Below are 72089 nucleotides of genomic sequence, written 5' to 3'. Positions count from 1 at the left end.
GACTCGATGATCTCTAAGGTCTTTTCCAACCTAGAAATCTATGAATCTATGAATCTATGAATCTATTCTGCAATCTTTAAACTCCAGGGACTTAAAATGAACAATTCTCTATCACAGTATAACTCACATTTTAAAGGCTTTATTCCTTTACTATATGTGCACAAATAATAGCTCAGAGTATAAGGAGATATTTTGAATGAGCAATTTTGGTTGATAATATAAAAATTTTCTACTGAAATTAGAATTAAGCTTAATGAATTAGCTTAATTAGACAATTGATCGCTTCTGATTCCTACCTGCTCAAACTTATAAATCAAGTATTTCCACTATATACACTATTTAATGCATATTCCAGTCTAGTGTGCAATTTTATTTCTAATCAGATCTACTGATAGCTATAGTCAGTCAGACACAGTAACTATACTGGTCTATGTCATAAGAGGTCCTCTTCATGGTACAGAAATTTGAAAATCCGCACTTGGAACAAGTGTGAGAGAACCATACATGAATAAATAATTCTGACAATGAAGTCAGAACAAACCAAGAAGCATAACACATTTATTGTTGAAACTTAATGGAATATTTTCACAATATAAATGAAATAATTAACATCTTATACCACATCTTGTGCAACAAACATCCACATCCATGAATACTGCGTTATGGAAATTCATTCTAAGAACCATGGCACATTGTTTTAGTCATTCCATTATATTTATGCCTTTGTGTTGGCCTTCCTCCCACTGTTAGTAATCTGGATCCAGGGAATAATCTTCAGGGAACTCTGAGTTTGTTTGGAGGGAACTGTTTTTTCCTCACATGTGGATTCTAACTGTTAAAACTCCAAACAATTTCTCATAACAGTTGTGAGTCTGAGCTAAAAAAGAACAGTAATGGCTCTTCTCAAGGGAAGAAGGTATTTCAGCTGAATGAACGGAAACTGATACTGCACAAGCAACTTGAGGTAAAAGTTATCCAGTTCTGCCTGGTTCCAGAAGAACATTAGTATGAAAACAAAGAGGCAGAAAACTGAGTTACACCACCTCATCAGAACTAGCACTCACTGACTAATTTTCCCAAAGTGCAGAACACTATTTTTAGCTGTTTTCAGAAATACCTGATAACTGCCATGTTTCCTATTATCCTTGCTCTTGGCTTCATTCTCCTTGGGGATACCAGAGAGTCCTGCAACAGTAAGGAGCCTTCCCCATAACTTGGTAGACATTGTTAAAGAAGGACAAAACCATGATAAACAGTTGTACAACACAGGAAACTAGTCAGAAGCATTTAGGAAGAATAAATATTAACATGGGGCCTCATGACAAAAGTAATCCAACTTTATGTGTGGGAATCCCCATCAACATACCTGGAGAAGAACCTCACTGGGCTCCTAGAACTTAGTTTCATTCATTCATAGATTCATAGATTTCTAGGTTGGAAAAGACCTTAGAGATCATCGAGTCCAACCATCCTAATCCCCATTAAACCATATCGCTAAGTAGATCATCCACCCTATTCTTAACACATCCAGGGATGGGGACTCAACCACCTCCCTGGGCAGCCTATTCCAGTGGCTGACAACCCTTTCAGAGAAGAAATGCTTCCTAACATCCAACCTGAATCTCCCCTGACTAAGCTTATACCCATTTCCTCTTGTTCTATCACCCAACACTAATGTAAAGAGCCCTTCCCCTACCTCCCCACCATCTTTTCCTCAAGTATTTGAAGGCTGTAATCAGGTCTCCCCTCAGCCTCCTCTTCTCCAGGCTAAACAGCCCCAACTCCCTCAGCCGCTCCTCATAAGTTTTATTTTCCAGCCCCTTGACCAGTTTAAGTCGCCCTTCTTTGGACTCGCTCCAGGAGCTCATATCTCTCTTAAAGCGAGGGGCCCAAAACTGGCACAATATTCCAGGTGCGGCCTCACCAGTGCCGAGTACAGGGCAGGATCACTTCCTATTCCTGCTGGTTACACTATTCTTGATACACGCCAGTATCCCATTGGCCTTTTTGACCACCTGGGCACACTGCTGGCTCATATCAAGCCGGTAGTCAACCAACACCCCCAGGTCCTTCTCCGCCAGGCAGCTCTCCAGCCACTCTTCCTCGAGCCTATAGCGATGCTTGGGGTTTTATACCCCAAGTGAGGGACTCTGCACTTGGCCTTATTAAAGCTCATGCCATTGGCCTCAGCCCAACGTCCAGTCTGTTCAAATCCCTCTGAAGGGCCTCCCTACCCTCGAGCAGATCGACACAGCCTCCCAGCTTGGTGTCGTCCGCAAAGTTACTGAGGGTACATTCAATCCCCTCATCCAGGTCATTAATAAAGATGTTAAACAGAACTGGACCCAGCACTGAGCCCTAGGGAACCCCACCAGTGACCGGCCTCCAGCTGATTTAGCCCCATTTACCACACACTCTTTGGGCCCGGCCGTCCAGCCAGTTTTTAACCCAAAGGAGGGTGTGCCTATCCAGGCCAGTATTTATCAGTTTCTCAACCAGAACACTATGAGAAACTGTATCAAAGGCATTACTGAGGTCAAGGAAAACTACATCCACAGCCCTTCCAGATGGAACCACAGATGGTTCATGCACACCTGTTTAATTGCCCCTTAAATCCGCTGCCTCACATAGTTAGTTCCACCAAACAGAAGCTACACTTCAATGTCTTATTTGTGTAAAATATTTCAATTTATCCAATGACAGGTTTAGGAAAAATGAAAGTATTTGTATTGTCTAAATTTCTCAACAAATTGAAATATTATTTTTTGTCAGTAACGTTTAAATGAAAAGAAAGAAATAGTGTTTTTCTGCGCTATTGGAGTGAATATCACCTTATATCTGGTGAGAGGAATTGCTGGCCTCTGTTTATACAACTAAAGTCTATTTTTAGTGACTCACATTGTAGAATTGCATTAGATCTTTTCTCTATATATACAGATTGTAAAATATCAATGCAGTATAACAAAACATTTAAATAGATGCATTTAGATTGCAACTCCCATTTAAGGTATTCTGCAGGTTTGTGCCTTCAGAACATTATGCTGGAAAAGAGTTTGCATAGATTTTCCACTACTGTCTGTAGCCACCAGCAGCCTGAACACATAGAATCATAAAATCATCTAGTTGGAAAAGACCATCTCACATTTCAGAAGTCCTTGTTGTATTCGCCACTTATTCCACTGAGAATACATATGTGGTCTACCAGGATAGAAGAGCTCAATTGCTACAACATTACTGCGACTTAAGTAAAAAATTTTTAATGAAAATCCCAGAGGGGAAGAGAGAATATTCCCCTCTGTCTTTTGAATGGATTAACATAGTCATAAGCCTTTCCCCCCCTTATTTCATTGGAAAGATTTACAGCACAGTGTGGTTCTATCTGGCTGTTGGGCATTGCTGCCTGACTGCAGCATCAGAGGACTCCCTAGCCATAGAGGTTGGTTTGCATTTTGATGAGATATAGATTCAGCCAGCCAAGCCTTGGCATCACTGGAGCTTGTAGCAGGACTGAATTATACATCCTCAGTCTCACTTGGAGAGGCTTGAGTCCACCTGACAGTTTTGGGACCACATATCTGGGCTCAGACTCTCTGTGGTGCTGAGCTCCCATGGATGTCAGATGCCTAAACCCCTCTGAGACTTGGATCTCTAGACTGTAATGGCACAAAATCAGCATCAGTAAAGAATTAATCCATTATCCAAATGTCTGGGGAGGGATTTTCATAAAAATTGTTGTGAGGCACCCAACTCCTGTTGCCTGCTGTAGCATGGAATGCATGTCAGCATGCTAGCTCACCATATGACCTACTTGTCAAACAGACATGTCATCTGAGACTTTGACAATAGGTAATTTCACCCATCTATACGTTTTTATACAAGGCAGACTATTTGGAAGAGATATTTATTGTAATGAAATTTTCAGACAATGCTACACATGTGTGAGGGTGACTAACTGTCTACAGCCTGTGGTTAGACATTGGCTTGAGGATGGGTAAAGAAAGGACTGATACATAGATTCACTCTGATATTTTAACTGCCAGACTGTCGTAGCTTGTGACCACTCAAGCAAAGAAGGTAAAACTTGAAGCAGTCTGGCCTACCTCGAAGAGTTCAGGTTACTCGCAAAGAAAGTATGGAAAACAAGATGCTGGATTATGAGGAAATCTATTGATTCAGAGTACTCCTAGACAACATAAGCTCTTGTAAACGCAGCATGAATGTATAAGAAAAAGGAGATCAGCACACTTCCACACTCCTGCCATTGTTCCCATAAAATAGGTTACTGACTTAGAACTGTTTGGTTTTACCTCTGAAAACTCAAAGTCTTGCCTGATTTCCATAGCAGAACAACTTACATTTAAATCTTAAAAAATGCAGAATCAGTAACAAGATTCAGATGACTCATTTCAAACTAAAGTTTGAAACCTCATGGGAAAGTCACCTGACCAAATGTAAATGCTTTCTATCTGTGTCTTAGCTAGTCAACCCAAGCTCCCTTCAGACTCAACAGAATAAAATAGATGGTTTAGTACAACTCATCTTAGGCATTTTAGATATTGACTTTAGGATAAACCGAGTTGCACTTTAGCAGGATCTATTTCTCCCCACTGACTACAAGGGGCCTAAAGTGATAAGCTCAGATATACATGTCTAGACTGTAGATGTTATAGTTAGGTGATTGAATCCCATTTGTTCAATATACTACAGTTAGTAAAGTACAAAATTATTTACCCCACATGTCATTGTTTCAGCGAGAATGGATAAGGCGAAGCCTTGTATTATTTTTTGATCCATCTGCTTATGGCCATTGTTGGAGACAAACGCTTGAGGAGATGGACTCTAGTTTTCAACCAGAAGGGTTGATACTGTGTTTCTCTCTTCCTAATCTCAACATTGAGAAATTATAAAATGTAAAGGGAAGGAAAAAATAAGTTAAACTTTGAAATGTAATAAAGTGACCATCAAAAGAAAGGACCCTAGACTTAGAGCTAGAGAAAAGACAGGCTTATAAGATAAGGAAAAGCTAAACAATTTAGGCTGAGCCTCTTTTGACCCAGTTCAAATATTTCTGGTGGCTTACATGAAGCTAACCTACTGTGTACTAAAGCATGAAGTTTAAAAGGTATGAGGAAAATGCAGTTAAAGTAGCTCATAAATGAGATTGACCCTATCAAAGGTTTGCAAAACACACTGGAACCATAAAAAGGTAGCTTTTAGAAATGCAGTATTTCTAGTTATTATCTACAGTTGCCTATCATAGCAGAAGGGATTATGCTGTCCTTAATTAGGGAGTGTACCAACTGTTTAAGAAATTTAATTTTAATTTGGATTAAGCCCAACATTTAGGTGACTGGTTTTTTATAGTACAATAAGCTACAACTAAAGAGGAAACAAAAAGAAATATAAGCATTTTATGTGATATATGAAGTAGTTTATAGCACATTAAGTGATCATGTAAATGTCACAGATAACTCACATTGTCATAAGAAGACATAACTTTTCCTTTTGTGTTTGAGGCAGGAAGGACGGGAAAGCTCAGGTTTCATTCAGGAACCACCCAGCCTTTTTATTGAAACATTGACATCTCTTGAGCTCCTGGATCGATGTTGTGAAATTTTTGTGTGATCGAGTAAGTCACATCACATTCTGTACTGAGGCCTGGGAAATACGAAAGGACTGTTGTTTCTGAAGAGAAAAATGCTGTAAATTTTTTATTCTGTTCAACAGAACAAACAAATATTTAAACTTCCCTGTAAAACATTACTGCACAAATATTTTCACAAGTAACCTACGTGCCGGGTAAAGAATTATCAGCCTTTGTCCAGTTTACATGGACCATTCTTTCTTTTGAAGACAGGAGGACATATGAAGCTGTATCTTACAATCCATCTAAGGGCTTTAGAGTGAAGAAAAATTCTGTACCCCTATGTGAAACAACTTCCATTTAGAAAAAACCAAAGGCATAGACAGAGCCTGTAGTGTATTCATTAGTATAAACCTCACTGGCAAAGATCTCTCCTGGAATTAAAATCCCATAACTTAACCTCAAGATCATCCATCCTTTTTGGGTGTTGTGGTCCATCTCATTTCTGAATGCCACATTTGGAAAGCAATTTGAAGCAAAACTTCTTCCACTACTACAATATTCTTTTCTCTAATGAGCTGTCTCTGTTTTGTGCCAGCAACAGCTCTGCTTTGTGGTCAACTAACGTACTATTCATAGCTACTATATATCCCTCCTGGGATCCATTTCTGTATTCCCAGTACTTCTACTGACAAAAGAGTTTTAGGTGGACAAGGAACACTAGATATGACCCTGAAAAACGTCCCATGCAACACATTTAGGTTTTATGAGCAAACATATAGTACAGATTGAGGAGCTGTTAAATAAAAAGGAAATAAAAATCTAGTACAGAGCTTTTTAAAAAACTAAATAATCTTCCACAGTATAGATGCCTAAATGTTTTAGCTTACTTTGTAATGGGGACAGAAACATTCAGTGTACCAGCTGAGAGAAGCATAAAAACAAACAAACTAGTGAAAATAAAAGAGCTTCAATCAGTGTAGACTTATTTGTATTTACATAAATATGCTCTAAAGTTTTAGATTCACAATTTTAAATGATAATTAGACAACTATATCAAAATCATATGCAAGTCACAGTATAATTTAGCTACTTAACAAATCAAAGTAGTAAAATTGCAGCTTAACAACCTCCACCCATGTCTCTCCCAATCTTTCATATGTTGTCTTAAGCTTCACCCAAGTCCTGTCAGACAAATAGCTTCTGCAGCATAAGACTAGAGAGTCATAAATTAAGCCTATTTTATACAAACTCATGCTTTTTAGCCCTGTATCTGCTTATTGTTTTGACTGCTATACTTAAAACAGGATAACCTTTATGAATTTTTTTTCAAGAAATAATTTATTAAAATGAAACTCTCAATGAAATGTAAAGCCTTGAAGTTATCAAAGCTACTACTGGCTGTATTGTGTAAAATCTTCATAAAAGCAATTTCACTTGAATTGAGAGGTAAACTGAACACTTGAGTTTGGAGAAAAATTATCATTCATGTTTAATTTGCAAACAGAATGGTGTCACCTTTGACTGAAGTATGGTTTTGGTTTTCTTCAGAGCAGTCTTGTTACTTTACTTGAAGCTCAAGTGCACAAATCAGTGGGCGTTGAGGGACAAAGATACTTTATTAAATAGTTATACATTGAAGCAAAGACAAGAACCCTGCTCATTCAGCTTCAGAAACAAACCCCAAAGTAAAGGAAAGCTACCAAAGGATAAGCTGTAGCATGCAGTAAAGAAAAGCAAACCCTTATTTTTAATAAATTAAAGGCCATGCTTTTTACTGGCAAGAGCTGTAGGTTTCTAATCCTATCAACAGGCACAGTTCTTTAGGTATTTCTCCAAGTTAGGCAGCATTAATTGTTTGCCTTTTCCCCATTTGGATCTGATAGTTGAGTGTTAATCTGTAATGAATTCCTATATTGTAGAAAGTTGACATGGTTATTTCATAAATCATGGAAATAGAGCTAAAAAAGGCAACAAAACCCAGACACTATCTCTTAGAGATTCAGAAGTAGAACTAAGTGACCCCTTTTCCCTGCAGACTAGCTGGGGGGCCAGCACATGTTGTTGGTCATGAATCTGTTCTGTTCTTCTAGGTAAGAAGAGTGTTGTTGAAAAAGAAAAAAAAGTTTTATGGAAAAGAGTGTCGTTGAAAAAGAAAAAAAGTTTTATGGAAAAAGAAGGGTAACAAACACTAATAAGATTCCTGTGAGTGCTCATAGTCTGCACCTGATGAAGGGTGGTATCAGTACTCAACATTACACCAGTAATGTAGTACCATGAGAAACAAGGATGTTAATCCCCTTTCTGTGTCTGAATTAATCAGCCAAAATAGAAAACAAAACTGGCAGGACATTGGATGTTTGTGTGTGAGTTTATGGGGCCTCCATAAACCAACACCAAAAGAACACAGCTAACAATTTTGGTGATTAAAACAGTAATAACTGTTCAAATTTTACATATTTAGCAGCTGAAGCTACTAATGTGGGATCCGGCCTGCAAAACCAAATATGAAGTTAATTAAATATCTAACAAATGTTTGTGAAGCTACAGAAAGAAAAGCATTTGGTTTTCAATTTCCTTTATTATGTCCCCACCCATGAATGCCCCCCAGGCCCATTTCCTTTTCTTGTTCAAATTGAACAGCAACTTTCCCAAGAAACTTAAGAACTGAGTTTTTAAAAAAGCTTAAGAGAGCTGGTCACTCAATTGAAGCTCGATGTCAGTGAGATTCGAACAACCTCCTCAATATTTCTTCTTACTTAAATTAGGCACTAATTAAAGATATCATAGAACCATAGAATCATAGAACGGTTTGGGTTGGAAGGGACCTTTAAAGATCATCTAGTTCCAATTCCCTTGCCATGGGAAGGGACACCCTCCACTTAGACCAGGCTGCCCAAAGCCTCATCCAACCTGGCCTTGAACACTTCCAGGGATGGAGCAGCCACAGCTTCTCTAGACAACGTGTTCCAATGCCTCACCACCCTCAGACCCTCAGAGGGAAGAATTTCTTCCTTAGATCTAATCTAAATCTACTTTCTTTCGGTTTAAAGCCATTACCCTTTGTCCTATCACTACATGTCCTTGTAAAAAGTCCCTCCCCAGCTTTCCTGTAGGCCCCCTTTAAGTAGCAGAAGGCTGCTATATATCACCCCAGAGCCTTCTCTTCTCTAGGCTGAACAGCCCCAACTCTCCCAGCCTGTTTTCATGGGAGAGGTGTTCCAGCTCTCAGATCATCTTCGTGGCCCTCCTCTGGACTTGCTCCAGCATTTCCATGTACCTCTTGTGTTGGGGACTCCAGAGCTGAATGCAGTAGTGCAGGTGGGGTCTCACGAGAGCAGAGTACGGGGGTAGAATCACCTCCCTCGACCTGCTGGCCATGCTTCTTTGGATGCAGCCCAGAATACGGTTGGCTTTCTGGGCTGCCAGCGCACATTGCCGGCTCACGTTGAGCTTCTCATCCACCAGCACTCCCAAGTCCTTTTCCTCTGTGGTGCTTCATATGAAGTAGCTGATAATATGAACAATACATATGAACTATACGTTTAAAAAAAATAAAGAAGAAAAGATTTATCATCACATTGCTCTTTTCAAGGGATCTTTTTTCCTTCTCATACCACAAAAGCCAAGAACTGATTGCAGTTTTTGTCCAAGCTCAGTCAGCTCTCCACATGGAGACCAAATCAGTGTTTCTTTTACACTTGTCTCAAGGACACAGAGCAGCCTGTTTTCATTAATGAAGCCACTCTTGAGATACCCCTGTTTAATCAGATGAAGGTCTGGTTACAATTATAATCTAGATGCTGGTCTGCTAACTTTAATGTAGTGAGCAAGGGTAGCAGTTTCAATGAAAACATTGGCTGTGACAAGTGTTAGGAGTGAGGGTACATTTTGACGGTCTCCACCAGGTTTGTGCTAGCTGGGTTAAAGCCATTAGGGATATGCCAGCCCCAGGCTACATAACAATCTCATCTTCACTCACTTCTGCTATGTAGCTCTTAGTTTCATTTAGTATTAGCAGCTGACACAGTAGAAATAAGAATGAACCTTTTGCTATATTTCTCAAGGTTGTTTTTAAAGATAGTAAAGTAGGCAAAAGTCACAGCCTTAAAGCATCATGGTACTATCACTATCTTCTAATCCAGTCTCCTGCACAATATAGGAATCCAAACACCCATTATTTTCTGAATCTGTTCCTTTAAAGTGTACTCCTAAACTGATGCTTATCTCACTACAGAAGAGAAGTATTTTTTCATGTATATCTTGTAGACATCTCATCAACTGTAGAACTTTAAAATAACAAGTGCACGCATATTTTAAGCTCATTTCCCCCATTTCTGATTCCACAAGACTTGTCTTTGTATGCCACCAGTTTTTCAAACCACATGCCAACTTTTTTCAGAACAAATAAGGAGAGTAAAAACTGGAGTCAAGTTGTAGTATCAGATAAATATCAACAGAGCTGATGCGAAAAGCACTTTGTGATTTTCAGACCTGAATTGTAGTGGCTGTAGTATCACCATAAAATGGTCTAATTAAATGATTAAATGAAGTTGCATATCTTGAGTTCTTTTCCTTACTGCAGTCATTTGATAACCTAGACAATTTCATTTCAGGTAACTAACTGAAAGGATTTTTGCAAGCACCGAGTGCTAGTCTCAGCTAGTTGTCTGGAAATTAGTGAGCTATACAGTTGGTGAATATTTCTGGAAATCCAATCCTTTAATCCCAGCTTGCACTGGAATACATTTTAAAGAGAGAGGGAAAAGTAAAATCAATAAAGGAAAGAGCAAAGCTCAAACTGGAAATGGGAGGATAGTTCATTAGCTTAAGTTTTAAAAACCAAGGTTTATAACTTTATTCAGCTGTGGCCATTCTATGATAGAGATATGTCACTACACAAACAGCTACAAAAGACAGAGGGATATCGATCCTGAGATAAAAGGTTTAGCTCTGATCACACACCACAAAGTGTCCTGGAGAATTAGTCAGCTCAGGATGTATGACTTGCAAAAAGCAGCATTTTAAACAACTTCTTTTTTGAAATCAGCCAGTTACACACAAAGAAGTAGATCATACTAGAAAATCCATTCATGTTTGAAGGTGGCTTAAGTGTCTGATTCAAAACTGGAGAGATGTGTTCACACGTACGTGTGGGTAGCTATAGCTATAAAAGGTAAATCATGTGCTCATGTCCTGTCCTTTCATTAGTACATTTCCTTTCCCTCTCAAAAAATTGCTGCATCAGCCAGATCAAAAGCTAAACTGAAAAGAGGTAGCGCTGCACTCTGTAATGTGATTCCTTACTCTCTGTTTAGATTAGCGTGAAAAATCCAGAGGAGTCTATCTGATTTCTCTTCTGCAGTGTCCTTTGCATAGTCACTTCTTCAAGTGCAAGAGAACCCTGTGAACAGTAGGATGCTTCCAAGAAGTGAAGATGAGGCATGATAGATATTTGGGTTCCCATATTTAACTACTGTTTGAAGAAAGATCCTGAATTCTGAAAACACAAAGGCAGAGAGGTTTTCCTGAGCTGCGTTCCAGGAGTTAATAAACACTTCTGCCAAAATCAGGACCCTTCTGCAGGAGACCTGTGCAGGCATGTAGTAAGACAGAACAAACTCCAAACCCAATCCCAGAGGACTCAGGTTCTAAGCAGACCAGAAAATTTGTGGGAGGCCTCAAAAAGAGCATCTCGGTGACCCAACCAGGAATAAAATCTGGTTTTGTTGGCTCTCAGGAACCTCTCTGGTGCTACTAGCACTCAGTGAATTGCTGTGGTCTATCCTTTCCCATATGAGCCAGTTAGCTGAAAAAGGCATGAAGACCAGAAGGAAACTGGCCTAGAAACAGCTCTGGGATAAATTAGCTCTTTACATAAAATTATTTCATTGAAGCGAGCAAGCTAGAGACCTTGTTGTGGTTCTGCATCTGAACAGAGTGAGATAAAGTAGAACAAGAGTTATTAAAACAAACAAATGTCAAATTCTTGCCTGCCATAGATCCTGAATGCTCAAGGGTTGACCCAGTTTGGATGAGGCACCAATGGCTTTCAGCAGAGCTCGGTGACGTACATCCTTCCATAGGGTTGGACACATGCCGTTCTGCTGGATGTACATTGTGTTCTGTGGATACACTAAATCTGTGTTCTCAGCACTTACATGTGACTCAGAAGGAAAGTATAGATAGTGGATATGGCAGCAGATTGCACATGGCATTGAACTTTACACATTAGGCTTGCTAGGAGATATTGCCACCTATTGTTTTCTGTCTTGATTGCATTGCTTTCTTAATAAGTAAGATATTATTTTCTTAACAAGTAAGATTCCAGATAGAAACTCTATGAGATAAAAATCGGCATTTTTTATTGCAGTTAAGTAAACATATGATTTTCCATATCTTTATCTATCTTAGTGATTTCTTTAGCAAATGGCACTGTACTATTCAAGTTTTGTACAGACCTGTAGAGTCAAGCTTATCTCAAATTTCGTAGTATTTTCCCTCCTTAAGTTCTAGAAGCTTTGCATTTTATCTTTCATATGAAAAGCCTCCCAGTTAGTTAGAAAATTATATAAAAATGTATGTTTCTTCTTCTTTTGAAAATAAACAGATGCTGTCATACTAAACTGTTTTGTTTGCTCTAGAGAAAAAAAAAACACCTCTTTAGTCTTAGGTATAAACATTTGTTTTTCTTTTAGGTAGCTTATTTACTGCAATTCAGACCCCTAACAACCAAAACTTTTCATGAGTTTGTCTTGATTTTGCTCAATTTCTTTGGTCAGAAAGAAGCTAGTAAGATGTTTGACTACCTAACCTATTTTCTTTTAAAATTTGTCTATATTAAATGAAAACCATTCAAAAAAGAAATTAACTAAAACTTCCCAGGAAATTAAATGACATTTTTTCACTTCAGATCAAATGAAAAATTTGCTTGAAATCAACTCTCTCTCATTAGTTTTTATATTTTTAATATGAAAACCTGGCAATTTTATTCTCAAATGAGGTCAAAACTTTTCTTCACAATATTTTTCTTCTGTTAATGAAAAATATAAGTATGTGCCTGACAATGATCTGCTCACTCTCATTCTTGTCGTTTGACTAGTTGAAAAGTTATTCAACTGCATGTGTCCTGAAATGTCTTGAAGACTCAAATGCAGATACTGATATAGCAACATCAGGGTATGGAAAATCAAAATGAAAGTCCTGATACAACTTGGAAGCTGCTGGATGAACAGGAATGTTATGCCCTGGGGAATTTCCCTATCAGTTATTCAAACCACTGTCCCAGTCTTTATGAGTGGTGTTTTGGTCTGTCTGTACAGTTCCCAAAGAAGGGGATGTGATATCAGGACTTTTACATCAATGCATTGAACATAGGCTATCAGAAGAAAATGTGGCAGCTAGTTGCACATGTCTTTCTAGCAGAGCAGCCTGTTTTGTGTCACCATGAAGCCAAGCTGTGGCACACAGATACTAAGAACGGGAGTCCCGAGGGTCGCAGCAGAAATGGCACAGTGGGAAGAGATTAAAAGAACTCCCAAAAACAACAACAACAAAAAAACTTTATGCAGGGAAAGAGACTGAAAAGACCAAACAACTGTCCACTGTGTTCTTGATAAAAACGTGAAGTGCAGTTGTAGCCATAGCCAAGCACAACAAAAGAACTAGGACACACAAGTTCAGAAATATATGGTGCTTTGTCAGAGATGACTGGACAAATTTGTTCTGAGCATTAGACAGAGAACAAATGATATATTATCACAACATTTAATTTCATCTTGAGGTTGCTCAAAATACTGTTCAAGCTCGTTTCTTCTTGTTACTGGCATTATAGTGCATCCTCTAATAGATTCATTATTTCATCCTGTAGTTACATAGTAATTCTCTTTTAAGAGCAGTTGTTCCTGAGCCCTAGTCATTACCAGTTTCAAAAAGATTGTTACATGATTTCAGAATTACTTACAGATTAATTTGAAAAAAAAAAAGTATTATGTTAATAGGGAAGTCAAGATTTGTAAGCTTTATATAGAAGAAAGATATTAAACAAAGGAATTGTACTGCTTGTGGAAAGCAACTGGGAAAAAAATTTAGATTAAATTAGTGCAGAATCACTGATCAGCTTTGTGTAGATTCACAGAACCAGAGGATGCTTCATCTTCTAATATCTTCAGTTTATGTCTTTCTGGAAAGAATGCTTTAGTTAAACATGAAATTTATGTTTAATATTCATATGTATAAATTAAAGTTATAATTTAGTTAGAAAGAAAAGTCAGATTAGCTGATTTAATGGTTCCTCTGCCCTAAAACTCTCCAGACCAGAAATAGCATCCCAGAAAAGGAAGAAAACTTTACAGAAGGTTTTCTTAATTTTTGTCATATTCATCTCAAAACACTTTGAAAGCGTAACATAATAGTAGCTGAAGTCAGAGGCAATAAACTTGTATGACTTCATATCACTTGGGAACGGCTTTCAGCCATTTTCCTACAGTTTTCCATGATAAATGTTCTAAGGCTTTGTTTTCAGAAATTACAAATGAGTGATATTTCAGTGACTTTTTTTTTTTAAATATTGATTTCAATCTCATTTTTTTGATGGTTAAATGAAAGTTAAACTTCATGAGACTTGTGGTTTTGTGTTTGTAGGAACACTGTGAATTTTTATAGTTTAACAGACTGCAGAGATTAATTTTTATTTTACTGTTTTATTGCTCAAGGATCCACAATTAGTAGATGGTTTCCTTGATATTCTGTGATGTTTGTATTATGCAGGCACTCATCAGTTCTGCTACAGCATATAGATCTTTTTTCTCTGCCATCTAATCTAATCTGGCATGAAAGAAAGTCAATCACTAAATAAATAAAATGAAAACAAATAAACTTCCTACTAGCTGATGGGTTGCCTCAGAGGAGAATAAATTTTAATGAACTCACACGGTGACATCAGTGCTATGTAGATATTAGAATGTGTGTTGTATTGTTTTTTCTAGTTTGACTAACTCAATAAAATCACTAAATTTGACTGAACGTAAGATGATGATAGAATCATAGGACAATGCAGGCTGGAAGTGGCCTCAGGAAGTCATGACACTTGCTCACAAAGAGTTCAGACCAGGTCGCACAGGGCTTTATCCAACCAGGTTTTGAAAACCTCCAAGGACAGAGCCTACACAAACTCTCTGGGCAACCTGTTTCTGACCTAACTAGGATTAAAGTAAATGTGACTGATTTTACTTACCTCGACATATTGGGAAAACTAAATAAAATAAGATTGTTTAGTGTGGTGGACTTATTTCAGAATAAAAGAAAAATCACTCTTTCCATTTCAAATAGAAGAAGTTGAGGGCTAAATTCATCAAACTCCATAGGAGGAGGTAGTAGTAATCCTCTTCTTCCCGGTAACAGAGGATTACAGAAACAGCCTAGATATCTGATACTGCCTGAATTCTCTAATTTGTTTCAGGGCATCAGAAGTCATCTCTTACTACTTCCAGAAAAATACCTTATCTTATACAACTACAGGCTACAAAGGTGGGAGGAAGGCATGCTGTTTTGAAACTGGAAGTGGGTGGATTTGAACTGAATCACCAGCAAACAGCTGGATATCTTCATTACTAAGTAAACTTCACTGAGACTGAAACCACTCGTGATGGAGCTAGATCACTATGTGTATTTAAATGATCATGAAGACAGAGGACAAAAGTATGATAGTGACTTAGTGGCCCAGCAATTAGCCATGCATGCAGGAAGTCCTGATTTGTGCTCTGGGACACATTTAATTATTCTTTGTCAGCTAGGACTGTCTTATCACCAGGAGGAATATGTCTTACAATATCCAGTAAATTCTCATTTTAGCGATTTCGTAGATGGTATCATAGTATGATTAAAATTTCCAGATGCAGGAAGTTGAAACAAGGTATTTTATGACTATGCGAAAATCACTTTCCAGCTTTTTGGTAAAAATGTGGTACCTTATTCTCCTCTGACACCTTTACTCTTCCAGATATGTTTACTGCATATGTATGATAGAAATTGCAGTTTCCAGTAAATTCATAACAAATCTAACTTTAACTAGAAATTCTACATTGCTCCAGCCTGAACCATTTCCCACTCTCTTCACAAACACTTGGCCTTGGGCTTATCCTTGTTGTACAACCTATCAAATCTAATGTCGAATTGTTCAGTCAACTTCCACCATCACTTCACTAATGGTGCCAGTTCTTATCATCATCTCACAGACGCCTCTGCACCCTCTCCCACTTCCCCTCTTGCTTGGGAAGAAATTCTCATCCATATTTTCAGTCAGGCTATTGTTGCTTTTTCTATCCTGGAAACCTGCTTCTGGTGAGACACTGATGTTGTGGACATTTAGATCTACCAAGATTATACGTTATTTAATTGTACCTTGTACATCAGGACTCTAATGCTGTTTAGGATTTACTACACATAACCGTAATAGAATTAATAGGTAGTCACAGATCTTATGCTGAGTTTGAGAAGGGTAAGACTTCTCTTACAGGAAGGCGAATCCCTGCTTATCCCTAGAATAGTGTGTAACAGCTTTGCTAAAGGACTATTTAAGACCAAAACTTAATTCCCCAGAATTTTTTTGTCGAGGGAAGAATAACTTATGAAAGTGGCACTAAAATTCCAAAGCATGTGCATTGTTAGAAATATGATTTAGACAGGTAGACTTAGCCAAATAAGAATGCAACCATGAATGACTGAAATTATATATCTTTAGAGACACTTCACTGAATCAAGTGGATGTTGTCTAAAGTCAAACTGATTTCAGACAATGTGTCTATATAATTTTATTTAGTAAAAATTCATATGCAAAAAAATATTTTGAAATGTTGACCTGATTTGAGTGAAAAGGAAACACTGAAAAATTGGAATTTCCTACAGGGCTGACTTTCTAATTTTAAGGTTAGAACTATCTGGCATCAGTGTTTCATAGGAGCTGAGCAGATCTGGGAAGAGGACGTGGAATTGTAGCCAGAAAGTCTTTGATGACCTCTTTCATAGCAGAAAAATCGAACAGATATTAACAAGGAGGTTCTTGCAGAGTCAAAGCTGTGCCTGTAGGCCTGGGCTGAGAAAAGCAATGCAGATGGATGAATGAAATGTAGATGGGAAATATAGCACCTGCATCTGACCTCAATCATTCAGGAACCACGCATCATGACACAAACAAAATCGTATGATTTTTGTTAAAAATAATAATAAAAAAATAAAAAAGAAGAGACCATCTGTTTTCTTGGCCATTAGGTCTGACTGGTGTCACATTTTTTACCATTGCTTCACAATCTTTGGGACTAGAAATGTCCCTTCTTCTCTCTCCCTTTTAAATTAAAACACCTTCTCACAATTCCAGGAACTGGAACTCGAGGAGGGAAACCACCACCCAATGGCCAAGATCTAGGCACTCTTGTGGGAACAATACAGTCACCCCTTCAACGAGAGAAGGGGACACCTAACAAGATCATCACATGATTGTTTATCTGCAGGGCAGGATTTTCTTCTTCATGCATCTTCTCCAGTTTCAGGCTGCTTTGGCTGTGTCCTTTGCTCCTCTACAGTTCTGAAACAATGAACATTAATAAGGAAGGCCACCAGGGAAATCTCAGAGTTTCTTGAGCCTTCTCTACCCTTTCTGTTGCTTTGATCACCACTAAGCAATTAAAGATTTGGCAAAAGCAGAGGTTTACTGTATGGATGGCTCAAGTGACCTCTGGTGATGGAAAATGCTTAAGATTTAGTTTTTCTGTGTCAGATCAAAGAATAAACATCGGTGGCTATGCAAAGTCTGAAGCCAGTTTAAAGCAAGTTTTAAAATATGACTTCAATATGGTTTTGTTCTTTAGTAAGTTTTTTAAAATATTTATACAAAATGCATATATCTGGTCTGTAGGAAGACTTTTAAACGTCACAGATTGAGACAGTCTATGGCACAAACATCCTGATCATAATACAACAGACTTCTTCAGAATGCTGTTTCCACTACTTTTTTCATTATCTTAATTTGAGCAAGGATTTTACCAGTTTAGTGAAAGTAAATGATTCTTACTTACTCTACTTTAGCATTTCTCCCACTAACTTTATGAAATCTCAAAAGTGACTAGTTTCTGAGACAGGGATCCCCTTTTCTCCAGCTACATGAAGGTTTTGGTTGTTTTTCAAGTGGGGAAAAATGCAAGTGTCCTTCCTCTTAGAGATTTATGGAAATGTTGATAGACTTCAATAGAAAACATAGTATTAGACAGTATCCTCTCAATAGTGTTTTCATCAAAGAAATCATCACATAGAATTCCTCCACTGCATAACTAAGATATATTTTAAACATCTGATTATACATAAAATTCTATTTCAAGCAATTTTTATAGAAACTTAATATATTCTTGTAGAAAACTTCATTTCAATTCTTTTAAATGCTACAGGGGCCATTTCATTATGGAACTATTCTTGTAGAGTATAAAATGTCTTCACTTAAACTGTGTTGTAGAAAAATAGAGTAAAACTATCTGTGCCTATTTTCCCTCAAAGCATAAAGAATTTTGAAGAGTCCATTCATTTTGCCTTTTTACCAGTCTTCATCCTTTGACTATTTGCTTTGACAGGCAAATTCTTTCATAATATGATGGGTATGGTGAAATAAAATAGCTCACCACCAGCCTGGCTGTGAATAGTCCCACAGGTTGTTCTAGACCTGGATCAGAAATGACTTTATTAGAACCAGTGAACAAATGTGCCAGCTCTTTTTCTAACTACGGGAAAAATTAATTCCAAAACTGGCATGTGGGTGTTGCAGCTGCCCAGCTTGCCTCAGAGTGGCCAGATTTAGAGTCAACAGAGGAATAAACCAAGGGATGTCACTTGTAACCCACACCACACTGAACATTCTAAAGGCAGCCAGATGATACTGTTATGCTTAAGTTATTAATGAGTTAATACATGTTATTTCAACACTTTGTCTCATCAGCCAGTGACTTAGCACTCGTTCACGAAAAGACCGTAATATTGGAACTTACCAGAAGATTAGTGCTTCATCTGTGCAGAATGCACAGAGCTGAAAAGTAGAGGATATTTTCTGACACCATCTCTGGTAACCATGTATTGCGAATTAATTGTAGTGAGGGCTAGAGCTCAAAAGTCGAGGTCTGAATCAGACTTTACCAAGTGTCAGGTAGTGGGTTTGATCCAGCCTGTCTAAAATACAAGCTTCTCATAACATCATATTTCTAACAACATTTCTCCAAAGCTCAGAGCAGCTCAGATGGAGGGATTGATTTCTGTCCCATTTTCATTCAGTTACAGTTTATAGATCATTGTTTTAAACCTTAGTGTACATTTATGATACTATATAAATAACAAAAGTGACACAATAAGCTGCAAAAACATGTCATTTATAATGCTATTGTGAGTCAAAGATAAAACAAAAAATCTGGCTTAAACTGCAGTATTCTACTCCAAACTGAGATTCTCCACTGTTTCAGTGGGTTTTATTGTCCACAAGCACAAATCAAAGGGGTAAATAACTATTGGCTTACTGTTTCATCCAGCGTGTGTCATCTTGTGAAATGTAAGACAAAATACAAAGAAGGGAAAATGGGCTACAAGATGTAGCAATTGCAAGTCAGCACACGTTATTTGAAATTTGTAATCTGTAGCCAAACACTTTAACAGCAGTGGCCACAATCTATCAGAGAGAAACGTTCTCCCCCACCAAAAGTGTCAGATGTTTGTAATTTGCTTTGAAGATTATATAGGCAGTTATAAAATTTGCAGGAAAGGAATCAATGTTTAGATATGGTGTCATTGCAGTACATTTGTTTAATCAGCTATCAGTAAATGGTTTAATTATTTAATATCAGAATTTTTAAAATTTTTTATCAGCAAATTACTGATAACTGGTTTGACTTTGCATGGCAACGTGAATCAAATCAAATCCCTCTTCCACTTGATTCAATTTTTTACTTAATTTTTTACTTAATTTAGTAAAGAATAGTTCTTTATCTACTCTGTGCTGGATGCCTGGTTTCACTTCAGGCATCCAGCACAGAGTTGGCTTCCATTCCTTTCCAAATTTATTAAGCTGCTGCTGCTGTTGCATGGCGTTAACATGGTTTTGTTTAGCTGGTTTTCACTGGCATAACTCAGGTGTGACCCTGATCCCAAGTAATATGTCTGCAATTCAGGTGGGAAGGCAGTCGTCTTTGCAGAACCAGCTAATTGAATTGAAGGTCTTGCAATGAGATCCACAGCTGAATTATCTGCATTGTAACTCTTAAACGTGATGCTTTCCTGCTAAAGCTAGATCTCACTGATAGGCCATAGCAGAGGTGAATGAGCTATGATTTGCAGAAATGAGCAGTGAGTTCGAGTTCTTCTATTTTCTGTAAAAAATTGGGTGCCTTGAAGTTAGGTGAGTAACTCTACTTTCTGATGAAAGGAGTCACTCAAAATCACACTCACTTTTGCATGTTTTTCCATTGGTATCAAACACAGAACAGAAATTCTGAAGTCTCTGAATAGGCTGCACATAATTTTCTTTTCTAAATTAGTTTCTTTACACTTCAAATAATTGCAATATATTAAATATTGAACAATATAAAATTACTACTTTCCATTGCATTTTGTTCAGCACACACTGGATGCTATTAGTTACATATGACATGCTATGCTATACTAACGTTTCACATATATCATCTAATACACATAACACCCCCAGGTTTGAAAAATGAGTTATTCAGAAAGAAGGCATAATTCTGACATTATTGACTACTGGTGGTCACTTTTTTGTTGTTGGTGACAACACAACTAACTACAAACTCCAGCCACTCTGGGCCAAACACTTTTCCTGATATGCAATTTACTTTCAGTTACATTTTACTTTCAGTACTTTCAATGACAGAAAGATGTCATTATTTGATTCTATAGTCTACACAACTCTTTAGCTGGACATTTTGGTACTCATGGCATTTTTTTCAGGTGTAGAATCAATTCTTTCATTCTTGTCCTTGTGTTTCCTGCATCCTCGGTCCTTCGGTTTCTTCTAACCACTACAGTTGCTGCTGTTGAAGAACTGAAGTATCTCTTCCTAACTAGCAGTGTTAGCTGGTGGTGATCAAGCTGTCCTTCCTTTGGATGGGCACCCAAAACAAAATTCCCTGCCCTCCCTCCTCAATTGCTAGGATTTCTAGTCTTTTTATATTTTTCTGAGTAGTATTTTCTCTCAAGAGACCCTTGAACTACTCATTAGGGTCTCTACTATAGCTCTCAGGATCATGCAAACCTCTCAGCTAGAAGTAGAGCTGGCAGTCATCTCAGATAAGTGTAAATGAAACTTTTCATCATATTTTTATTTCCATCCTTCACATTCACACCTTAACACTCGGAGCATTCTTGGGCACAGATCCTGATGTACTTAAACAAGTATATGTTTAAATTATTTTGTTTATTTTTATTCTTGCACTACCTCTCTGCCTCATTTTTTTTTCATTATTTTAGTGGCTTACAATGCTTCATACTCTATACCATACATATCACTGGCTAAATGTTTTTATATTACTCACTTCTGAGCCCGGTGTTACACGGGAAACAGATACCAAGTGCCCCAGCATATACACTAGGAAACAGGTACAATGTCTTCTGGTGTGGCAGGGAGGCAAAGAGCAGCACAAAAGGAAGAATCTATGATTCTATGATTCTATGATATTCACTTTAGTATTAGCAACATTAGTGTGAAATAGTTATCAAAGACTTAAACCCAATGTCCTATTTATATTTCACATAACATTTTTGTTCCATTGTGTAGCCATGCACTTCAATTATATCTCAACTTACACTGATGGAAGACAAAGACATTTGGGTTTTAAAAACTGTATTTGGTCCTTGTTTTATGAATGAAACTGGAGATTCCTTTTGTTGTTTAATTTCATAGAATAATAAAGTCATTCGGATTGGAAAGTGCCTCCGGAGGTTTCTAGTTCAGCATCCTGCTCAGAGTAGGGCTAGATGTGAGGTCAGGTCAGGTGTTTCAGGACTTTTCCCAACTGTATCTAGAAACCTACAAGAATGGAGCCTATACCACCTCTCTGGGCATATACTCCAGTGCTGGACCCATCCTCATGGTGAAAATTCTTTCCTTATAGCCAGTCAAAAACTCACATTTCAATTTATGGCCATTGCTTTCATTCTCCCACCACACATTTAGTGAGGTCCCCAATGTTCCCATATGTATGGACAGGCTACTGTTAGGTCCCACAAATCCATTTATCTCTAGGAGGAGCAGGCCCAGCTCCCTCAACTTCTCCTCCTAAGGCAAGTACTCCCAGCCCTAACTATCTTAGTGGCTCTCCACTGTACTCCCTCAAGTTTATTGATGTCTTTTAAGCTAGAGGGTACAAAACTGGATGCAGTATTCCAGATGTGGTCTAATGAGCACCAAATAAGAGAATAATCACTGCCCTCAACCTATTGGCTATGCTCCTGTTGATACAACCTAGTATGCTGCTAGCCTTCATCACTGCCGAGGTGCATTAAGCACTCCTGGAAAACAAATTCCGCTAAGAAGCTTTATGGATTTATATCCCACTGAGGTGCAGGCACTGAATTGCCCTATGGAGAGGCCCATCTCTCCCTATTTACTATATAGGGAGCCTAAAGGGATTAGCACTGTTTATCTAAAGCTAGGTCATGTGAATCATTCCTGTAGGTTTGATAAATACACATACTGTGGTTCTGTGGTTTAACCCCAACTGGCAAGTGAGCCCCACACAGCCAATCACTCACATCACCCCCGGATGAGATGGAGGAGAGAATCAGAAGAGTAAAATTGAGAAAACTTGTGGGTGAGATAAAGACAGATTAAGAGGTAAAGCAAAAGCTGCGCACACCAACAAAACAAACAAGGAGTTCATTCCCTGCTTCCTGTCGGCCAGCAGCTGTTCAGCCATCTCCAGGAAAGCAGGGCTCCATCACGTGTAACAGTAGCTGGGAAGACAATGTCATCACTCTGAACGTCCCCTGCTCCTTCTTCTTCCCCTAGATTTTTATTGCTGAGCATGAAGCTCAACTGGCAGCCCAGAAAGCCAACTGTATCCTGGCCTGCATGCAAAGAAGTGTGGCCAGCAGGTCGAGGGAGGTGATTTCTGCCCCTCTACTCTGCTCTCGTGAGACCCCACCTGGAATACTGAGTTCAGCTCTGGAGTCTCCAGCACCAGAAGGACATGGAGCTGCTGGAGTGAGTCCAGAGGAGGCCACGGAGATGATCCAAGGGCTGGAACACCTCTGCTATGAGGACAGGCTGAGAGCTGGGGCTGTTCAGCCTGGAGAAGAGAAGGCTCTGGGGTGATCTTACAGCAGCTTTCCAGTACCTAAAGGGGGCCTACAGGAAAGCTGGGAAAGGGGCTTTTTAAAAGGGCATGTAGTGATAGGACAAGGGGCAATGGTTTTAAATTGAAAGAGGGCAGATTTAGATTAGATATAAGGAAGAAATTTTTTGCTCTGAGGGTGGTGAGGCACTGGAACAGGTTGCCCAGAGAAGTTGTAGATGCCCCATCCCTGGAAGTGTTCAAGGCCAGGTTGGAGGAGGCTTTGGCAACCTGGTGTAGTGGAGGGTTTCCCTGCCCATGGCAGGGGCTTGGAACTAGATGATCTTTGAAGTTCCTTCCAACCCTAACCATTCTATGATTCTATGATTCTATGAAATCAAATGGTACAGAATAACCCTTTGGTCAACTGGAGTCAGTCATCCCAGTTGTGTCCCCTTCCAACTCCTCGTGCACCTGCAGTCTACTCACTGGTGGGGTGAGGTGAGGAGCAGAAAAGGCCTTGACTCTGTGCAAGCACTGCTCAGCAGTAACTGACACATCCCTGTGTTATCAACACTGTTTTCAACACAAATCCAAAACACAGCCCCATACTACAAAGGTAGGTACTACAAAGAAAATTAACTCTATCCTAGTCAAAACCAGAACACTGTGAAACCTTTTGAGAAAAGATTTATAAAATTTAACAACCACTTTTAAAATACTGTATACTACAAAATGGTCACTAAAGCAACAAAATTATATTCTAGTTAGGGGTATAAATTTGAATAATTATAATTTAAGAACGAACTTCTAAGGAAGAGATAAACCCTAGTCCAAGCTGAAAGAATGGGGAAAAGGTCATATTTGGTAAAGAATTCATCATAGTTAAAACTGAACTCCTACTAAATAAAAGGCCATAAAGAGTATTCTGGTGAATGACAAGTTGAAGAAGGAAGAGAAGACGCTGTCCTTAGGAAAGGAAGAGTAGACAGGATGTGAAACAAGCTAACACATTGCACCTGAGCTTAGTTTTTAATTTACTCTGGGAAGAAAGGTTTTTGTATCTATACTTTTGTAGATGTTTTGAAGTCTGTCATGAAGAACTTAACCTTATTCTTTGGTTAAAAGAATTCCTTTGTTTCTGTTATAAACTTCTCTAGGATGTAAAATTATTTTGGGATATTTTAGAAAGCATGAAGTACAAAACTTTAAGGAAATTTACCAGTTCAGACAAATAGATGTTTCAGGTAAGCCCATTTTGATGTCCAAAGTCCAAGGAAAGGTTGGGGAATCTTAGCTCTCAGCTTGTGTATCTTGCCAACGCAAAAGAACCATGAAGTTTCAATAAAAGGGCAAAAGATCCTCCTGGCAAGTGCTATCCTGTGTTTTTCGTGGAAGAGCAGAAACTAGTGAGGCAATTCACAATTTGAGGAAAACCCGTACTTGTTACTTGTTCATTCTACAGAATGCTAAACATTTATTTGAGATTCTCCCCAATGTGCCCTTCTCTACAGGTCCAAACAGAAGCCTATTGATGTCAGGAACATTCCTATTGTTTGAAAGGATCGAGAACAAATTTTTCCTAATACTATTAGGTGTTTAGAGAAATCATTTATTAGTCTATTGACAACATAATATTGCACGTACCTATCTCTCAGAAACATAAAGGAGTTAGGAGACATTTCTTTGCTTTGGGTTGATTTGGAGCAGAAAGTATTTCAAGGTGGAGTGTTTCCTCTTTTTTTTAAGTTGCTCTCTGTTTTTCTTGCAACAGGCTAGCCTGCCTAACAATTACTTAAGCATTTTTGATGACTGGGTTCTGTTATTTTCATAAGTGTTTGAAGAATTGTGATGTCACATAGCAGTGATATGCTGTCCAATTCAAGCTGATCATGAAGGGAGAACTCCATATGGATTTTCTTCTTTAGCAACTATTAGAAATGAAGTTCCTATGCAATTCACTCTCTAGTTTAAAGTTTCAGAACCATGGTGATGATAGCTAGCAGCAGTGACATTACTTCAAATACTTTCTTAAGAAAAAAATAACACAATATGTGAGACTGAACAGAGAAGGAGAAGCTGGGTTTTCAGATTTCATGTTTGTATTTGATTGACTGGCTTCAATTAACACATAACCTTTGTAATGCCTTTACATCTTCATTTTTTAAATAGGGATAATTGTGAGTTCTTCGTCATATCTGTGAAGATCTCTGAAGATCTGCTAATGAGAGAATGTCTTATCAGTGTAAGGTATTATTACAACATGGCTGATTAATGAACTATGCCTACAGGGGAAAGGGTAGTGGGGGAGGAAGAGGTGAAATAGAAACCATACTTTTGTCAGATTCAAGGAGCTAGTGAAGAATGAGGACAAAATGCTACATTGCTTTGTAGAAAATTAAGGATCACAGCTACATCTATCACCATAAATGGCTTGTTTGAATTGCTTGCATTCTCTGTCTGAGCTGTAATATTTCATTCAACTAACCATTCGTTAAACACACATCCTGAAAGCAAATAACTTTAATGTAAATAATTTGTGAAGCATTGTTCCATCTGTTGAAATGTGCAGTAGTAGTTTCAACCCTTGTCTAAACCAGGCAAGCTACTTTCAGGCAAGTTTGGGAGGTAAATGAACTGTCTGGCTGCTTTTCTTGGCAACATCTCTTATTAGTGGGAGGTGGCAGTAAGAGAACATGAGGAAAACTGAAAGTGTTTACTTAAAACTTTAGCCAAATGGCTAGGGAGAGTTAAGATAAATCATAACTGTCAATGATGACAACTTTAGACTGCTACTAGTTCACTCCTGTTTATGCAGTTTTAAATGTTGCACTTAGAAATGTTTAGGAGCAGACTGAAGTTTATTGACAGATGCCATAAGTTGTTTAGATGTAAATATTTTGGACTTGGTTCTAACAGTGACATGGAAGATTTGCAGGAAGAAGGCTGTAAAGCTTCACACAACACTTGAGAGATAATATTTTTTAAGAGTGTCTCCAAACGATGCATCTGTGACTCATATTTCCCCAAAGAATAAGGTCCATAGATCAATGCAAGCTTATTACACTTTCTCACACACAAAAAAAGCCAAAATAAGATGTTACAGCAATCAGCCATATGTGATTATTGAAGTGAGTCAGTTTTCTTTCCTTTTTTCCCACTCTTTTCTTAAGCACCTTTCCCCCCACCCTCCTTTTTTTTTTCTTTTTCTTTTGGATGGTGACTCAGATACTAACATTTAAATAGCAGTTAAGATGTCAGAGTAAGCTAGTGAAAGGCCAGAAGTTCAGTCAGTAACCTCAAGATTTTTTCTTATAAGATTGAGTCATGCTGGCCAGTGCCATGAAATAACAGTACTATGTGAAAGATCAGGATGAATTGATCAGGGATTTGAATCAATTTATATTTTGCTTTTAACTGTGGCAGCTGATGCTTCTTTTAATATACTTATTTAAGTTAAAGTAAGCAGCACATCTAGATGCTCTTTTGTTTATATAGTTCTATAAGATTTGCTTTGTAGACTGTATATTGCAGTGCTAGTTCCAGGAGGAAAAATAACCCAATAATTAGAATAGTCTAACCCTGGGTTCAAATCTCTTCTCTGTTTAGAAACTGAAGTATCACGAAGAGACTTATCCTCTAAGTGTCTTCAGTATGAACAATCATTTCTAAAACGCACAGAGTTTAGCACAGAGGTACTTCCCCGTGGGTTGTTTATGTACTCCTATTTGGATGGACCAAAATGGACTTTCTCAGTGGAGTTTTTTACGCTGGACAAGAAGGATGTGAACATAAATAGATTGTTTCCAATTCTGCTGTTACATGTGAAACCTCGGTTCAAGAGAATTAATACTCTGTTGCTTGACAATGAATTGCTCTAAATTCAAAATACGGATTCTTAGCCTCATCCTATCATGGAAAGATCTGAAATTCATTGCCCAATGCCATAATTTTTTTTTAACATTTACATTCTGGTTTTAGTGATTTCCAACACCTCAGTCCTGATGAGGCAGAACAATATGGTTAATATCTCCCATCACAGTTCCAACAGCCTTTACAGAGCAGTTATTGATTTTCAAAACTTGCTTGAGAAGCTGATCTAATAGAAATACCATGTCTTCCCATTCGTGTCTCAACTTTCTTTCCAAGAGCAGGAATTGAGCTGTGGAAGAACTAGATTTATTTCCTATCACGCTACTGGCTGCTCAGGAGAGGACGTATTTTAGCCTCTCTGAAAGTTCTTTCACTTTTTTGAAGTGTAGAAGACTCACTGACTCAGAGAAGGAGAAGCAACACGTCTGCAAGTGCCTGACTCACTAACCTTTACTGGAGATGCATGGCCAAGTAAGGTTTTCTGAGCTGCTGTCCCTGACTAAAGGCCTGGTTTTGTACTTTGGCCATGTCTGTTCAAGCTAAATATACAGGTGGACACCAGCATTTGAGACTCATCAGTATGATGCACTCCTCTAACCACTAAATTAGACAGTAACCTTAAATTTTTTAATCATCTCTTGCACCACAAATCTTCATATGTCCAGGTACAGTGGAAAAGCCTTAATCAAAGGTTTTTGGGGGATTGTTCTTCATTGCAAAGCAAAATCAGGTACATAGGGATGCCCCATCCTTGGGAGTGTTCAAGGCCAGGTTGGATGAGGCTTTGAGCAACCTGGTCTAGTGGAAGGTGTCCGTGCTCATGGCTGAGGGGTTGAAACTAGATGATCTTTAAGGTTCTTTCTAACCCAAACCATTCTATGATTCTATGATATCTCAAGATCGGGTGACATAAATGCTTCATTTCCACTCTGCTTATAACTAGATCTACTGATACTGAAGTGTCTTGGAAAGAATGGGATGGACTAGCCTAAAACAGAGTCAGGGAGTTCAGTAAACAGTGTTGATGAACAAGCATTCAGCACTTTAACTCTTTCTTATGCCTTTTCATGTAGTAACATCAATGTATTCAAGGATTTCATAGATTTCATAGATTTCTAGGTTGGAAAAGACCTTAGAGATCATCCAGTCCAACCGTCCCTAATCTCCCATTAAACCATATCCCTAAGTAGTTCATCCACCCTTTTCTTAAACACATCCAGGGATGGGGACTCAACCACCTCCCTGGGCAGCCTATTCCAGTGGCTGACAACCCTTTCAGAGAAGAAATACTTTCTAACATCCAACCTGAATCTCCCCCGACTAAGCTTATACCCATTTCCTCTTGTCCTGTCACCCATCACTAATGTAAAGAGCCCTTCCCCTACCTCCCCACCATCCCTTCTCAAGTATTTGTAGGCTGTAATCAGGTCTCCCCTCAGCCTCCTCTTCTCCAGGCTAAACAGCCCCAACTCCCTTAGCCGCTCCCCTTAAGTTTTATTTTCCAGCCCCTTGACCAGTTTAGTCGCCCTTCTCTGGACCCACTCCAGGAGCTCAACATCTCTCTTAAAGCGAGGGGCCCAAAACTGGACACATTTCCCTGAAAAGTTTCGTGCTCCTACTTCAGGGCTTTAAATTCTTCTGGACCCCAGGTCTCTCTGAATTAAATTAATAAATCTAAATTTAAGGGAGCAATTCAGCTACTGAAACAGAGGCATTTAGTGCAGTTTGAAACATGTTAGGATCTTATGCGGTTAACAGAGAGCTGTAATCTGGGATTTAAAAGATTCACAGCCCTCTGGAGTGGCAGTTAGACTCCTGTAGGTTAAGCTAGGAAGTTGAGCTACACGTCTTGTATGGATATCTCAATGGATCTGCAATACCCAGCTTCAAGCAACTGAATCATTCCTTGGCTATATTTATAGAAAAGATGGAATTTCATTTCTTTCAGACAGCTAAACTTTGGAGAGCTGCAATGTAACTGTCTGCATGTGAGCTCCACTTTTAATCAGTGGAAATCCGGACTTTGAGTCAGTTTCCTAAATGCAGGCACACAGTACCATTTGTGATGTATTTTTCTTAGCCTACAGCTACCATTCCAGAAAATATGGATCTTCCAGAGGTTCTCTGTCATATCTGCCAGCTACATGTGGGTATTTCAGGTGCACTCAGGCAGTCAAGATGCTAACAGATAGGTATTTTAAACAGATTAATCGAGCAAATCGTTTGCAGTTAATAAATGAAATGAAATCTAAAGAACTGTCATATTTCTTCTAAAGAACTACACTGTCTTACACACTGCATTAACTGCATTGATGATGGATTTAGTTCATTTGACTGAACAGGGGCATCCTACACACCTAGACCAGAGAGAACTCTACCATAGGATTCATGAGGATCCCAAGAGATAACTAACAGAGAGAAAAGAGGACTCCTGGATATGAGTCATTTCTTCTCAATGATTCCTGAAATAGGTTGAGTTGCATACTAGAAGAGCGTATTTCTCAGTAGACCACAGAAACAGTCCAAGGTGACTAGACCAGTCAAAACATCTTCAGTGCATGTATCTAAAGACAGGAGTCTTTAGTATCATAGAATCACAGAATGGTTTGGATTGGAAAGGACCTTAAAGATCATCTAGTTCTAACCCCCTGCCACAGGCAGGGACAACTTCCACTAGACCAGGTTGCTCAAAGCTCATCCAGCCTTGAATACATCCAGGGATGGGGCATCCGCAACTTCTCTGGGCAACCTGTTCCAGCGTTTCACCACCCTCATTGTAAAAAATTTCTTCCTTATATCTAAGGAAGTACTCCATTATCAATTCAATTAATTACCTCATGCCATTTGAGATGCAGCAGATTGCCTAAGACATCTGCAAAGGGCTGGTAGATATACCACAAAATCTACAAGAGACCAACATCCTTCTATGGGAGATTATATCTGGAGATTCATAGATTCATAGATTCATAGATTTCTAGGTTGGAAAAGACTTTAGAGATCATCGAGTCCAACCATCCCTAATCCCCATTAAACCATATCCTCAAGTAGATCATCCACCCTATTCTTAAACACATCCAGGGATGGGGACTCAACCACCTCCCTGGGCAGCCTATTCCAGTGGCTGACAACCCTTTCAGAGAAGAAATACTTCCTAACATCCAACCTGAACCTCCCCTGACTAAGCTTATGTCCATTTCCTCTTGTTCTATCACCCATCACTAATGTAAAGAGTCCTTCCCCTACCTCCCCACCATCTTTTCTCAAGTATTTATAGGCCGTAATCAGGTCTCCCCTCAGCCTCCTCTTCTCCAGGCTAAACAGCCCCAACTCCCTCAGCCTCTCCTCATAAGTTTTATTTTCCAGCCCCTTGACCAGTTTAGTCGCCCTTCTTTGGACTCGCTCCAGGAGCTCAATATCTCTCTTAAAGCGAGGGGCCCAAAACTGGACACAATATTCCAGGTGCGGCCTCACCAGTGCCGAGTACAGGGGCAGGATCACTTCCCTGCTCCTGCTGGTCACACTATTCTTGATACACGCCAGTATCCCATTGGCCTTTTTAGCCACCTGGGCACACTGCTGGCTCATATCAAGCCGGTAGTCAACCAACACCCCCAGGTCCTTCTCCGCCAGGCAGCTCTCCAGCCACTCTTCCTCGAGCCTATAGCGATGCTTGGGGTTTTTATACCCCAAGTGAAGGACTCTGCACTTGGCCTTATTAAAGCTCATGCCATTGGCCTCAGCCCAACAATCCAGTCTGTCCAAATCCCTCTGAAGGGCCTCCCTACCCTCGAGCAGATCGACACAGCCTCCCAGCTTGGTGTCGTCCGCAAATTTACTGAGGGTACATTCAATCCCCTCATCCAGGTCATTGATAAAGATGTTAAACAGAACTGGACCCAGCACTGAGCCCTGGGGAACCCCACTGGTGACCGGCCTCCAGCCGGATTTAGCCCCATTTACCACCACTCTTTGGGCCCGGCCATCCAGCCAGTTTTTAACCCAAAGGAGGGTGTGCCTATCCAGGCCAGCAGTTATCAGTTTCTCAACCAGAACACTATGAGAATCTGTATCAAAGGCTTTACTGAGGTCAAGGAAAACTACATCCACAGCCCTTCCCTCGTCAACTAGGCGGGTCACTCTGTCATAGAAGGTGATCAGGTTTGATTGGCAAGACCTGCCTTTCATAAACCCATGTTGACTGGGCCTGATCACCCGGTTAACCTGTATGTGCTCATTAATAGCACTCAAGATAACCTGTTCCATGACTTTGCCCGTCACCGAGGTCAAACTGACAGGCTTAGAGTCTTCTAAGCAAAACCAATGTCCTTTCATGAAGGATCCTCTACTGGCTGCTGAGAGCTAACAAGAGTGTAGCTTCAAGCTCAGTTTGAGGTTACATGTTAGTGTCACTGAAAATATCAATTTAACAAACCAAAGGTTTATTCTGACCATCATGTCTGCAGCTGATTTATAAGAAAAGGAAATGTGCTAAACCTGAAAGTAGTGCCAATAGTTCCAAAAAGCAGACGTAATTGAACTGATAATCATTCTTTAATTAGCAATTGACTAGCTTTGATATAAAGATCAAGTCAAAAGAGACTGACAGTTTCAAGATTATAATATGAAAAATCCGTCAGTATTTTAAAAATGAGCTCTGTGAAGAAGGGATTTTTAAGAACAGAAATTTTCCTATATACATTTAGAAAAATGAACTGAAATATTCTTTAAAACTTGGCTTCACGTTAAGTCTCTGAGATTCACAAAATAACTAGTTTCAAAGTTATAAAAATAATTTTATCCCAGAAAGAACTTCTTTCATAAACGATGGTCAATCAAAAATGATTACAAAATGTGTAAATCAAAGTTGGAATGGAACTGATTTAACTCATGGCATAGATGTTCTCTGACAACAAAACAATAGCCTACAATATTTCAACTATCTTTCAAAGTTTTACACATTGCTGAACAAATTCTGAAAACTTTGGCTGTAAAGACTTTATTGGCATCACAATATTCAGTATAAATCTGTAAAGATAAATCTGTTCAAACTTTATGGAGCAGCAGTGGAAATCTTTGAAGAACTGGGGACCCTGAAATAGAAATCTAGGGAAAAAGGTACTAGGATTCATGAAACACTTGGGGTTAGTTTCCAGTAGAGTACTGGAAAGCTTCTTTTACTCAGCATACCTCAAATGAAACGAATGGATAATACAGTACAGCTCTGCACAAAGTTGAAAAGGGCATTCTCAAGGAACTGCAGTCCCATCACTATGGTATTTAATACAGAATGTAGTAAAGGACATGTTATAAAAGTAAATACGTAGTGCTAAACTAACAGAGATAACAAGAATGATTTAGAAAGAAAAGGTCTTGGCTAACTTGATGCTTCAGGAGGCTGCAGACAAAGCTGATAAAACACAGCATAATTTATCTGGATCTTCAGAACGTTTTGACAAAGTTCCATACTACTGGTCTGTGTTTAAGCTAAAAGTTGCCAGGATCTAGGGAAGTACATGGGAGTGGATAAAGCGCTGATGGAAGAACAGAAAACAGAGAAGCTATGTTAGATTGTGGAAAACTAGATTTACTGGGGCCCGACAGGGGTCAAAATTTAGGCCTCTACTGTTCATGATCTATAAAAATGATATAGGCTAGTAAAATACGCTGACAGCACAATGTGGAAGGAGCAGTGAACCTACAATGTAAAAAATTCAAAAGTGTTTTTGCTTAGCTTGCTTATTTTCATTGCTCAAAAAGCACTAATAATCTCCTTTTTGCTAGCTCGTCAACACAAATGCATTTTGAGAATGCCTAAACTGAAAGGTAAATAAAGACAGGCCAGAGGAAAAAAGTCTTTTGGCTTATATGCAAATACTACATTAGCGTGCCTAAAAGTCCTGCATTGCTTGGGGCAGTGCCAAAAGTCAAAGATAGAGCCCCAGGTATGACACGAGTGAATTCCTCAGTTTTATGTCCTTGTTTTCAGAGAGTTCATGACTCAGTAGTGTTAATACAAGGGTGGCAAACAGAGCTCCGAAGTTATAGAGATAACCTCAATGGAAAGAAGATAATTCAAAACTGTACTGTCTAATATATCAAGATTCTTCCAGGATGCCTTAAAAATTTTAAGATTTACTGTAACCTTTAGTTTGATTTCTGTGGTAGACTATTAACAACATTAGTTTGCAAAAAGTGAGTTCATTGTTACTACTGGTTGATTCTTGTCAGGCAAAGAAGCAGAACTAGGTAGACCTAGATGCAGTTCCTGACACAGACTTCTCTGTCCTCATAGGCAACTGGAATAAGGTTTGAGAAATGATAATTCCAATTCTTTCTTTTTCCAATCCACAAATTATTTAAGTTCTGTAACTTTGGGGCAGAGTTCATCTCTATTGGAACATGTATTTTTGTTTAAGTTATTGGAGATCTCTACATTTGTAGATCCCTAAAGTTTGGTTCAGAATTCTGGTTCTTCTAGTTGATAAATTAAAATTCTTTAGAGAAAGGACTTTGAAGCAGTACTGGCATTGATGATTTCTGCATTTTTCTAGGTATATTCATAGCAAAATGAGAATCCATCAAGTACGTAGATTGGAAATTGGAACGTAGCAAACACTGCTCATAAGTCTTTCTTTCATATACCTTTGTCTGAAGAAATTAGATTTTCCCGGCAGCTTTTTTTTTTTTTTTTTTTGAAAAGTAGTGGTTTTCCTAATAATAGCAATTGCTGTAAACAGTTTTTAATACTGGGACACTATAGCGCTTTTTTCACAAGCTTCCACTTTCTGTGGGGCTTCACAAACCTTCACTCGCTGCAAAACCTCATAGTCATGCGAGTGGTCCCACTGAATGCAACAGTATATGACATCCAGGAAGGGAACTCAACCTATATGTGAAAATAGGAATGTGGGGCAACGATTTAACACTTTAGGACTGAAGTATTTAAAATTGTAACCAAAATATGCCAAACTTGGTTTTGGTTAAATATTTCTATAGGAAAAACACATTTCCTGACCAACTCTATATCTAAGTCTTTGCTGAGATTCATCTGATTATTAATGTTCCTAGGCAAACATCAGGGAGCAGCATCTTCTATATTCAACCTAAGAAATCTATCTCCAACGCAAAGCAAATGCACTTTTCTTAGACTAATGTGCTGAAGTTCAGAAAAACAGAATGCAGCAATATATAAATTAAAATGTGAAAATGAATCTTACTACTATATTTGATAAAATAAAACATAGATACATTGCTATTAGACTTACTAGTATGGATCAGACCTACTGTTCTGACCTGCATAGCTTTTGTCTACACAGATAAACTCTTGTTTCCCCACTCCACAAACACAGTGGCCTCATCCATGCCACCTTCTGGATATAGTCTCTAACCCATACTGTCCCCTGATCTCTAGTGTCTGGGAGAGTACCAGCTGAAACATGCCAAAACTGTGCTAAAGGAGCATACGAAGGATTTGTCAATATAGATTATGGTACATTAATGCTCAAGCCCGTATCCTGTCCCTTCTTAGTTTACTCGTACAGACGCAACTCACTGGAACAAAATTTTGCCATGCAGTCATGGTCAGTAGTATCTTGGTTAAGTAGTCCCAAGACAATGGAACTATCAGCGAGGAAAAGTCTGCTATTTTGCTCATATTGAGTAGAAATCCATAGAAGTGGTTCTGCATAAATGCAATATTAAACTTTATACTTAAACCATGCACTTCAGCATGAGAAATATTAATTTCCTCAGCCCAGCTATGGTTCTCTGTGAAATATTGTGTTGAAGTGATGTGTATAATATTTTCAAATGAGAAGCATACATTTTAGATTGTGAAATACCACAATAAAGAGCTATCTAATAATATTTTTACTGGGTATGGAGAACTGAAAGAGATTCAGACCATGATTAGCAGAGCCAGATCCAGAAAGAGACTCAAATAAGGTTCTAATTAAATTTAAAAGACTCAATATTATCTTGTAAAAGCTTGTGATGAAGGGGAAACAGCACAAACTGAATAGACAGCAACCACATCAGGTGTCATAGATACCAAATCTTTCAAAGTCTAAATGACATCCAAAATAATTCTATTTTAAATAGAAATTTTAATTCCTGATATGCCTGCCAATATTTTGGGGTAAGAGAGGCACATTCCCCTCTGGACTATACATAGATGAAAGAAGGATAGCTGAGGTGTATGGGAATTACATGACCTTGTTTGGATGAATGAAAAGCTGGTATTGCTGAGATGGCCAGTTGAATCTCTTAGGTTTGTAATAACAAATAGTTTTCTCCACCCCTTACTTGGCATGATGGCCTAACCCAATAGTTCTGAAACTTATTCCCCTACAAGCCAGGAATCCTTGTTTTTTAATTCCACAGACCAACGTAAGGTCTCAATCTCTGGGCTGGGAACTGCTAACCTAACACAGTCTCAGGAAAGTCTGATAATTTTCATTTATTTAAAAGAGTAATTTGTCTACAACTTCTGGAACAACTAGAAAAATAAATTAGAAAAAGAAAGAAATTTTCAGGCATGGAAAGACTTATTGATGCCTGAAAGTGAGGTTTTATATCTTAGACCTAATATGAGACCAATGTGCCAAAGAGTTTGTGTGGTTTTACAGCTATATCAATCGGTCTAAGGAAAGGTCATCTATAAATTTTATCTTGCTTATATCCTATAATGCATTTTATTAGTATTAATTTGCCACAACCCATTCAAGTCTGTGTGTTGTAACTGTCTATCACTGTCTCTGATGTCAAGCAAAAATGACACGCTTGCAAAAGGAATCCAGGTGTGTATGCACAGGATCTTCCTCCTTGTGTCAAAATTTTTCTCCTTACTTTAATGATATTAATAATCTTCAAGTAAGCTCAGTGGCCTACAAAACTTTGCAGTGGGAGGAATGACATAGTATATATTATACAGTTTGAATCTTTAAAAGACTTGATGGGGTCAAGGATATTCAGATTCTTGTAGGGTGAAGCCTTAAGTTTGAACAAATCTGCTTCATGTTTCGTGTTACAAGATTTGCAATTTGGTTTTGACATATGAAGAATGCAGAAGGAAACCTTAAAGGAGAACAATAAAGAAGGGAATAAACTTGCTCTCAAGAGCAAAGATTGAATTATACACAAGCCCTCTGCCAAGTCAAAGCTGCTTGTCAACACTAAATGCAGACCCAGGGAACTACAGGCCAGTCAGTCTCACCTCCGTGCCCAGCAAGATCATGGAGCAGATCCTCCTGACAACTATATTAAGGCACATGGAAAATAAGGAGGTGATTCATGACAGCCAACATGGTTTCTCTAAGGGTAAATCCTGCCTGAATAATCTGGTGGCCTTCTATGATGAGGTTACAGTATTGATGGATAGGGGAAGAGCAACTGACATCATCTACCTGGACTTATCCAAAGCATTTGATACTGTCCCACATGACATCCTTGTCTCTAAACTGGAGAGACATGGATTTGATGGATGGTCCACTCAGTGGATAAGGAATTGGCTGGATGGTTGCACTCAGAGTTGTGGTGAACGGTTCAAAGTTCAAGTGGAGATCAGTGATGAGTGGTGCTCCTCAGGGATCAGTACTGGAGTCAGTGCTATTTAACATCTGTGTTGGCGACATGGACAGTGGGATCGAGTGCACCCTCAGCAAGTTTGCAGATGACATTAAGCTTTGTGGTGTTGTGGACACGCTGGAGGGAAGGGATGCCATCCAGAGGGACCTTGACAGGCTGGAGAGGTGGGCCTGGGAGAACCTCATGAAGTTCAACAAGGCCAAGTGCAAGATCCTGCACGTAGGTCGGGGCAATCCCAAACACAAGTACAGGCTGGGCAGAGAATGGATTGAGAGCAGCCCTGAGGAAAAGGACTTGGGAGTGCTGGTGGATGAGAAGCTCAACATGAGCCGGCAATGTGCACTTGCAGCCCAGAAAGCCAACCGTATCCTGGGCTGCATCAAAAGGAGCGTGGCCAGCAGGTCAAGGGAGGTGATTCTGCCCCTCTACTCTGCTCTGATGAGACCTCACATGGAATACTGCGTTCAGCTCTGGAGTCCCCAGCACAAGAAAAACATGGAGTTGTTGGAGAGAGTCCAGAGGAGGGCCGTGAGGATGATCCGAGGGCTGGAACACCTCTGCTATGAGGACAGGCTGAGAGTATTGGGGCTGTTCAGCCTGGAGAAGAGAAGGCTCCGGGGTGAGCCTACTGGAAAGCTGGAGAGGGACTTTTTACAAGGGCGTATAGTGATAAGACAAGGGGAAATGGCTTTAAACTGAAAGAGGGCAGATTTAGATTAGATATAAGGAAGAAATTTTTCACTCAGAGGGTGGTGAGACACAGGAGCGGGTTGCCCAGAGAAGTTGTAGATGCCCCATTCCTGGAAGCGTTCAAGGCCAGGTTGGATGAGGTTTTGAGCCACCTGGTGTAGTGGAGGGTGTCCCTGCCCGTGGCAGGGGGGTTGGAACTAGATGATCCATGAGGTCCCTTCCAACCCTAGCCTTTCCATGATTCTATGATTTCTCTGCAGCCCTGCTTTTAAGCCTCTCTTCCCATGCTAAGCAACATTTTCTCTTCCTTGGCATGAAATAGCTCTGTATTTTGATGTCATTTTTTCTGTTACACAGGAGAGTTGGTTCTACTGGTGAGACTGTTTCCAAAATGAACTCTTCTGGCCATATTTTTGATGATGACAACATGATATAACAAATTTATCAATTTAACTTTGAGGTAGATGGACCAAAAATCTTGAATCTTCAATTAATAATCAGAGTTATTAGTTCAGAAGAGCATTGGTAATAAGTCCCTTTCTTCCCTCAGTGAAAATGAAATTATACCCACTCAAAGGAAGAACGTGGAAAAAACTTGTTCACCAATCTGAAAACCTCAAATGTTGTAGTTATTTCTTTCCCTCCAATTCATACAGGATTCTTTCATCTTAATAACAATGACAGGCAGAAAAATAGAAGAATTATATGTTTTCTTATAAAATACTTTCCAATATTTCGAACAGAATGGTAGTTATATGAAACCTAAGATCATAAAGCAATGAATACTGAATAATATTCAGTGACTAATGTCTTAAAGCTCAACTTTATTTAATTACATCAGCCTAAAACTTGAATAATTGTTTTTCTTCTTCCACCATTTGTCTTCCATTTAAGCAGAGAACTTTTTCAAATGAGATCTACCTCTGCCTTTATGCATTACCCAGTAGTCATAAGTATAAACTTAAAATTTGAGTAAACACTTTGCGAATACCACTAGAAGACAAATGCCTGCATAAAGGTAACAATAATACACCATTTCCTTTTCAAAAAAAAACCAATCTTACACCACCGTGCCTTCTCTGCCCATTAAAAATTGGCATTAAGTAACCTCCTCAGGTGAACCACTGGACCTGTTTTCAGCCTGAGGAACCTGTGATAGCTGTTCAGAGTCCTCAGGTTAAAATTAACGTTAACTGAGAATCCAGTCCTGGGACAGCTGGACTGTCCTCAAGTTTACAGCAAGGTCGTGGAAAATGATTATTCCAAGCCGTCCCTTTTCTCCACAGAGGAAGACCTTCAGCTGTCTGTTGAGACTAATCTCAGTCTCACGAGACTGGAGATGCTCATATTTATCTTATATATATAAACAGACATACTGAGGCCAACCTGGTTTTAGGCAGCATCACAACGGAGGTAATAGTTTTCTGATGTTACTAACTAACTCAAACATTAAAATAACAACTTAGAAAGGTACTGTGCTGTTCACTTTAGGAATCTAACCTAAATTCAGTAAACAAAATTTATGAGTGTAAATTCAGTGTCTGGTCACAAGAGAAAGCAGAGTACTCCCAAGGAGAATTCACAGTAATAACTTAGGTAGTTGAAGTTAAGGAGAGTGAATGTCGCCCCTTCAAGCAAAACACAGTCCTTTATGGAGCATTTAAGACATTCAGTCCTTTCTAAAGAATAGTAAAAGAGAAAAATGAGCTGTTAAAGGATTTGTTTATTTATTTGAGCCTGACAACAGAGTTTTCAAGTGTAAGCAATTTCTTAATCTGTGATAGTTGGTGCTGACCAAGTTATCTTACAGCACAGCAGAAATCACAGATCTTCCTTTTCTCAAAAAAACCCACCTGTATAATCTAACTACTGCATAGCCAAGACGATGCTGATTTCATAAGTTATCATCTATTATTTCTGTTCACTTGAGCATACAAACGTACAGGGACTATTCAGATTTAAAGTGATATATCTTTAGAATCAATGGCATGAGATAAATTCACATCGTTTCCATTAAATGGTTATATGGACTGGTGCAAAGATTCATCACCAAATGTCTTTAGTTATTCTGTAATGCACTGAATTACTAGAATCTTTCAGATATCTTGGATAATATGAAACGGCTCTACCCAACTCAAAGCTGTCTGTCTTGAGGAACTGAGCATTTCCCACATCTTTCACGATGGTAAAAAAGCAACTGAAATTCTCATGCGGTTTAGGATCCAGTAATAGTCAGTTCAGAGATACAGAGTTACAGGTAAAAGCGTCAATTGCTTTGCTGGTCTTGACTTGTAAAATGGGTATGAAAAAATATATTGTTTAGATAATATTACTTGAAAGCTATTGCAGCTTCTGTTAGCAGAATTAAAGAATGCATTCACAGCACGAATTCTTGTATCAATTGATTGTACTTAAGTTACTGAAAACAAATGTCCTCAATATATGCACCTTTGGAAAGATTATAGTAGTTGATTGTCTTACCATCATTGACTAAAAAAAAATAATCTACTGGCATTGAAGGAAAGCTAAAGAGTTGTTGAGCTGTCTTAGCTTCTCTTCCCAGCTTAAGAACAAACTTATTTTTTGGACTTGGCTTTGCCAATATAAGCTGAGGATGGCTTTTGTGCTTTATGCTGTAAATATTCTGTTGAAGATAAAATACTGTGAATATCTGCTGAAGCACCATGTGTTCATCCTTTTCAGAAAGTATTCTGGAATCTGCGTGTGAATACTGCACCCTTGTACAATTACATTGCAATTGGTGTCTTGTTTCTTCTGAATTAGTGTATATTATTAATTGTCCATTTAACATTCCTAAAGCTTCTATCGTGCTTTGTTTAAATTTTATTAACACCCAAACTCATTAATTGTTGATCATATGACACTATAGATTTTTTTTTCACATCCTGAGACTCATTCAGTCTCTTGATATCTGCAGTATAGGCAATGACCCCCAAGTAAGAACAAGAAGACGATTCTTCTCCCTATTAAGCACATATTATCTGATCATTATTAGAAGGAGTTGTGTTTGTCAAAACTTGAAGCCCAGAACACATTCAGGACCCGTTCCAACTTATCTCCACTGCTCCTGTGGTCAGCCTGGATTCACATCCCATATAACATTGCAGCATGCAATATTGGACGTTTACATTTGCGGAAAGGTCACTGAACTGTCATACAACTCCACACAAAAGAAGATACAGCAGAAATAGTTGGACCATGCATAATGTGAGGAATCAGCCATTCCAAAATAAGCATGACTTATAGTGAGCCTTGAAGTGCAGATAGACTTGAGGTTTTCCCTCCTCACTATGCTGGCTGGGTTACCTCAAAGATTTCTTTGATAGTACTCCAATGTGTGCAGCCAGTGAATTTTGCCTCAAGCTGCCTTTGAAGGCTTCTTCCTACGTTGGATCAAGATGTCAAAATGTCCTCAGTTCCTTTGACTCAGCTCCTGATTTAAGCAGCGCTTGGCATATCTCCAGAATGAGATTAACTCCCGCTTCTTTTTTTGTCTGTATTTTGCACTGTGTTACCAGCACCTGGGCCACTCTCTTGTGCTTTTACACAGCAACTTGTACCTACAGCAAGCAGTGAAAGCAGCAGGAAGTCAGTCTCTTGGACAGCTGGATTTTACTGAGTTCTGTAAGAACTGAGATCAAATCTAAAAATTAATTTCAAATTTTTGAGCTTAATCAACATTCACGTTATGCCTGCAGTTTAGCAAAATTTCAAGATATGAAATGAGTCAAAGATGTCTTGTCTTGTCAAGAGATCTTCCCTGTGATGTCCTACCTAATTGTCTCATGAAGCCTTGGTCTCTGGTTCAGAGGAGCCTCCCTCATTTCTTCCTTAAGCCTTACTAAGTGAGTGAAGATACACCCTGTGCCCATCTCAGTAACAAAGTACTACTTCTTCTCACATGACAAGCACAGAGTATAGCACAAAAGTGACGTCCTGGATCAGCAGGCTGTCATCAGCCAACGTGCCATACAACTCTATTGAGCTTATCAAGCTCTGATTTGAAAATAACTGAATTTGGTGTCTCCCTGGACTCTTACTGGAACATAATGCATGATGAGGTGAGGGAAGAATGCCTTAATTAAACCTGTAGTCCACTATAGTTTCAAATATCTTCCCCTCTGGATAAATCCTGTAGGACAGATGAAACTTCTAAACTTAGAGGAAAGATGGTAAGAAAAATAGGGTTTCTAAAATCTCAGGATTACTCACTAAGGAGAATCTCTCTTTCTTCCACTGACCCAGCACTGCATTACAATGCCACAATATGCTACTGTAAATCCTGTTTTCCAGATGAGATACAAAATCAGATTTTTACCAGCTATGGTCATTAACACAGACTTGTCACCACTTGAAGATAATTCCAGTTTGGACAGTTACATTCCTTTTGGGTCTGGGGTAAATTAAAACAGTCTCAAACTAGGATCATTCTGTGCTGATATGTTTGTTTTATGTTTCATGTAACAAATCAAACAAGATAAAATATACCCTTAAATAGTGTTTGGAACATGATACCATGGATGGGTCTCTTGGGAAGTCCTCTGGGGAATATGTCTTTAGACAAAGCCTTGCTGGGGACAAACCTTGTAAAGAATTTATCCTAGAGAAAAAAAGTTTTGCTTCTCTGACTTTCTGAGATACCAGGAATTCTTCCAATTTTGAATACATCGATGAAACTACATCTCTTTTTGGACTGTGATAAGCACATCCCTTTAAGAAACTCAGTCTGTGTGTTTTCTCAGTTATTCTGATTCTACTATGCTTTCCTAAAATATTTCTTATCATGTTCAGGCAAATTTTGCTTGCACAAAACATCTTGCAGTTGTCCCAGAATGCATTTCAATACTGAATGAGGTCTCTCTGTATGTTTAAAGCCAGATTCCCTCAGCTACATTTGGAATTTCCTCCTAAACCACAAAAAGAGAAACAACTAACAAATGACATTTATGGCACAATGTATAACACACACCAGATATATATGACATTTTTTATTTGGACTTTTCTAGCTAAACAGAAGCAAACAAATGTTTTATGAAATTCTCTATGGTTGCTATGGTTATTTCTATCTTAATATCCACAGCCAAAAGGATTATCTCGGGTCGAGACCTTAGCTCAGTGAATGCCCTTATTTAAACAGTAAGGTCATTTAGGAAAAAAAATAAAGACCAAAAGACACAATAATATTTAATAATAATTGCTGTTTTCTTGGCTGAATTGCTTTGCAGCTGAACACCATGCTTTTGGTCCCAGAGTTATTTTCCTCTAACCTTCCAGAAAAATTGGTGTTTCGGTGCCAGGTACACTCCTTGTGTTCAGGCTCTCCATCACCCCTTCTTGAAAGGTAGAAATTTACACTCTAGCTGTCCTGGTTTTCAGGAACCCTTGCATCAGGTTTGACTTGGAACTTCACTGTCCTTTCTCCAGGTTTGAATATTCACAGACATTTGGGGCAAAAATTTAAGTACTCAGAAACTACCTTATACAGACAGTGGAAAATGGGGTCTTAATCCAGTATGAAAGACAGTCAGAAATGGAAACCAGGAAAAAAAGGACCTTTGTAAATGTATATATAGGCAGGTTTCCATATAATCAAGATACTTTTGTCACAATTCGCATCACACTATGGGGCTGGCATCAGAATCCCCTGTCTGCATTCTGATATGATGGTATCTTATTGCTTGAATGGACATATGAGATAACATTTTTAGATTGGTTTAAAACCAGCTAAAATTCTAGTGGGGCTTTCAGTAAGAGCTAATTCTAAGTTCTGCTAATTAGCTAAATACTAATTCCAATTTAAACTGCTCAAAACCAAGCAAGAATGTGTTTCTGAAGTTCCTATTAGGATCCTCTTAGTGTTTTGATCCCAAAAGTACTCCAGAAAAATATTTATTTATATAATAAAAAAGCAATCATAATACAGCTGCCACTTGAACCAAAGCAATTATTTTAGTTGGGAATGAAAAAGAATGATTTGAAACCAAAATCCAGGTTAAAAAATTTCTTGATGTTGACCTGCTCACTTTGAAATTGGCCATATGCTTGGTTGTTTACTGTACCTGAGAAAGAAAAATATTGGGAAAACAAGAGGAGTGAGTTTGTATTAGCTGATATTAAAGCTCTAAAAGATTACTGGGAAGGGGAAAAGGGGCTTTTCTTATTTTTTTCAAAGGAAAAAGACAACGAGGAACAGATAGTGCAAAACACTTTAGCTTCCTACACGGTGCAATCTCTCAACAAATTCATCTTCTTTTTATGTCACTCAAGTGAGGCAGAGCCTTTGTGTGAAAGATTTCCAAGCAGAGAAGCAAAGGGACAAGGAGGAGTAACACTTGTGTTCAAATTGAATCCAGTGGCATATCAGGAAAAAAAAAAGGCCATCACAGTTGGTGTCAGTGATTAAGAAAATAATAACCTCCCCCCAAGTCATGGCACATGCTTCCCATATGTTTCCCCTGGGCATTTGCCAGATACAGCAGGATCTGGCGACATTTCTGTAGAGTGATTCAAGGCCTGAAGAAGCCTTCCTACACTCGATAGGGTTGGGGTGGGGTAGGGTATTGAAATGGGTGTCTGCTTCTTGTTTGATTTCCCACTGAAAGCGGGAAATAAATAAAATAAAGCTGGCAAAAACGAACTCCCAACAGTTTTCTGTCAGAAAGTGTATTTTTGTTAGAGTTGAGAAGCTGGAGGAAAAGATGTCCTCTTCTCTGAAATTTGGGCCTTAAAAAGGTAGAAAAAACAGAGTCAACTTCAGCATGTTCTTTCGGCTCTCGAGTGCACTTTTGAAATGAATCGCCCGTGTGTTCCACTTACCCACACTCCAGTTCACATCACGGAGCGGTCTCTGAGCAATAGAACTGGATTCCTTTCAGATTAATTCAACTGGAAGATGTACTCCAGAAGTGCAGCTAATGTACTCCAAACAGTTACGAATGTTTAAACCATGGGAACAGACTAAAGCTAGTGTTGAAGCAAAAACCCCGAAAACGTCTATAGGACAGATGTCAAGTCCTCAACACCAACAGCTCCTCGCTGCAGACCTACTCCTGGCTGCACGACTTGCTCGTGTGGACACAGCCAGAGCCTCCCCCTCCAGCTTCCCAGAACAAGCTGTTTTGATTTTAGACTGACTCTTTGTTGATTTGGTTTTAATATATAGTATATTATATAATACAAAACTCAAACTGTAATACAATGCGTTGACTGACCTCAAAAACCATTCTCAGTGTCTTTCAACGGAGTTCTTTGAAATAACTAGGGTTTCTTTCCAAATGTAATGAGGACAAATTGTGAAATCTGAAAATCCTTTGTGATTCTAAATTCCTGTCTTCCATACAGCTGCACAAAGAGACCTGGATCTCCTTGTAAATGAATACCTTGTACTTTAAACCTCTGGAACTTTCAGGCTCTGTTCAATTTGATGGCCAGGCTGGTGTGTGTAATTATAAATGATGGGAGGAAGCTGCTCCTCTCTCTGGTATTCCCTATAGGACAGACCAGACATCATGGTTTTCCTCCACACTTCAGCCCCTAGACTGTTTTGTCCCTGCAGAGCTAGCAGTTCTGCACGCTAAACCCTGTGGGTTACTGCCTTTAAACCCTGGCAGCCTGAGCTGAGTATTTATGAAGGAAAATGCCTGTCTTGCACCTATAAGAGATGACTACTTCATCCATGAATCCTGCTCTTCACTAAGAAGCATGTTCCCAAAACTGCCTTAATTAAAAAAAAAAAAAAAGGAAAAAAAAAAAAGAGGTTTCTTACAAGGGCAAAAACAATGCTTTAAAGATTTGAGAGTGCTCTAATTGCCTACATTGCTGTCTCTTTAAGCCAAGGAATGGACCCATGGCGCACATCTGGTAGTCAAAACTAAATGGAACCAGCTGAGAGAATACCCACTAGAAATTAAATTGTACAGAAGATGGCTAAGCCAGAAGGATTTAAGTGAAAGGCTCTTTTTAATAACTCCCTTGCTTTGCACTCATGCCTTTGTTTACTTTGTTTATTTTTATAATAAGTAAAACAAATGAAAATGTCCCAGTTGTTAGCATTTAGCAAAATGTGTCCACTGTGCATTTAGGAGCGCATTTTCCATCTCATTTCACAATAAGGACGTCATTCATGGCCAGCAGTATGTCTATGGAATGTTGGCCTGCAGCTTTATGAATTGATTTTAAAATGTAATGGAAATATACTGTATGTTCACAGTAGCCAGCTCTTCTAATGTTAATAACTGGGACATTTTCATTTGGTTTTTGTTTATTAAAAAATGAATGGGAGGCCTAATACTAGGAATAGCCATTTGACTCCTTGTGTTGAAACCGACCATAACTGCCTGCTTACAGAGCTTTCTTTAGCATGGCCTCTCCTCAGGCCACACGCAGCTTCCTTTTGGGTTGTTTCATAAACTGCCAAACCATGCAGAGAGGATGGGATGATGTCTTGCTTTCATTTGGCTACAGACATATTCTCTACTCTAGGCTTTTCGTCAAGTTGGTAGTATCTCCTCTTTTTGGCCAAAATTTATAAACAAAATTTTTCACTAAACTGAAGTTGCAAGAAATAGCCCAGTTCAGCCCCTTTCCAACTGTAGAACAATTCTAACCAAAGTCAATAGAAACTATGAAACTGAGTATCCAAAGATAGAGAATTTGTTCTGCATATACATGAGAAATTTCTTATGTAACAAGACCTCGGTAAGATGTTACCATTCTTGATAATTGAGGTAGTTAATCACTCAAAATATCAAGAAGGAAAAATAACAGATTTTGAGCACTTGCTTCCATAGCAGACGATGTGTAATCAGAAAATAGCTAATGACACCCTTGAAGACTGTCCTTCTTGTTTTCAATTCAAAAAGGCAATCTGTCATAGCATTACAGGAAAAAAATACTTTTATAAAGGAAATATAAAGAGGAAAATGTGCTACTGATATTACTTCTGGAAGGGAGCTGATTCTAGGGGATACATAATAGTATCACGCCCAATATTCCCAGTCTCAATACCACTAAATTTCTTTCAAAGAAAAGGTGCAGAAACTACAGGGATGTGGGAAGCTAATATTCTCACTGTGAGTTTGATGTAGTTCCCCTTTTCTGAATAGAAACTGAATCACTCAGGGCACCGATGATTTGTAATGCAATCATTCCCAATGCTTACACTGTTCAGATATTTGTTCCTCATATTCAGCCATAACTTTTCTAAAAGCTGTGAACCTTCAAACTGTCATACAAACACAATCTGATTAGCTGATATTCATCATTGTGTAGTTTTTTGTACATGGTAACTACTAAAGTTGAGAGAAGATGCTTGCTTATATTTTCTCCTTACTGCTGATGTTTCTTTATAACACTGTCGTTCCTCAAAGACATGATAGATATAGGTCATGACCTGCTTGCACTATGCCCTGTACGGACCTAGGCAAACATGAGAGTCCTGTCCTTGTGAGCTCAGCTTAGCTTTAACAAAAGCGGAAAAAGCGTTTTGAATGAGCAAATCACTGAGTAACATGCATTCAACATGTCAGATTCATTGTGCTGAATATACTATCTAATATTGGCACAGTTCTAGTTTCACACAGGCCCTAGTACAAAATCTTATCTCTTTTTAACTAATTTTAATTGGGCTACAGCTAGGACAATGTAGTGGATGGTATAATAATATATTCAGCTGTTCTTATTGGTGGATTTTAACTGGTGGAAACCTTCTTTGCATTGCATAAAAAGTGATACAAAAGTAGACCCTAATGAATAAGGACATCAAACCGCAAAGGACCTTATGGTGATCCTCTGAGTGCCACAAGGAACTCGAATATATATAATATAATAATATATATAATCCTTTCCCTATGTAATGTCCTGGTAGTTGCTCTGAGAGGACCTAGGGAAGAATACACTTGTCCTTTGGAGAAAGCTTAGCTATGCTTCTTAAAAAAAAATCCAAACAAACAAAACGACATGTTTCAGTCCAGTGGAACAACTTCATAGGAAATCCCAGCTGTGGAATAGCAGCTCTCGAGCTCTGGAGACTTTGCAAATGCTCGCTTTCAGCTACCTCGCCTCAGGCTTCAGAGATTTGAGACTGACATAAAGCAAAACCTCTGATGAGGGGGATCTAAATCCAAATGTGTTGGATACAGCACCTCTCCTGTCCCAGTGGTGCTGTGCAGCATATAGCAAATGAGAAAATAACGCAAGTTCCCAGTCCAAGAAGGAGCAGAGTTTTAAAACTCTGCTCTAAAACCTTGCTTGCAACAGACAGTGCTTGAAACATATAGTGCTGCATGCAGAAGTGAGGGACAAAACCCCTTTGCCCTACAGTCAAAGGCTTGCAGGAGCCTGGACACACTGGCCTACTAGCATTGAGGGAAGAGTTACCTGTCACATGCTCGTTTTGCTGTTGGTGCTGGTGCTTGATGCAGAATACTTGCCCTAATGACCTTGCAGTCTTAGTGAGATTAATTCTCTGGGGCTGAAAGTGGGGAATTTGCAACATTTAGGCATTGTTCTATTCTTTGAAAAGAATACAGATATCTCGGAGCACTTCTCTGTCCTATTCCTTACTATTGCTGTGGCTCTATGCCAGCAAAAAATAGTGCTTCAGTCTCTCATTGTGATCCTGTGCCAAGTATAGCAATATGAAGGAAGCATCAACATAATCAGCACAATGTAGCATCTCTGAGCCAGCAGAGATATGTCACAGCTTTATGTAGAATTCCCTATCTTTTTATTTTATTATAGAGACCACAGACTGGGATATTATGGGTGACTCAAAGGTCATGTTACAAAAAGCAGCTTCTTTTTGGAAAGATGAGCCCCTTCTTAGTATGCTATTAGATTATTTTCCTTCTCTCAGTAGACTGCATGAAGGTGCATAATGAAAATTTGTTTTCTGAATTCATTAAAAATCTTCTCTTCTTCCGGGACAGTTTCACCTTTGGCACCTGTTTGGAAAGAGGAACTTCTGCGGTTTAGATAAAGATTTATTTCCCTGGCCCCACAAATATAAAAGTCTTAGGCTACTCTGTTAGCTGATGCACTCAGTGAAAAGCAGCAAGATATGCACTCCTATGTGCCTAAGTTACACATATATGTCAGATTTGTCCTTTGAAGGGATGCTTGTACACGTAAAATTTTCATACTTACTGTATGTAACACTTTTAAATTCCATTATAAAGCATTTTTTATCTCAGAAGTTCCCTTTTTCTTGTCTCTCCTTGCACACCTCAAGGGCCTTCATGTTCTATTACTGCATGAAATGATATGCACATGGGCTCTTGTCTTCATCAAAAAACAGTGGAATTTAGTTACTGGTATTTCTTGTATTTATAGGATTCTCTGTGGAAGATCTGGAACTATGATCACTAGGGTCTGAGTAAGTGACCAGGATTGCTGCCTCAGCTACACAGTTTACAATCAATGTCAGAGATACCATGCTGTTCTGAGTTTCTGAACAAATGATGGATGATATAGTCACACGACTTTAGTGCTATGGTTCTAATTTTACATTGTGCCAAATGATAATGCAGCTACTTGCTTCTAGAGCACAAGTCTTATGAGGAGTGGCTGAAGGAACTGGGATAGTTTAGTCTGGAAAACAGGAGGTTCTGGGGAAGACCTTATTGCTCTCTACAACTACCTAAAAGGAGGTTGTAGTGAGATGGGTATCAGTCTCTTTTCCCAATTAACAAGCAATAGGACAAGAGGGAATGTCCTCAAGTTGCAGCAGGGGAGGTTTAGACTGGATATTAGGAAAACTTTCTTCACTGGAAGAGTTGTCAAGCATTGGAACAGGCTGCCCAGGGAAGTGGTTGTAGTCACCATCCCTGGAGGTATTTAATAGACATGTAGATACGGTGCTTAGGGACACAGTTTAGTGGTGGACTGAATAGCGTAAGGTTTACAGTTGGACTCAATGATCTTAAGGGTCTCTTTCAACCTGAATGATGCTATGATTCTGCTTGTTGTTGGATCACTCATATTTCTCTTGATACATTTTTACATTCCTGTACTCTTCCTGGCATAGTCCTCCTCTCTCTTTGCTGCCTGGATATTTAGTGGCTCTACCACTCTCCTTCACTCTGTTCCTCTCTCTAGAGCTGGGACAATGCTATCTAATGACATTTTTGTTCCAACAGCATAAAGGAAGAGTGACAGTGTAATTTATCAAGGATGAAATTATGCCTAACCACCCTGATTGCCTTCAGTGGCTTGGTGGACAAGGACAGAGAAACGGATGTTGTTTAGCTTGAATTCAGGAAGGGCTTTGACACAGACTTCCAGAGCATCACAATAACCAAATTAGTGAAATATGGACCATACAAATGGATGGTCATGTAGGTGAAAGATTGTTTGAATCACCATGCTCAAGGGGTTGTGATCAGTGGAATGAAGTCCAGATGGTGGCAGTTAGTAGTGGTGTCCCACAGGCATCAATATTAGGCCCAGAAATGTTTAATGCCTTCATTATTTAGCAGAACACTGGGATGAAGTATACCTTCAGGTAGTTTGCAGTCTATATCAATTTGAGAGGAGCAACCAATACAGTGGTGGGCAGAGCTGCTAGTCAGGAGGACCTAAATAGGTTGGAGAATGCTCTGACTAGACCCTCGAGAAGCTCAAAAAAGGCAAATGAAGAATCGTGCATCTGGGATGAGTTAATCTCATGTGACAGTGGAGGCTGGAGGCTGGTTGGATAAAATGTAGCTTTGCAGAAAAGGACCTGGGGGTCCTGGTGGACAGCAGGTTGAACATGAGCCAATGGCGCTCACGTGCTCATTTCTTACTGGGAATGGTCCCTAGATCATGCAAACTTGTGAACCGTGTTAGGGCATTGTTTGAGAGAATACTAGTTGGCAAGTGCCTGAAACATGCCAAGAACGCTTCACAATTTAACAGTGTAGATAATTATGTGCCAGTCCCTGGGAATGATCCCTGGCAGCATTTAGTTTATTAGTGTACACCTAACCTGTAAGTCTGCAAATTGAGAGGAGAGTGTCAACATGAAGTTCCCATCTCATAAATGGAAATGGAAGAGAGGAGTGTATTTCAAGGGTTCTTTTCACCCAAAATCTCCTGTCCAAAAGGTTTAATACTAATGCTCACAATGTAAGCTGTAGTGCTAGCTTCTTTGGCGTTAGAATCATGAAAGATTCAGGCAGTACCACTCAGCACCAATCTGAACCAATCTGAACCAAAGTCAACACTTCCTCAAAGTTTCATTTCTGCGTCTTCCTCCCTGCTGACCAGAGCATCAAATGCTCCCTTAGTTCTAGTTTATTCCTTTCTAGCCTACAAATCATGCGTGGGTGGTTTTTGAAAAACTGCTTGATTTGTCCAAGATTTCCAGATGTGTAACATACCTTTTCTTAATGAAAGGTCCTAGAACTACTTTTACATGTGGGTCATGAATGGGAACAGTGTTGTAGGAGTTTTCATGGATCAAGGATCGATGCATGGCTGGAAGTCTCAGATACGACCATTTGCACCACGATATTCAGCCATGGGACAGCCGAGGTTTTCTAAACAGCTTCAGACTTAATACATTTTCACAATAAATCTAATACTAATACTTTAGGGAATCATCAGACTTAGCCTATATATGGCAAAAGCTGCTGTCATCTTGGAAATCCCCATGCTGCACAGTGACCCCTCCTTCTTCTACCCGAGGAGGCAGCTGGTGCAAGCTGCCCCTCTTGCTCCCCCGCGGGTGGCCCTGACTGCTTTCCCTTTCTTCTGTTTTTGGGAGTAGAGCTGCTCTGTTTTGAAACATATGATTGTAATCGTACACAAGTGCCCATGGACTATTACAATACATATTAATTTAAACAGGAATGAGATTAGGTTTACAAGCTATCCCTTCCCCCATTACATATTTGTTACAATTTCCTGCTATTGTTGTAGATTTCTTTTACTAAGCAATAGAAAACTTTGATGTACAATTAACTGAACCTGTTTTACATATTCAGTTTTTGTTGGCAATGGTTTTATGCTCCTGGCGGTCTCAGTGCACTACGTACACCAAATGGGAATTTTCAAATATTAATATATACATTTTAAATAAGGAAGAAAACATAAACTCTAAGCCCACCTACTGCTTGTACAGCAAGATTTAATAGGGTGATTTCTTAGCATGCAGGAGTATGGACTTAATTATAAAAGTACTGTAAATCCTCTAGTGCTCTACAGTTGGGTTTACACGCACACAGACATTTATGTATGTACAGGAGCTTCGATAGTGAGTGAGAAAGAGTTAAATTTAGGCTAGATGTTTGTGTTCAGAGAAACCAATGTGAAAAGTCTCTGCAGGTGTATGAAATTGAGATGGTTAGAAAGATGCTTTATCTTTTCTAAAAAGACTGAAATACTGACATTTCACAATTCCTTAACTTAAAAAATCAAACTTTTTTTCCTTTCTTCATGACTTCCTACTTTCCTACGATCCTTCTTACCTGCCTGCGCATTTGTGCATCTTCCTAGCTCCCTACCTTCCTATTTTTCTTCTAGTAGAATTATTCAAAAAATAAATAAAGAACCACAGAAAATATTAAAAAAACACCCCACATTCTCTGTTTATTTCATTTTCCTTTGACAAAGTGTTCAAAAAACTTTATTTCTTTAGATTTTAAGTTTTTAAGAAAATTAATTTTTAATTTAAAATTTAATTTTAAAATTTAATTTTTAAGAAAATTCCTCACATTTTCTGAGGAAAAAATATACATTCACATATTTTTAGGCTTGTTGACTGAAGAAAGGAAAAATGGGGATAGGAAAAAAAAATCAGTTTCAAAAAAACCCCCAACAAACTAGCAAGAGTTGTCTTTCCCCTCCTTCACTTTTATTTATTTTTACTGATATTCTTGTGCTTCCTTTAGAAAAGGTAGATAATTCAAATCACAAAATGTAGAAAAAAGGTTTGTAACATTTTTTTTCAGTTGAAAAACATCAATCACAACTATTCTTTATGAAAAAATTAATTCTAAAGATCATCAGATTGATTTTTAAACAGGATTAAATTCAGGTACTGATGATGAATTGAGAGATATATTTTCTGGATGATGTACAAGTTTGGTTGCTGGTTTTATAAAATGATCATCTGTCTCTTTTTGCTCATGTCTCTTTCTCTCTAATCAGGGAGAGAAATCATAGAATCATTGAATGTTTTGAGTTGGAAGGGACCTTAAAGATCATGTAGTTCTAAACCTCCTGCCATGAGCAGGGACACTTCCATCTAGATCAGGTTGCCCAAAGCCTCATCCAACCTGGCTTTCAACACTTTCAGGGATGGGGCAGCCACAACTTTTCTGGGCAACCTGTTTCAGTGTCTCGCCACCCTCAGAGTGAAGAATTTCTTCCTTAGATCTAATTTAAATCTCCCCTTTTTCAGTTTAAAGCCATTACCCCTTGTCCTCTCACTACATACCCTTGTAAAAAGTGTCTTTTCTACCCAACATCTTCTTTGTTGGGATGCACCGCTCCTGAGTTTGGAGGAGGCAATCCTTGAATATTAACCAGCTTTCCTGGGCCTTTCTTTCCTCCAGGGTTTTATCCCATCGTGCTCTACCAAGGAGATCCCTGAAGAGGCCAAAATCTACTCTCCTGAAATCTAGGATAGTGAGCTTGCAGTGCACAGAGAAAATTATCAGAAAATTATCTGAGACTGAAGTAGAAAAACATGATAGTCTAAAATCATTACATTTCTCCGTCTTAATAGTAGCATACTGTTCTGATCACTTATCTCAGAAAGGACAGAGAAGATTTAGAGTATACACAGATAAGGACAACAAGGATGATCATGTCTGTGAATGAGATGACATAGGTTCAATATTTAGGTATAAATTCAGTTCCTCAAAACAGCATAAGTGAAAGTGATTGGAAGATGTATTACAACCTTTTCTTTTTTTGTTTTTCTTCCCAAATCTTTCCCAAAGAAATAATTGACACAATTGCTGGAATGGGTTTTCCCCACCTTTTACATTTCGAAATGTACTGAAATTGCATTAAGAAGGGGCCTTATCAGAATGGGAATATTTTTCATTTTTTCCTACCAAAAAAAAGCTTTCTTAAAATGAGAAGTTTTAAAATATTTAACTTGGAAATAATTTACTTAATTCTTTTAAAAATGATGTAGTATTCCTTACATAATGCACACAAGGTTTTCATCAATTTGTTTTGGGCTCTCATGTTGCTGTACATTGCATTATGGATTTAAATCCATCAATGGATTTAAACTGAAAGAGGGGAGATTCAGATTAGATGTAAGGAAGAAATTTTTTACAATGAGGGTGCTGAAACACTGGAACAGGTTGTCCAGAAAAGTTGTGGGTGACCCATCCCTGGAGATGTTTAAGGTCAGGTTGGATGAGGCTTTGAGCAACCTGGTGTAGTGGAGGGTGTCCCTGTCGATGGCAGGGGGGCTGGAACTAGATGATCCTTAAGGTCCCTTCCAACCCAAAACGTTCTCTGTTTTTATGATTTTATGATTCTATGATTATTGTAGCTGAGTAACACCGAAGTAAGATTTCCCATAAAAGTTTATTCATAATATTCCTTTCTTGTGTTTTGTTCCTTATTCTGTTTGTGGGGTTTTTTGAAGGAAGAGAGGGTTTGGGGAGAGGGAAAGGAAAAAATAGGCATTTCTATAGAGCAGTTCTTTTCATCCCAAAGCTGGCATTCGGAATAGCGCAGGCTACCGGTGGTGGCCACTTCTCTGCTGGCTACAAAGGGAACGGGATGACTGATGCAGAGCTGTGTAGCTGAGCTGCCGATGTCTAAAGGTAGGTGAGCTGAATCCTACCCACTGATCCCATGGTAGAGGAGCAAGAGGGAGACCAGCCTTCCTTTTACACTTTTGTTTGTAGCACCATAGTTAAGGATGAGATAACAAAACTCTGCAGGGCACTGGTCTGATTGGCTCAATAACAAGTGGCATTTCAAACAGGAAAGCATGGCTATGCAGGTATAAAACTCAATCATGATGATCAAACATGCTGAAGGCGCAGTCCTACCCACCCTTTCCTTGCAGACAGGAGAGGATGTGCAAGGGAGCACTCGTGCAGATTGAACCAAGCTAGGCGCAGGTTGGCTTCTTCCTTAACTGCTCTGATTGGGACCAGGGATCAGTAACGGCGAGGTGGCTGAGCTGGATTGTGTCTCTGCAAAACTATGGAAAAGCCACTTTGTGGGCCTCTTGTTCCCTGAATAAGCATGCAGCTGACATGCCTTTGAAGTACATGCAGCTGCACATGTTTACCCCTTTTCTGCCTGATATACGACAGGAGATTTATATTTCTCTGCTAACTCTGTGCTTTTTTTTTCTCCCACAGCTCTCATCTCTAATTGTTTGGCTATTAATTAATAATGTACTACACAGGATTAGGTAATCAGGAAAATTGGCATCATTTACAGCAGCATTTACTGCATTTATCTTTGTTTTTAGACTTAAATTTCATGTTTCATTCCAAAGTTTTACAGCCACATTTTTATTTCCGTGCCTTTGTTAATGAAGACTGTTTGTGGCCAAAATACAGGATAAAATAAAACTTTATGATCTTAGTTGCAAGTTGGTGTAAGGTCATTAGATTTGGCAGTCAAGCTATACTTACTTGGAGTTCGATAGCCAGTGATTGTTTCCAGTTTGATCCACTTGGGCATTTGTAACGATAAATGTTAAGCTTTAAGATTTTACAATATTGTAAGTTCCAGGGAAGCATTAAGACTAAATATATTAAGTTCAATTTTTACCTCCCTTCACTGATTATTTTTTTTCTTTGTTCTTGCACTTCTTGTTGTTAGTGAAGCTTTCTTCCTGGGGGATAAGAAGGAAACTTTGGTTTCACGGAATTACACCATTTTGAGCTCCACAGCTAAACAGAGCTGAATCAGATTGGCATGATCTTAGTATCTGTATAAGGGAACTTGTGCTCTTCAAAATTAGGTCTAAAAATTCAAAAAATGACATTACTTTCCTCAAATAAGCATTGAACCATTATTTCAACATGGTGTTAGGAAATGAAGGATGGTATAATCTTTCAGACAGTAAGAATCTGATCACTTGTGCTTTCTAACAGAAATGTTTGGGTTTTACTTGCAAAGTGAGGGAGTTTGTTTGGGTTCTTGGCTTCTATACTTTTCTTCCAGTCCCTGTACTTTCAGCTTTTTCCTTTCACTATTGATTAGATAGTTTTCTCTCATTTAGATTTAAAGTCTTGACATTTTCTTTTTATTTTAACTCTCTCCCTGATACATAGGACTCATAGCTATATTTTAGCTATTTAATCTTTTTAAGATCTGATGACTCCATCTCTTATCTATTACAGAAGGCAGAGGCAGGGACTGTGAGAATGAAGAACCGCCCACTGTAGGAGAAGACCAGGTTCGAGACCATCTAAAGAACCTGAAGGTGGACAAGTCCATGGGACCTGATGAGGTGCATCCACGGGTCCTGAGGGAACTGGCAGATGAAGTTGCTAAGCCGCTATCCATCATATTTCAGAAGTTGTAGTAATCTGGCGAAGTTCCCAATGACTGGAAAAGGGGAAATACAGCCCCTATTTTTAAAAAGGGAAAAAAAGAAGACCCAGGGAACTACAGGCCAGTCAGTCTCATCTCTGTGCCCAGCAAGATCATGGAGCAGATCCGCCTGGCAACTATGCTAGGCACATAGAAAATAAGGAGGTGATTCATGACAGCCAACATGGCTTCACTAAGGGCAAATCCTGCCTGACTAATCTGGTGGTCTTCTATGATGAGGTTACAGCATTGATGGATAGGGGAAGAGCAACTGACATCGTCTACCTGGACTTATCTAAAGCATTTGATACTGTCCCACATGACATCCTTGTCTCTAAACTGGAGAGACATGGATTTGATGGATGGTCCACTCAGTGGATAAGGAATTGGCTGGATGGTCACACTCAAAGAATTGTGGTCAATGGTTCAATGTCCACGTGGAGGCCAGTGATGAGTTGTGTTCCTCAGGGGTCGGTACTGGGATCAGTGCTATTTAACATCTTTGTTGGTGACATGGACAGTGGGATTGAGTGCACCCTCAGCAAGTTTGCAGATGACACCAAGTTGTGTGGTGTTGTGGACACGCTGGAGGGAAGGGATGTCATCCAGAGGGACCTTGACAGGCTGGAGAGGTGGGCCTGGGAGAACCTCATGAAGTTCAACAAGGACAAGTGCAAGGTCCTGTATGTGGGTCAGGGCAATCCCAAGCACAAGTGCAGGCTGGGCGGAGAATGGATTGAGAGCAGCCCTGAGGAAAAGGACTCGGGTGCGCTGGTGGATGAGAAGCTCAACATGAGCTGGCAATGTGCGCTGGCAGTCCAGAAAACCAACTGTATCCTGGGCTGCATCAAATGAAGCGTGGCCAGCAGGTTGAGGGAGGTGATTCTGCCCCTCTGCTCTGTTCTCGTGAGACCCCACCTGGAATACTGCATTCAGCTCTGGAGTCCCCAACACAAGAAGGACATGGAGCTGCTGCAGCGGGTCTAGAGGAGGACCACGAAGATGATCCAAGGGCTTGAATATCTCCACTATGAGGACAGGCTGAGAGTGTTGGGGCTGTTCAGCCTGGAGAAGAGAAGGCTCCGGGGTGATCTTATTGCAGCCTTCCAGTACTTAAAGGGGTCTACAGGAAAGCTGGAGGGCGACTTTTTACACGGGCGTGTAGTGACAGGACAAGGGGCAATGGACTTAAATTGAAAGAGGGGAGATTTAGATTAGATATAAGCAAGAAATTTTTCACTCAGAGGGTGGTGAGGCACTGGAAGAGGTTGCCCAGAGAAGTTGTAGATGCCTCACCCCTGGAAGTGTTCAAGGCCAGGTTGGATGAGGCTTTGGGCAACCTGGTGTAGTGAAGGGTTTCCCTGCCCATGGCAGGGGGGGGGTTGGAACTAGATGATCCTTGAGGTCCCTTCCAACCTTAACCATTCTATGATTCTATGATTCTATATCATTGTCTAGAATTCAGTATTGGCTTTTGACACATATCTTGTTCTTGCTCGGTCCACATAAAACACTGGACAAAACAGCTGTCAGTAATTAGCTGGCAGTCTAAATACAGATACCATCTCTATGCATGGTAAGCATAAGAGACTTCAATTACAGGACAAGTTATTGTGCATATAGGTGCATAATTTTTATACTACTGCTATTTTCAAACAAAATATTTCGAAATTAAGTCAGTGACTGCTGAGTTCAGATAAATCAGAGCTAAATCTCAACAACTCCTAACACGATTCTTGTAACACCAGAACAGCTTCTTTCAAGTCTGGCTCAATTTTCACTAATGAGCAGTAGTAGAACCAAAATATTTTTTTCCCCTTATATTACTCCAGTACTTGTCATTTGTGTGAGTTCAAATTTAGCCACTAACAACGTATGTGGATTTATTAACAATCTGGCCTTTTTATACTGTGATATCTGACATAGAATTCAGGTATAAGCTATTCTTGCAGGCAGTATCTTGTGACCAACAATAGTAGTATGGTTTGCATATTTTAAGCGTACTCCATTAATGAGTAGACTGACAGTAAACTTCTAAAAGTTACTCTATGGTGCAATTGAAAAGAGTAATTCAGATCTTCAAACTCAGGAAGCGAGTGAAGTATTTATTTTGCAGTAAACATCTGAAAATCTGATAACCTGAAACAGAACAGGAGCATGTGTTTATCACTGTATATCACTTGACTTGACTGTATACTCATGGTCAAATTGTCACGTGATCTTTTTAGGCAAATGTCCATGCATGCCTGAAAATATGGGTCAGCTATTTCAATTCATTATCAATAATTACCTTCTAATTCAGTATTTAATACACATATTTATTTAAGAGGTAAGTCCTGCCCATGTTTAGGCAAAACAGTTTCCTGCAGAAGAGTTGGGAAAGTTCTGAAAAAGAAAATGAAATTCCTCCTTTGATGCAAGGATGAGGCTGTCCTGCAGTGATCAGATTAACTTGCCAACTGACCACAGCTTTGAAGGCTAGCGGCATGCTTTGCACACACTGTGAGCCATTGACTTCATCAGATAAAAGTTTAGTAGTTCTGAATAAACTTTAAAAATGAATCATGAGCTGTGTTGGCATGAGCTGCTTTCTCTAAACAACTTTTAAAGCTCCTTACCATGCTTTTTCCTTTGAGAAATGGTATGTTTGGGGCATTCCAGAAGTTCCTCAACCATTATGCTCCACTCTCCCTAGTTTAAAGTATTTCTGATACTCAGATAATTCAAGATTCAGTGGGGACAATAAAGTGTAAGCATGACTCTGAATTTAGTGATTAGGGATCTCAGATTGGTAAGGGGAGATCTTAAAGTCAGTCCTTGCTTTAAAATATTGAATAAAATTTAAACACGTTCTTGTCATGAATGCAGAAAATGAGGCAGGTCCTCAAAGTTATGCGATTGTACATCAACCTATAATCTCTTTTTGGCCTAATGACCTTTGTATGAAGAAGAACTTGAGAAGGAAAAGATGAGAGAACTTCCTTGACCCATAGATTTATTTGCATCCTTTCTCAGCTTACCTGTTTTGAGTCTTCTGGTGGGAGACAACAACCGTGAGTTCAAAGGTCCAAAAAGCTAAAGAGCAAGCTGAAATGGCATGACTCACAGCCTAGCCGAATGCTGAGATCACTGTTCAAGAAGCACAGTTTTGTGTAATAACTGCCAAGAACAAGTGTCCTGGATGTTTCTGTTTTCCTTGAACAGCCTGAGGAACTCCTTCTCTGTGACTAGACCTCCAATTCTTTCACATATCACAATAAGATTTTTAAAAAAAAAAAAAAAAGAAAACATGTGAGTTGGCTCTATTATTTTTCTTTTTTTCTATATCCTCAGTAAAGGCCAGGAGAATTGAAGGAGCTAGGCAGTTGAGTCTTTAACAGAGCATGACACCTCAGGGCACTGGTAACCTTTAAGGGCACGTGAACAGCCTGTCAGCAGACAGTGGTGGCGACCAATGACAAACTTTGACACCTCCTTGGCACTTCAGACTCCTCTGGGTCAGAGGGATTCTAACCTCATTGCTGTCGCGGGTAAAATCCTTCTTGACTTTAGCTGGGCCAGGATTTTGCACATATTTTAACTGCCAAAAGCCAATCTGCACATGGCCTTTACCTCTGTGTGCACAACACTGCAGTGAAGGCACTAGGTTAAAATTCAGGGGATGAGGGGTCAATTCGCAGCTCTGTGAATGGATTCCCCTACAAATGGTTTCTCCTGAAATGTCTAGCAAGATACTTTACTTTATCTATGCTGTGTTTTCTCTCATTTTCTCATCCTTTATCTGTTCTCGTAAGTTCTCTAGAGAGAGTCTTTATGCATATTCACATCTTCTAAAATTGTCTCTTGTTTTGGTTGAAATTTTTATTTGTAACACATATATTTGTAACACAAATAATGTTTATTTAAATTTCAACTTTACTAAATCGTCTGTTCCAATGCCATAATACTTTAACAACATTTATTTTCAGGTCACAAGAATATCTTGCAATCATCACATTTGCACTCTGCCTAACTTTTGACATCTAATCTGACCAGTGAGTCCTGAGAAAGCCAGAACAGTTAGAAACTGCATCTGCTCTCGATTCTTGTGAAGACACTTAGACGTCTCTTAACCTTGCCCCTCCTGTGGTTTTGCTACCACCACATGAAGATACTCATGAAACTCCTGTTTTACTTGAGACCTCTCTAAGCTTTGTGAATATAAACAAATACATATACATATATGTATTTTAACTTTCATATTTGACCAAGTGGCTTCCCAAACAGAGTTATTTGTGGGTTAAGGAGATGAAGGTTCACACAGCATTGGGTTTGCAGATGTCAATAATTCAGTTTCAGGGTTTGCCTGTATAGCAAAATTAATCTACAGGTTAGAGAAAAAAAAAACACCACCAGCCACAGATAATCAAGTCAACTATATCTTTCCCGCGGTGCAATGAGAGTCTCATACATGTATCTCAAGATAGGTTCTTCACATGTCAAATACACATGAAATTTGACTTATTTTTCCTACCTGAGAAGCCAAAGGAAGACTACCCATTGCTGTGTATCTGGTGATATTTAGTGAATATGCTTGCTTTCCCCTCCTAGTCTAAATGCTTCCATTAGCTTCAGCCTGAAGAACAATCCTGAAGACAACAATGAAATCTGAGATACAGAAACAGCAGGAAATATTTGCAAGCTGTGCAAGGTCCAGCAGTGATACTTAAACAAAACATAACGTTTTGCAGGAGAACGCTGCATGCTGATCACTTATGAACGAGACCCCCTCCCCTTTCTTTTGGAGAGGAAAGAGTGTTCATCTTGAAGGGGAAGATGAACTCCTTTTTCAAAGGAGTACATGGAGAATTAAATAAATAAAAAAATAAAAAAAAAAGAAGCACTTTGAGAAGCTCCCTGTACTAAAAGAACTAAAAGAACTGAAAGAACAGATGGAGGCATCTGAGAAAGAATGAGAGGAGGAGGGAGGGAGGTATGGAGGAGGAGGTTATTCACACTGCCTGACTTCAGGCATCCATTTCAGGCTTCTTACAGACAACTGAGACAGCTAGGCTCCTGCAGAGCTCCCTTTGGGGTCTCTTTTGATTAGTTTAGAGGAATTGGCTTCCTCGGTTAGGATAGTTAGGCTATGTGAATCTCTCCCAAACGATTACCTTTTAACAGCATGACTAGGAGGCTTTTATTGTCTATGGTATTTACTTGCATCATAAATCCAAATAACAGTGGGTTCAAGAAAAGGGGAATGAAAAGGGAATAATGTGCCACCTAATAATGGCCTATGTACTTTAGTGTAACTTCAAACATAACAATCTCCCTTTTATACTGACTTCTGTAAGATGGCAGAAGGCATTTGCACTTTTGCAGGCTGGTCCCTAAGAGATAAAAGCCAAGCTGAGACACTGAAAGATGAGTAATTTTGAAAACAGGTCTGAATAATCTGAGCCAGATAACCTGTACACTTTTTGTTCACTCCTCCAGCTGTTTCTTCAGCTTCATCTTGAGCTGAAAATATTCACACTGCTTAAAGAAGGGTGAGCTAACTAAGCAGGCTGTGTGTACTGAGGGTACTTGAGTACCCAGATGAAGCTGGTGTCTTGGTACAGCTGGTGTTCATAATGCAGGCTTGAAAGTTATCAGCTTTTCGCTGTGTAAGTCTGGTCCTGAGAAAGGGCTGAAATCCTCACTGAGCACTGCAGATATTCCCATGGGGTCTCATGTGCTGTAGTCAGGAAAGACCCCCACCAGCACCATTCTCCTTCTGGTGCACTGAAATGTGCAGACTCGGAGGGAATCAGAGGGTGTCTCAAGCTCTGCAGCTCAAAACATTCCTGTTTACCAGTGAAGAAGCACAGATTTTGCCTGGGGTGTTCTGTTAAGAGTGGAAGCTTTCCTCCACTGCTAGTCCCACAGGATTTAATTGCAGTCTCAGATACTTGTCTTTTCTCTGCCCCATTCTTCCTGCTAGCAGTTATTCCTCACTCAGGCTGAGTCTAATTTTTCAAAATCAGTTAGCTAGTGGATGAAATCCTCCAGGCTCAGGGAGAGGCATTTGATCCATGCCCTCCACTTTCTCCTTGGTTCATTGACTGTTTCAAACTGTTCAAATGTGTTACTGCCTTTGGGACAGCTGTGAGGTTCTCGCTGTCCTGTTACTGTCAGTAAAATTCCAGGTTTGATCCCTGTTGTCAGTGGCACGGTTGGAAAACAGGACATGTCAGAAACAGATTAGGGTATCCCAGGTTTATGTCAGTCAGGACATGACTACTTCTTTTTTAAAATGCAAAAATTTTGGTGTGGGAGTTTACTGCATCAACATGAAATCAAAAGGAACATTTACAAGAGCAATTTACTACTTCAAGCATGTTGCAAAAATATGGCAGTAAAGATAAAAAAAGAGACTAATCCAAGATGGTGCAATAGCTTTCATCATCCAGTCTCATAAATGTCTAATCCCACTCTCCTTCGGATCATGTTTATTTTCATATAAATTCCTTTAAATTGTAGTGTTGCTCTTTTCTTAAACGTGACTAATTGTTTTATGCTACCCTTGTGAGCCCGGTTTTCATCATAGCGTGTTTTCATACTGTGTGACCCAGTTGATGTGGTTATTCCATCAGTAAAGAAAAGGCGGTATTGTAATACATTTCTAAGGCATGTGCATGTTTCCATCAGATATCCATTTCCTGTGTTTCACAAATTTTCTTAGTGCAGAGCATATTTTTCATTTGGCTTCACTTTTTGAGGGTTGCATTTTCTTCTTGATGCGTACCAGAGGTTCGGCTATTTGAGCAAGAGGAAATAATTTAATGGACAGCAATCATGTTCCTGGCCTTCTGTCTGGACATTAGGTGTTTTACATAGTTTAAAAGTGAGCATAGTAGATTCATGCCGGTTGTAGGTAAATTTTTAAGAGCAACTGTGATAAAACTATTCCCAGTCCAGAGCATGAAAAGAACCTAGCTGTGGTCTCCCAGATTCAGTCCAGGAGGGTAAGTGGGTTTCTGAGTAATCATTTTCTCTCTTAATAATCTATTAATTTAGAAAATTTGCCATAATCTGCAAGTGGTTTGGGTACAACACTGGAAATCATTCACCTCGTCACGCTTCCTGGCCCATTTTGGCAGTATGCTGCTAGGACCGCAAATCTCTGCTTCTCTCATCTGTCCTACCTTGCACAAGGAGGACATTAAGAGTTAAAAAAAAAGGAGTAGGAATTGTTCAGTGCAAATATCATGAACTAGAAAGCAGAAAAACCTTCTTCCCTCTATGTTCCCAGAGGAAGGACACAATTTAACTAATGTTAAATTATGTTCAATTTAATGTTCAACTCTTGTTGAACAGAGTTAACATTCCCTATTAACAAAATACCAGTATTGTGATTATGCCTTTTTTATTAAAAAAAAAAAAAGTTGTTTAAACTCTTCTTTTTGATCATAAAACTCAAAATCTTTCTCAATATGCTCCCATTATGTCATGAATGTGATAAACTGAAAGAAACCAGTTTTGCATTCCTCTCAAGCTCTTTCGGTTCTTCACTGTGATTACATGGCTTTACATGGAATAAGTCAAGAAGATAACTTCTATTCCTAAAGCTTCAAGGATGTACACGTGCTTGGGGAATGAAGTGAGGAATTGATCTCTTGGCATAGTTCTCCATAAATCTGAAGTGTATGCTTTTAATTCATGAATATATATGCATATATTTGTGTATAAATGTGTGGGTATATACAATTGTGTATAAATATTAGGCAAAATATAGTAGCCTAAGTAATAAAATTATGGACACCACATTGGGTTCAACACTAAGTTGTGTGCTATCTTATTAGAACCCTGCAGTAAGTACATTTTAATCACATTTTTCCAGGGCTATATATTTCACATACAGCATTCAAAAGCTATCACAAGATTTTATATTTCACATACAGCATTCAAAAGCTATCACAAGATTTTAGTAAGAAATTTCAATGTTTTTATTACATTCATATGGGAAACATAACTTTGCATTCCTACGTGTTTACTGCGCTTTCCACAATACCCCAGTTGTAAGGAAAAAACAGGAAAATACTACAAGAAAAACAGTTTAGATTAAAAGACTGAGCCCCCCTGTGGATATTCTCAGATCCATGAAATTCTTTCTTCTGGGGATTTCTCTGATGGATGTGGAGGCTCATCGCCTGCCCACAGCACTGGCAGGAAACCCCACACCTTGAACAGGATGGCCTCAAAGAAGCTGTTGAATTTTCTGGCTCCTTTTTCAGATCTTTTTCTTATGGGACTGGAACTGCACTGTGTGAACATTAAAGATTTCATGGTACTCTTCAAAAGGGATCCAGCCTTGCAGTCCTTAACAGCAGTCTGCTTTGCCTCAGGAATTAAAGACAGTAGGAACTGAGCTCAAAACAGGACTTGTCCCCAGTGCTGATGAGAATTTTCTTTCCCCTGTCCCTGCCATTTTACATGTCATGTACTAGCTGGTTCCCTGTGTTCCCTATGATCCAAAGGCAATTCCGTTTTATCTGTCTTTTACACTTGCAGTTTTCCCAGCATTTTGGGTTCATTCATAGGTGCTTCATAATAATTACACTGGATCTGACTCTCAATTACATTAAGATCTCCTTACATGTAATTTATAAGGCCCCTTTACACTGCTGGGATAATACAAGTGGACCTCAGTATAAATGAAAATCATCCCCTTGTTTCTGTATTTTTCTTCAAAGTGTTTGTTTCACTACGCAAAATAAAACAGAACAGTCATGAAAAAAAACGTGATACATCTGTCTCCGTCTCTTAGCAAGGAATGTCCTGAGAACTGGTGCTGCTAAAGTTTTATTATCACTCAAAACAGATTTTAGAACCATTTACTGGTTACAATAGAGCATCATTAAAAAATTAAACTAAACTATGGTTGTCCAAACAAATAGGCAACGTACATTTTGTGATCCATTACCTCATTTTTATTGCATTTATCCACTTTATTGTTGCTTTGCAGTTCAGTAATTTGTGATGTGTTTTCCAGTTGTTAGTGACAATTAACAAAAATGAACCACAAAAATGATAGAACAACAAAAAGGGAAATCTATTTCAAAAATGTTTTATCCAAAAGATTGCTCAGTGGTCCTGGTCAAGGCACTAGGTCTATTACTGACAACTCATGCTTTTGGAATAATGATGTCCTTTAGATACGATGAAAGTACTGTGCATGACCAATAACAGGAAAGGAAAGGAAGGAAGGAGAGTAAATGTCACACAGTTACTCAGCTTCGAAATGGAAAGAGCTTTCTATTAGAAACATTTCTACTTATTTCTGTGAGAAATTGAATATTTTTTTCTAAGGCATAATCGGTTTCTTAAGAAAATGTCATTCTTTTAAAAAAGAGGATACACAAAATCCCAGAAGTATTCTTTTGAAAACTAAAACATTGTTTCAGAGGAACTGTTGTGTCTCTTGCAAATGGAGGTCCTGGGTGTCTGATGTTGCCCCTGTTCTTTAATGGTACTTGACTGAAATCTTCCAGAAAGCCTCATGTTCAGCTGTGCCAGCAATATACTCTGCCTTCAACAACATGGGGAGAACTGCCTGTTAGATATTTACATAGCCCAAATGGTTTGAAACTGTGAAGAAAAAAAAGAAGATTCTTGTACTTTAGACACATCTCTTTTTATTGATATCTAATTTAGGTGTCTCCTGCAAGTGTCTGAAGACAAATGTACAGAATATCCATATCTATGAATATTGTGTCAGGAACATAGTTTCCAAAAACTAAGAAAACAAGTTTTACTAACCATTCTGCTAGTACTCCAAGGCAGAATGTTCCATATGCGATTTGCTTGATTTTTAATGATTAATGTATTCTTTGCTTTAGAGTGGCAAGTAAGAGCAAGGGATTTGGACCACTAGCTTTGCCCCATTAGAAACCAAAAATCCACCCTGAACAGGTGACTGCTGCATATGCACGGATCAAATGTGTATGAGCAACAGATCTGATGAGCACGGGATATGTTGGAACTGATCAGCCTAGCAGCATACGAGAATTCGGTGGACCAGTCATCTCCCATTTGTAGTCTTTTCAGAGAGGTGCGACTCAATCATCTCCAGCCTCGTAAATGACGTATACAGCTTCATGAAGATTGTTTGGAAAACTCATTGAAAGAATATGCATAACTTAGCTTGTGGTACATATGGTTTTGCAAGATTACAGTTTATGCTGTCATTTGTGGCATTGTCTCCTTTTTTTATTGTTCTATTTTTGTGCTTTCAGTAGAGCATTCTCTTTAATTGTAGTGCAGTATCCCCTTGCAGTAAGAAAAAAATTTAAATTAACTTGTGAAAAAAGCAAAAGACTGGAAAACAAGAGGACCAATTCAATTGTTCTCAGCTCTGGCACAACCCATTGTGAGATTTAGAAGATTCACTTCCTTATCTCTAAGGCTTATGTTCCCTGTCTGTAAAACTGAAGTTGTACTTCTCCCTGTGTATGTTATCTCATCACGGAAAAGATAAGAGAAAGAATGAATCACTTATGACAGATTTTATTGCTCTTACTGTCTGTGTCACTGGAGTGCATTCTGATAAACCCAATATATTTTAGTCTAATTGTTACATTATATTAATAAACTAAGCAGTCTCAAAGCTCAGTCACTGTTCCAGGGACCAGCTGGTGAAGTCTTCCCACAATTCTCAAACTATTTTAGCTTCCACAACAAGATGACTGCATCCTACTGTTTATTGGGAAAAATCCCTAGTAGAAACTAAATTCTAAACTGTTTAAGAGTTATTCAGGAGAGAATGAGTTTGCTCAAGTTTGCTTGAGTTGTTCAAACCACTCAAAAGCAGATGATCAAGATCCAGCTCCACTGACTGCACTTGTGCTGTAATGCTGTTTAATGTATTAGTATAGATGAGGCTATTAAGAAAGGATGAGATAGGATGGGCTAGGCTAGGCTAGGCTAGGCTAGGCTAGGCTAGGATAGAATAGGAGTAGTGCCTTAGGGATGACCCGTTGTTTACCCATACCGATATTGCTGGAGGGCACAAATTTCTGCAGAATTCCTCAGGTTTTCAGCGAATCCAACTTGCTGATAAGTGAGAAAAGGTGCATGGTGTATAAACCAAGTTTTTTTCCTGCAGCAGTGATTGCTGCTACTGAGAAAACAAAGTTCACTATCAGAGGTTACTGTGCTGAAATGAAAATGCGGACACAGGTGCCTTAATACTTGAGCTGGGATAAGTTTTACATAGCTGTAAAATGAGCTTCAGCTTTTAAGTTACTGTCTTTTTCTTTACAATAATAATCTCTTCACTTTTACAAGCTCTGTATTATTTTTAGGTAAGAAAACACTATAAAGTTCATGTTTTATTGTTCCTTGCAGTTATATAAATTACATTTGGCCAAAATAAATGTAATTCCTACTGTGCGAACTGAGAACCCAGAATGTTGATTTTCCTCAAGTTATAAACAATGTGAAGATATGTTATACTGGGTCACAATTTTCCACTGTACAGCAAAATATATAACTCACTTTCAATAACAAAATTGCATATATCATTAAAGTTTCCTACTCTATGGAGCAGATATTATGTTTCTCTGCACAGCAAGGGATATCCTTTCTATGTACCACAATTTCTAAAATATTGTTTGACTGAATGAAAAATATTTTAGTGATTCATTAGTAAAACAGCTGTCATTTTGAAAAATTATTCAAATTAGTCTGTGTTTTTATTAGTAGTATTGAATTCTTTTTGCAGGCTGTTATTTTTTTTTCTTTGTAGATCTAAAATTGCAGCACATGTTTGTACCGCTTTCATGTTCTTGTTGCCATGGTTTTTGGAAAGGGAACTTTGGAGAATTATTTATTATTTTGATTTCTCTGGTGGCTGTCGGAAGTTATAGGCACCTCCTAAAATTTAACATTCCTGGTTAGGAAATCCACAATGTTCATTATGATATGTTGATTCATTAAGTTTCTAATTATGAGTTTTCCAAACCATAGACTTTCCAAAAAGACTATTGACAGGATTTTCTAAAGCACTCGGCTTTGACCTAACACTATCGCCATTCACATCCATGGTAAAATACCCGATGATGTCAGTGGAACTACTTAGGCCAATATTGAGTGCTTTTGAATGTCCTCTTTTAGAAGTTTTACCTGACTATGTCATAAAACTTCATCTAAATCCTTTTTCGAACCACAGCACTGCTGCCTATAAGTCCCTGAGGTCATTAAAAGACCATTGAATGGTCATTGCAGCATACCTGGAAGGTTAGTAAACCCAAGCTCTAAGAGGACAAAGAAAAATCTTGAGAATCCTATCCTCTTCCCCAAAACATGCTTGCAGCACCTAAATGGCATGAAGAAGATTCATCATAGAGTCATAGAAAAATTTAGTTTGAAAGGCGCCTCTGGACGACACAAATCCAACTTCCCACTCAAAAGCGTACTAACTTAAAGTTAGATCACATTTCTAAGGGTCTTATCCCATCAGGCTTTGCAAATCTCCAAGGATGGAGATTCCATTCCCTCTCTAGGAAACCTGTTACAGCCCTTAACTCCTCCTGTGAATACTTTTGTCCCCAATGTGCAGAGTTTTATTTTTGTCACTTTTAATGACTGCCTCTTGTCCTTTAACTGAGTAACCCCTATCTTGAGCACACAGAGAACAAGGGTATTGCAGAGTTCCTCAAATAAACTCCAAAATACGTAGAGCATAAAAGCTTAGTAACAACATATTGACTTCCACAAGACCCTATCAGTGCCAAATGTGATGACATCTAAAGTGTTGACAGTAAACTGACTGCACAATGTAGCATTCAACAATGCATTTGGCACTTGTGTGACCATCTATGTACAGCCCAACAAGCTTGGATATGCTGCATGGGTATGAGATTCGTCTCCCAAGACTTTGGTCTGTAAAAGCTGAATACCTTATCTAAATTAGGCATTGAGGGTCTCCCTCTCGTCTGGGGAGGAAGAGAGAGAGAAAGAGGAAGAAAAAGAGAATGTCACATAATGTTGTGAACAAATCCACCTTTTGTGTTAGACTCCTGTCAAAGTACAACGTCTGGACCTGGTGAATGGGTGATTATACTGGTTCAGTTCAGTATTGAGAGATGGATTTAACTCAAAGAAAACAGAACAAAACAAAAAAAATCAAGCAAGAAAGGAAAAATAATGGCCTGATACACACATCTTTGTATCAACTATCTACTACAGTGCCTCCAAATACACTTGGGATAAGTTTCTGTTACTCCAATCTACAGTGTAAAGAAGATAGTGATCTTTGTGAAGCCACCACCTGGCAGCTATCCTACACTCACATTCTACAGTCCAGCAGCAAATATTCTCTGGAATTGGTGCTTTCTTAGCAGTCCCCTGCTCATCCTTCTCTCCTAATCCCTTCCTATGTGTGGACCAACTGCTCTTCCCCATGCCCCTTATGATAGCTTTTTGTCCATAAAGTCTCCAGGAGTTGTGAACAGGAAGGAGAGGGCCAGAGAAGCCAGGAAGTTAAATGCAACATGTCAGCTTGTTTCGTAAGAATGGAGTAGTTGTGCAAGTTGTGCATGTAAGGACAATGACACTCACGTAGATGTAGAAAAATGTTTATCTGAGTTACTGTAAGGGAAGATAAATATTTTGGTTAAAAGAAAAGAAAAAGAAATGTAGATAGTTTGTAATTTCAAGTGTTTCTTTTTTTTGCAGCTTCTGTGAGTTTTGGGTATGAGATGGTCATCTGGTCAGTTTGGCTCTCTCTACAAAGATAAGTGTTCTGCTTTAGCGAACAGCTATTACCCTGAAGGCAAAAGTGCAATGGCTGGTGTCCACAATGCTCAGAGTGAGCACACTCTAGCATGGACTGGCAGTGCTTCTGCTACAGGGCACACCACCTTGGGCTCTGTGTGACACCTCTTTCGTCCTGAGACATTCCTGTTCTTTATTTGTGTCTTATCTATGGGGGGAAAAAAGAACTCACAGCAAAAAAAACACAAAGCCATCCTAGATGCATACATCATTTTTGTCTCCAGGGGAATTAATTGATTTACTTTAAAAAAGACTCTGGGATCAAACTAACGTAATGAAGTGCTAATAGGAGATGAGGGAGCAGACTGAGGAGCTAAAGTGTTCGGTGGCATCTAGTTCTATGTGACTCGCAAACATAATCATAAAGGTAGGCTAAAACTGGAAGTGGAGTGAATGTCTCATAAGGATAGATAGAATTGTTATTGCTCTTGTGAGAAAACTTTACCATGTATATTATCCATCTGTGGGTGCAGTTCTTATGGAGATAAGAAATGGCATATGCAGGTTATGAAATTTCAATTTGAGATAAGCTAGTATATGATAGCAAATGTAACAAAAACCAAGGAAAAAGGCAGGGAAAAATCCACAGGATCCCACTTACAAGAAGGAGATAAAGGGGGAAATGCATTCCCTAGCTGAACTATGAAGTACCTTAAGCCAAAGAAAAACTGGGGAGGTAGGACAAATATCACTTGCTTCTCTCCGTTATTAAATGTTTTTCTTATATGAAATAGAAAAACACTAATAAATATAGACCTGATTCCCTACTGTCCCTCAGCAAGTGTCTTTATTTAAATTAGAAATGTCAAATTTATTCTTTCTTGGCACAGGTGCAAGCCATATTTGAGGAACCAGACAGGAGAGAGTCACTTAGTGATTCTATTTCACGTTTGTCTCTTGAGGCTGGATGTCCACATGGTAGAATTATTCTTCAATCTAGTAGCATGAGAGCTTGGGAAATGTGCAATGTAGGGACAGTTTGCTATAGACCTTCTCCAAAGCTCAGCTGAGCTTTATTAGCCCCCCTAGGAGCTCTTTTCCTGCTGAGGAGAAAAATTGAAGGAAATGCTTATATTTCTTGAATTACTTTGCCCCTTTCTAAAAAAGAATTATTTTGCTCTGCATGCTGGGACTTTACTACCTCTATTCATCATAATCACAAAGCTTGTAGAAAAAGAAACATTTCCCTTATTTAGCACTGTGGTTTTCAGGAGGAAAGATAGTTTCCTATTTAGTAAATTATAATTTTATTTAATTTTTGGCACAATGTTTCTTTCAGTCCTGATACTCTGCTAGTTCCCAAACATGGCAGGATTGACGCAACTTGGGTGAGATCATGGCTTACTGAATGACATTTCAGGGCTCACAAGGCCACAGAAGAGTAACCAAGATGGGAAGAAATCTCTGCAGATCACCTACTCTTCCTCTCTGACCCAAAGCTGGGTCCACTGCACTTCAACAGTCTCTTAGGGAACCTGTTAAATCTTTGTGGGTCTTTTGATTAGTTACTGTTGTTGTACATCTACGTTGCACATTCAGTAAACATACACAATCTCTGCACACTTTTAGTTTCTATTCAGGGACTGACTTGCAGCTGGATGGAGGAACCTCTGAAGAATACTCATGAACTCCAGGGGATCTGCCAAAATAAGGGCAGACTGAAGAGCTTCAGTTATAAACTCTTCAAGATATTAAAATCTAGTAATGTGTATGACAAGAGCTTAGTGCATTTAGAACCATTGAATAGTATGATATTGCAAGGAATAATGCTAAGTGCTAACGAGGATGCGTTCAGCACATAAAACTGCTTTAACGTAACTTCTTATTTTAGTGTTTTGTCTCAGCAGTAAGGCTATAGTAAGGTCTGATTTGGTGGATCAGAGTTAGGTCCTTCTTATTGCACAAATTATTCCAAACTCTTCAGCTAGAAGTTAGGTGGTTTTTTTGCTCCTACTGTGGTTCCTGAGAGGCTATCCACTAACTCATCTGATGTTCAGAAAGTGATCAGCCTAAATTCTTTGCCAATTTTAATCTATTTATTTTTTATCCCGATATTGTTTGTGAAAAGTTTTTCCATTCATACGTGTTTATAGGTAAATTTATATTTTTAGCCTCCAATTCATCAAGCTACATGAGTAATACTTAATGCTTTCTGTTAGAATGAGCTCTACTGTTCCTCTAGTACCCCAGTACAATTTTACTTTGGGGATGACACTTCTACAGGACTGTAGGCAGAGGTAGAAACTGAGAGCTGCACACTTTGAATTTATCATCTTTATTGTATTACCTTTAATGTAGTTTGAGTCAAATTCATACAAGACGGCTTGTATGAGCCCTTCACAGAAAAATCAATGGTACTAGGGACACTGCAACAGAAAGCTGCCAGAATCAACAGATACTTGCCCTGAAATCTTTAGCAAAGAGTATTGTTACATCATGCCAGTGATGAGCTGCCCAGTCCTCCGTGCAGACCAGCTATTAGTATTGGGAGTGAGGGAACTTAAGGAAATAATTGATCCACTCTTGCCTATAGTTAAAATGCTGGTAGAAACAACTATGGAGTGAAGAAGAGAAACAGCAGTGCTAATGGGAACTTCTTTTGGCACTCAGCTCAAAGAGAGGTTTAGATTACAGGTTGAAAGTGACATAAATTCATGCTATCTATTTTTGCTCTGAAAAAGCTTTGTGCCTTCCATGGCAATGCTGTACAGCCT

Source organism: Tauraco erythrolophus, chromosome 2 (assembly GCF_009769465.1).
Source record: "Tauraco erythrolophus isolate bTauEry1 chromosome 2, bTauEry1.pri, whole genome shotgun sequence".
NCBI classification, from domain to species: domain Eukaryota; kingdom Metazoa; phylum Chordata; class Aves; order Musophagiformes; family Musophagidae; genus Tauraco; species Tauraco erythrolophus.
Note: the sequence above shows the minus strand (reverse complement) of the source record.